Source organism: Phaseolus vulgaris, chromosome 1, assembly GCF_000499845.2.
Source record: "Phaseolus vulgaris cultivar G19833 chromosome 1, P. vulgaris v2.0, whole genome shotgun sequence".
Classification (NCBI taxonomy): Eukaryota; Viridiplantae; Streptophyta; class Magnoliopsida; order Fabales; family Fabaceae; genus Phaseolus; species Phaseolus vulgaris.
The window spans coordinates 11,335,153-11,407,241 of NC_023759.2; the positions used below are offsets into that span (position 1 = coordinate 11,335,153).

Below are 72,089 nucleotides of genomic sequence, written 5' to 3' on the forward strand. Positions count from 1 at the left end.
GTACCGCTTGGGATACTTCTTTTAAAAGAGTTTTCAAAGATTTTACTTCACTTTCTATAGACTTTGGAGAGTGAGAGGAAGAAGACATGGCTAAAACTTTGTGTATATAGGTGTTTTACTTGGAGAAAGTTTAGGAAAGTTAGAGAAGGGAGTTTTCCAGGTAAGGGAGGTGAGTCACAATGGACTTCTTAAGTACCAAGCCTTTTCCTTGCCAAAAACTTTCCTCCAATAACTTCACACAAAATTTTCTCTTAGTAGAACACTTAGAACACAAGAAGTTGAGAAATCAAAAAGCAAGAAAACTATGTAAGCTAGATATGCAGCAAAACTAGTCGGTATAGCACAAAATTAAACAATATTAAACATGCAAAACGTTTCTACCAAAACAAAAGAAATACAAGTTCAAACAAGCAACAAATTACTAAGCAAAATGACTATGCTATTCGGCCCTAGGTGAGGCTTCTTGGACACTTTGAGCCCTTGAAGACACACTCACCGTCTAAAACGTAATTTAAAAGAGGTAATTAACAATAAACCAAGTTGTAAAGGAGATAAGAAAACCCCCTTTGTTGTTCCTCTTTTTGGTTAGTGCACTTTCTTTGTTGTCTTGATTGTTGATCTTCTAGGTGTTTGTAGTGTTTGTTTCAAGAAGCTTGTTTCGGCCTTAGCTTGACTCCTCCTTAGAAAGTTGGCTTTAATTCTCCAATTTCCAGCACCTATTCACAAGGCCTTAACCTTAAACCAAGTCAATTTCCATGCACATAAGCACCAAGAGAGAATTAAATTCCAGCACCCACAAAAGAGAGGTCAAGAAACAAAAGCAAGAAACAAATTTAATTGAAAGAAAACAGTATCACCAAAAGGATTTATAATATGAAAACTTAGAAAGAAATTCAAGAAATTAAAGCAAACAATTAAAGGTACTCAATAAAAGTTGGCACACAAAAGGAATTCCTAAAGAAAAGCACTAGATTAGATGACCAAATAAAAAAAACAGCACCACTGGAAAATGTTGTGGGCCAGAAAACAGTTTTGTTCCCCGATTTATGCTGAGCTGTAATTGTAAAATTTGTTTCTGAAATTTGGATACAAGAAAATTCAGGATCTTAGCTAAATTTTGGCTTTGGAATCACCTAAAACAAATGCACCATTTTTTTTTAATAATTTTTGCAAATTTGGTGTGCAGTTAGGCCAGCTGTAACGCTCAAGATTCGCACTCTGATTTTGTGAGATTTATCATTTTTTTTCTGTTGCTCCTTTTGACCTCATTCTTTTTTTGTCTTTTCTATAACACCTTAAACTTGCATTTTCCAGAGATTCAGAATTTTCCTATGGGTGGAAATTTTTTTATAAACAAAACAGCCCAGAACAGAGAGGTGTTACAGGGGAAAACTGGAAAACTGGAAGAAAACAGCAAGATAACCAAATTAACACAATGGAAAATGTGAGAATGGAAATTGTGTATGAACTAAGACACAATTATGAACTCAAACTAAAAATAAAAAGCACCAAAGGATCAAAATAACAGCAGATTAAAGCAATATAAAGAGACCCAAAACAAGAAACAATCAAGCCAAAAAATAGGACTACTAAGAATTGATGACAATATGGATGAACATGACTTGACAAAACATGTATAGATTCAGAAAATTAAAGACTCAAAGCATAATATGAAGCAAAATAATGAAAGTAATAAAGACTCAAAGCCTAAAACAAAATAGCAACACAAAGGTGTATGGAATCCTATCACAAATTGCACAAGAACTTGTTCAAGATCAAATGAACAAGAGTGCTTGGGTTGGATCTTCCACAAAGCACACCAAGAACAAATTAAAATATAAAAACAGCAAGACAAGTAAGGAATTGAAATGACAAAGATGAAAATAAAGAAGAACTGAAATTAAAAAGACAAGCTACTCATCTTGAAGAACCAATAGCTCATGATACCAAATGATGGCATTTCATGTGTTCTTCTTGAATCAAAGTAGTAAAAATGATGCGGAAGCAATGGGTGAGTGAAACAAAGCCCTCCTAGGAGTTGTGATGGCTTTGAAGGTGCATGATGAGTATGGATTAGAGAGGTTCGGCCAGCTCTATGAAGAAAGGTGAAGGGAGTGAAGTTTATAGCCTAGATTTCTAGGAGAAGTAAAGCTAGTGCACAAAATGGGCAGCATAACAATACTCAAATAAACTTGTCCAATACAAAGAGATGGCCTTCCTATTTATAGGCTATTTGGGCTTAAATGTTAAGCTACATTTCTAAGGAAAAGAAAACCAAAATTAAATCTAAATTCTAAGCCATGTGCCATGCAATGACCGGCCACACAACCCTAGGTTCTAGAAGGTTTCCTTCACAAAGTTCTTTCTACACTACCTATCTTACTAAGTACCCCTAATGGGCCTTTTATGCAACAAAGCCTTTTCTCTCCCAAACCGTAGCTTTGGCCCTTGTGTGTGTGAAGCTAGACGGTCTAGGACTCTTCATAGATGCTCCTCATGTAGCCTTGGCCTAGACGCTCCTCATCATGGCTAGACGCTCCCTTTGTGAGGCTAGACGCTCCTTGTGAGGCTAGACGCTCCTTTTGGAAGGCTAGACGCTTCTTTGTGAAGGCTAGACGGTCTTGGTCTTGGAAGCTTGGCTTTCATAGTGTGGTGAGCTTGGGCCTTCCTCCATCACTAATGCTTCTCCTTTTGAAGTAGTATATGGATTTAATCCTCTCACACCTATGGATTTGTTACCTCTTCCTAATCCACAAGAATTTGTGCATAAGGAAGGAGTAATCAAAGCCGATTTTGTGAAGAAAATGCATGAGAAGATTAAAATCCAAATACAACAACAAAATGAGAAGTACACAAAATACAACAATAAAGGGAAGAAAGAAATAATTTTTGAGGAAGGAGACTTAGTTTGGCTTCACCTTCGCAAAGATCGATTTCACACTCAAAGGAAATCCAAACTAAGTCCCCGAGGTGATGGACCCTTTCAAATCCTCAAGAGAGTCAATAACAATGCATACAAATTGGACCTACCTCTTAAATATGGAGTGCATGATACTTTTAATGTAATTGATCTTTCTCCATTTGTAGGTACCAATGACGACGAGGACGAGCTGGATTTGAGGACAAATCCTTTCCAAGGGGGAGGGGATGATGGAGGAGGGCCAAGCTCACCACACTATGGACGACAAGATCCAAGTCTAGACCGTCTAGAGCCATGTGGGGAGCGTCTAGACTCAAGAAGGGAGCGTCTAGCACAAGATGAGGGGCGACTACAAAAGGAGCGTCTAGGAGGAAGCCTAGACCGTCTAGGACCTATCACTAGGTCCATGGCCAAGCATCTTCACGCAAAATTGGGTCGAGCAATGGATGGGAGGGAGAAGAACTTGTACATGCTACATGGAGGCCCATTAGGGGTGGCTTAGTAGTTAGTGTAGTGTTAGAAAGCATAAACTTGTCTCCTTTTGTTTTTAACCTAGCTAGCTCACGTTTTCTAGAAGATTCTCCACTAGGAACGGCCATGTGCTCCATGTGCGATGTGCCTCCACATTTCCATTTCATTTTGCTTGCATTTCATCTTCACTTAGCTTAGCATTTACGGTCTCCTTAGCCTATAAAAGGAGAAGCCCATCACTTGTATTTTCAAGATTAATGAGAGTAATGTTATGCTGCCCATTTAGTGCCATACATTGCCTTTACCTAGTTTCTAGGACCTAATCTTCTCTTCACCATCTACCAAGAGGGCTGGCCGAACCTCCCTTTTTCCATACACTTCATGCACCTTCAAGGTCACCACAACTCCTAGGAGGACCTTGCCCACTTTCACCATTAGCTTCCGCACCATATTCACAAACATCCAAGAAGAGCTCCTTGAGAATGCCATCACAATATGTGCTTGATGGCAAAGGAAGAATCAGAAACCAGTAGTGTAAGTTCTAGCACTTCCATCAACTTTGAAAATTATACCCAACTTCTTGATGCCTTCAAAGAAACTCATGAAGAAGCTAATAGGTTGGCCCTTTTAAATAACTAGTTGAAAAGTTTAAACAACTGGTTGAAAATGAAGTCAAGACCTTGGAAGAAGAGTTGAACAATTCAAAAACTGATTTTGAAAATTTGGAAATGATTTACCAAAACTCTTCTTGCAAGTGTGATTCTAGCTTTTGTGAAAACTGTGAAACTCTTCAAAAGAAGGTCCATTATCTTTTAAAAATTGTGGATAAGTTTTTCAAAGTGAAATCAAATCTTGAAACTGTTCTTGCATCATAAAATTATGTTTTTGGAAAGGCTGGATTGGGATTTAACCTAAACAGCAAAAACATATTTGTTTCAAAACCCGTTTCCATTTTTTTTTAAAAAAAACAACTGATTATTTTTTCGAAACAACCGGTTGAAATGTGCTTTTATTGCATGAAAAGGGGTCATACGGTTAGATTGTGGAGAGTAAGAAGGTTTTCTGTTCCCAAAGGTATTTTGAAATGGGTTCCTAAGGTTCCTACTAACATAATTGGACCCAAATTTATAAGGAGAGCAATTCTTGCTTCTTGAATCTGTATCCTTGAAAGCCAAGAATCATATTGGTATAAAGAATGAAGTCTCAAGGGAAAAGATCTAAAGTAGTTCTTGTGCCTGCATTTCTCAATTGCATACAACAGGGCTCTTTGAATGTCAAATGGCACCCTTGGCTCATACATAGTGGTTGGTTAAAGGAAAAACCTTAAGAATTAAGAAAGTATGTATATTTTCATTTCTCAACTTATGTGTGTGCCTCATATGATTAGATAAACATTCAAATGTTTTGATTGGCTAAATCTGTTGGGGAATATCTTTGTGCAAAGGTATGTATAATTTACATAATACTTTCCTCGTCACTGTGAATATTTTTTTCGCTTTGAAAAACATTCACTTGTCATAGTAAAACAACGAATTGTTTTCACGAAACAATCGATTGTTTTACCCTTGACACATCTAAATAAAGTTGTCATGGTTGCCTACTCTTAGTTACAACTACTTCTTTTCTTTCAAAACCTGTTATGGGTCAAATATGCATTTAATGTGCCTCTGAATCAGATCTTAATGGAATATATTTTGGTCATAAAGGAATATATTTTATGGTTTCTTGGAAATTTAAGTGCATTTCTCAATGGAATCATCAATGAAGAAGTCTATGTCTCACAACCTTTCGACTTTGAAGATCACCAACATCCTAATCACGTGTACAAGCTGAAAAAGGCCTTTTATGGGCTAAAGAAAGCCCCAAGACAGTACTATGAGAGGCCTAGCAATTTTCTCTTATCTCATGGCTATGAGAGAGCCAAAAATCTGCAATCATCTTGGTTTAAATCTATGTTAATGATATCATATTTAGTGCTATTAATGATGACCTATGTGAGGAATTTGGGGCAGCTATACAGGTGGAGTTTAAAATGTCTATGATGGGAGATTTACCCTTCTTCTTAGGTTTGCACGTCAAGCAATTAAAGGATGACATCTTCCTAAGCCAAACTAAGTATTGCAGGGAGATTCTCAAGAAGTTTGAGATGGAAAATTGTTAAAAGGCTTCCACATTAATGTCAACAAGCTGCTATATGGATGCTGATTTGGGTAGAACAACAGTGGATAACCAAATTCAGAGGATTGATTGGTTCCTTGCTTTATCTCATTGCTAGCAGGCCCGACATCATGTTTGTTGTTTGCCTATAGATTTCAATCAAGTCCAAAAGAATCTCACTGGAAGGCTGCCAAAAAAATTCTAAAATACTTTAAGGACACAACCAGTGTTGGTTTATGGTATCCCTCTCACTCTCCTATAAACTTGGTTGGATATTTTGGTTCTGATTTTGCAGGGTGCAAGCTGGATAGAAAAAGCACAAGTGGGACGTGTCATCTTCTTGGAGCAAGCCTCGTATCTTGGCATAAAGCAAGCTTGTGTGGTGGCTCTCTCAACAACGGAAGCTGAGTATATTGTTGTTGGTAGCTGTTGTGCTCAAATTCTTTGGATCAAACAACAACTAGAAGACTTTGGCTTGAAGGTCAACAATGTGCTATCAACCTCACTAAAAAACAAATTCAGCATTAAGGGACAAAGCACATTGAGATTCGCCACCACTTTATAAGGGATCATGTGAGCAATGTGGATTGTGAAATTCAGTTTATTGAAACTCAAAAAGAAACTTGCAGATATCTTTACTAAGCCACTACCTCGAGAAAGGTTTTTCTTCTTAAGAAATGAGTTGGGTATCCTTATTCTCAAAAAATTTCTTAATTTTGTTTTTATCCATTCTCTTAGTCTATTTGCGAAGACAAATAGGGGGAGAAATTGGGGGTTTTATGTGTTGTAATTTTGCTACACTATGATGTCTTGAATGATTTTAATTATGCTACTGCCATAGCTTTGATACACACCATGATTGTGTTGCCACACACACTAGTTTTTCAGTTTTTTTTTTCTGGTTTTCTGCATACATGAGCAGATCTGTGTGTGCCTTCTCAAATCTGGTTTATCTTGTTGCTATATTTATTTTGTATGCTATACAATTATATTTTGAAGGATCTTTAATGTTCAAACACTATAACATAAGCAAACTAAGGATTTGTCTTCATCAAATAGGACTAGATTGTTGAATAAGGTGCTTTGATGTTTCCAAATCCATGTGGAGAGCTTGAAGGTCCTGTTGATGTGTGCGTGTGTGTTGTTTAGGTGTTTGAAACTTGTTAATTCACTCCTTAAGATGATTCAATCGTTATCTTTTTGAAAATATGGGTTTTCTAAAACGGTATGAAATTTCAACCTATCGAAATGTCGATTCAACCTGTTGTTTGACACATAGTATTTTTAAATGGCTTGAAAAAGCTTAACTTTGTTTTGGCTTTGCTATGAAACAGATTCAACGGGTTGTTTCGATAAATCAACTGGTTGTTTTTCTAAAAACCTTAACAGAATTCTGTTAAGTGGTTTTAATTTGTTTTAATTGATTCCAACAAGTTTTGGTTTTTGAGTTAACTGCCTTGACCATTTGATTGGGCCATATAAAGTTTGTTATATGCTCCTTTGCATTAACTAAGAAAGAGAGATCAATCAAAAACAATTTTCAAGATTTCAAAAGCTTTTGGATCATCTCAAGTGTGGAATAGGATTGGGTCTTGTACTTTTGAACTTTAAGCTTTGATTTACCCATGTGTATTTTATTCCCCTTCTTCCTTGAACATTGTATTTCTATATGTTTTAGTATGGTGCAGTTTCAAAAGGTGTTTCTAGAAACTGTGGAGTTTGCCAAAAGTGGTGTGTGTTATTAAGCGGTTCAAAATCATCACTTTTGGTGTGTGTTTTTTAATCTAGGTTTAATTACATACTTGAATTCTCAGTGGTTAGCTGAGGACTGGATGTAGCTCTTGGTTAAGAGTGAACCAGTATAAACATCTTGTGTGAATTTTTCTATCCCTGCACTCATTAAAATGTTTTAACATTGTTTTTCAAATCTATTGGTATAAACAACCAGTTGTTTCGTGAAAACAATATGTTGATTTTCTGGAATCAAACTTAAAACAATTTTCTATTGGTTGAACAAAATTTTCAATTAATTGAATCCTCAAAGCTTTTAAATTTACCTTCAATCTTTGCGAAAATATTTAAAAAATAATTCACCCCCTTTTGTTTAACACCTCTAATTCTAACATATACTTGCCAAAAACATATTTCGTCGTCAATGTTTGACTTAAACATATGAAATTTAATTCCGATATTGGATATAGGCTTTAATCGAAGCAGTTCCACATTAGGGATTTCAAAATGTGCCTAAAAAATAATGTCATCAAATTAAAATTGATCAATTATTAAAAAGCATTATATGATATCGATAATAATGTAAAGCTTACCAGAACATCCTTCTAGAGCATGTTCCGATCGACCTCTGACACATCATCCCATGAATTAATCAAAATGGAGAGCCTCTCACGAGAAACAACTCCAAGATAGCCGCTAAAAGTCTCAGCATTAGGACCAGAAGCCACTCCAGTGTTGACGTTAATGTCAGTAGGTGTCTTCTCACCAACAACACGTCTCAATGAGAGACGCTTCAATCTAGTAGGTCCTTTGCTGGCTCGTTCGGATCGGGGTCTGATCGGAGTCTGATCGTTTGCCATATCTGTGTTAAAAAATTAGGTAACAAAACATTAGTTAAATTGCATCAAAACAAAATCATATAAAACAAATACATAAAATTCTAAATTCGTATTATAAAAAATATTTCTAAATTTATTACCATAGTGGGTTCAATCTTCATATGTAAATTCCTTCACTATGGTCTTTATGGGTTGCATGTACATCATCAACTACATTGTCACCTTTATTCATTAACATTGGTGTGAATGAACAGGGGTTACCATTTTCAATATCATCAATGGCCTCCCATTGTTTTTTTCCATGTAAAACGACATAGCAATGTTCTAGCGTAGGATTTTTGTCACAGAAAACCTGAAATGCTTGTTGAAACATTATAAATGGCTCATCTCGATACTCTATCTTTCGAAAATCCATTAGTGTGAATCCTATTCATCAATTTTAATCCCACTTTCATTGTTAACCCATTTACACTTGAAAACTGGACGAAAAACTTAGTATAGCCAACCTGTCATATCTCTTCTATTAACCCATAATATGCCATTGATCCAAGTACATGATTTGTATCTTTCGAAGTGGAAAACTGCATTGACTCGGCTTCAAGAGTAACACCAAAATTTTGAATTGTTCTCCTTTCATCGATAGACTTCGTGTAAAGTATAAAATTGTTCACTTTTGAACTTGTATATTTTGAAAGGTCTCCAATGTCGTTGAATCCTTTAACCTCTTCTTTAAACAAAGGCATAAAAGTTCTATTATGTTCCATCAAGACCCATTTCTCTGGTTGTCTTGGGTTATTTGCCTTCATAATGGCTTTATGAGCATCTATGTAAGTTATAACATTATCTATGTTATTCAATATATACAAATGTGCTTGCAAGACTTCAGATCGAGATTTGCTTACCACATGTACACCACGTAAACATTTACTTGTAAAATGCTTGTGGTGCCATGAGTTAGCTGGAAGACTTATTGGATTTGCTTTTGACATTACTTTGGACTAAATTATGTTGAACAAGATGCTTTGATGTCTCCAAATCCAAAAGGAAAGCTTGAAGACCTTGCTGCTGGGTGTGTGTGTGTTGCCTAGTTGTTAGAAACTTGTTAATTCACTCCTTAAGTTGATCCAAGTTCATTTGAATCTTTAACCTTTTAAAAAGATGTGTTTTCCAAAAAGCTGTCAAAATTTCAACAGGTTGTTTTACCTTAGCAGTTATTGAAAAACTTGGTTGACTTTGTTGTCAAACCAAAACAAACGATTCTTTCGATAAAACAATCGATTGTTTTCCTGAAAACCTTAACAGAATTCTGTTAAGCGGTTTTAATATGTTTTAAATGATCCTAACTAACTTGGCTCCTTTATTAAATTCTTTTGACCACTTGGTGGGTCTATATAAAGGTGGTTTTACGCTCCTAATCTTGAAGTAAGAGAAAAAGTTTATCAAAACAGTTTTTCCAAGATTTGAAAGAGCTTTGGATCATTCTTAAGTGTGTGGAATAGGATTGGGTTGTAATTCTGAACTTTAAGTTTTGTAATACCCAGGTGTATTCTATTCCCTTCTTCCTTGATTACTATATTTCTGTAGTTGTGTTGCCAAGAAGTGTTGTGTGTTCTTGAGGTGTTCAAGATCAACATTCTTGGTGTGGTTTGCCAAAGGTAGGGTGTTTCTTGAGGGGTTCAAGATCACTACTTTGGTGTGTGATGTGTGTAATCTGGTTTTGATTGCATAGTGGATTACCCAGTGGTTTCTGGGGACTGGATGTAGCTCTTGGTGTAAGAGTGGGCCAGTATAAATCTGTTTGTGTGATTCTCTCTTTCCCTGATCTCACATATATCTGTTTTAAGTTGTTTTTATTAACTGCTGATAAAAACAACCGATTGTTTCGACAAAACAACCGATTGTTTTTCTGATAACATCTTAAAACAATTTTGGGTATTTGTTTCCTTGATTCTTTTCTATGTAATTCAGCATTGATTTTCATTATACCTTCAAAGTTTACGAAAATCCCTCTTAAACAATTCAGCCCCCTCCTCTCGTTTAAGGTCATATATTCTAACAATTGGCATCAAGAACTTGGTTCTTGAAAGATATTCAAGTTTTGATCCTAAATATTTTTTAAATGGCTGAAACTACCTTTTGGGGAGGTGCCTTAATTAATAGGTCACCTCTGTTTTGTGGACTGAATTATCAATTATGGAAGGTTTGAATGGAATTCTTTGTTGAATCTATAGATAGAAAAATCTGGAATGTTATTACAAATAGCTATCTCATGCCTATATCTGAAAATGTTTCTTCTGAAAGAGAACATCTTGATTGTGTAGCTATGAACATCATTGTATCTGCACTTGATTCTAATGAATTGCTCAAGGTTTCAGAATGTAGTTTTGCCAAAGAAATGTGGAATACCCTTGAAGAGTATCACAAGAATCCAAGGAGTGCCTTGATGGAGAAAGAAGAATCTTTTGTTGAATCTTTTTCTTCAAAATCCAGTAAAGAGGTTTGTCTTATGACAATAGAAGAATTTGGATCAAGTCAAGCTGCTGGGAACAGAAACTGTCAATACTCAAGTGATGAGAGTGAAGAGGAAACTTTTAGGTTGCTGTTTAAGAAATTCAGCAAGTTCCTAAAGAAGAGAAACAACAAAAGTGACTCATTCAACATGTATGATAACAAGAAACCTACCGAGTTTAACACTAACAAATATACATGCTTTGGATGTGGTGAACATGGTCATATTAAAACTGAATGTCCCAACAAAAAGAGGAAAAACTTCAAAAAGCATGAAAAGAAAGGAAAATCAAGAAGAGCTTATAATGATGACTCATCAAGCTCCTCTTCAAGTGATGAAGAAGAAGGAAATTTATGTCAAATGACAAGACAAGAAAGTGACACAAGTAGTGTAAGTTCAAGCTCTTCCATTAATGTTGAAAATTATAACCAACTTCTGGAGGCCTTCAATGAGACTCATGAAGAAGCTAATAGGTTGGCCCTTTTGAACAATCGGTTGAAAGGTTTAAACAACTGGTTGGAAAATCGAGTCAAGACTTTGGAAGAAGAGTTAAACCATTAAAAAACAGATTTTGAAAGTTTAGAAATGATTTACAAAAACTCTTCTTGCAAGTGTGATTCTAGCTTTTGTGAAAATTGTGAATCTCTTCAAAAGAAGGTTCACTATCTTTTAAAAACCATGGACAAGTTTTCCAAAGGCCAATCCAATCTTCAAACTGTTATTGGTTTTCAAAAATGTGTTTTTGGCAAGGCTGGGTTGGGGTTTAATCCAAACAGCAATAACAGATATGTTTCAAAACCCTTTTCAAGTTTCTTTGAAAAATAACGTGTTGTTTTATCGAAACAATCGGTTGAAATTTGTCATTACTGCATGAAAATGGGCCACACTATTAGATTCTGCAGAGTAAGAAGTTTTTTGTTCCTAAAGGTATTTTGAAATGGGTTCCTAAGGTTCCTACTAACGTCATTGGACCCAAATTCATAAGGGGACCAAATCTTGCTTCTTAATCTTTCCTTGTAGGTATCCTTGGCAGCCAAGAATCACTTTTGGACTTGAAGAGTGACTGCTAAAGGGAAAACCATCAAAAGCAAAGTTTGTCTATGTGCCTGTACTTTCAATTGTATATGTCTTGCAAGGTTCTTTGAATGTCAAGAGACATCCTTGGCACATGCATAGTATTGATTAAAGAGAGTATGTGTGTTTTCATTTCTCAATTTATGTAAATGTGCCTTGTGACCTTATGAACATCTCAAAGTCTTCTTTTTGAGTGAATCTATTGGGGTTCTCTGTGCAAAGGTATGAACAAATTGCATACTACATTTTCATCAATTTAAAAGATATTTTTTTGTTATGAAAAATGTTCTTTTTGCTGTCACAGTAAAACAACCGATCGTTTTTCCTCTGGCACCTTTGTATAATGCTGCCAAGTTTGCTTATGCATGATTAAACCTATTATTTCTCTTTTTCAAATCTTGCTTTTGGACAAATATACACTGAATGTGCCTCAGAATTTGATAATAAAAGATTATATCCACTTGTTTTCTTGAAAGCTCTATATCATTTTCTATTTTTTGAAATGTCAAACTTGTTTGTACTGCTTGTCTACTATATTATCATTCTGATTTAAGCTTTGTACAACCCTTCTCATTTTCTATTTGTGAGAGAAAATAGGGGGAGCTGTTTATGCTTGATTTGGTTGTATAAAGTAGCTTTAAAATTGATGCATTATGTTGTTGCTTCTCTGCACTTGAAAGCACTTGATTACTTCAATTTTTCTGGTTTTTCTGCTAATGTTGTATATGCATAAAACTGGTTTGTTTGTGTCTTGTTATCTTGCTGCTATACTTGCTTTGTATATGCATCAATTCTATGTTACAAGACCTTTCATGTACAGGTGCTATGATGAAGAATGATCAAAGTGATGCTTATGGTTCAAGAGCATATACTCCTTATTCATATTCTTGACAAGTCAAAATTCATGACATATGTAAAGAAACTTCAAGAACAAAGAGTCTGATCTAGTGTTGTTGATGGCTTATAACTGTGGAGGAGTCTGTCCATGTGGTGTTTGATGAAATCATTCATAGCGATCAAGGTTCTACAAAGGTTTATGCAGAAGAAGATGAGCAGAACATCACCTTGGAGAAGTTGGAATCCTGTCCAGAAAAACAACCAATTGATTATGCGAAACAACCGGTTGAAATTCTGCAACAGGAAGAGCTGCCAAAGGAATGGAGAATTCCAAGGGATCTTTCAGTGGAGAACATCATTGAATGCAAATGGGTTTTCAGAAACAAGTTGGATGAATCTGGAGTAATTACAAGGAACAAGGCAAGGCTTGTGGTTAAAGGTTATAATCAAGAAGAAGGCATAGATTATGGTAAAACCTTTGCTTCAGTTGCAAGATTAGAAGCTGTAAGGTTGTTGTTGTCCTTTGCTTGTTTGAGTGGATTCAAAGTGTTTCAAATGGATGATAAAAGTGCTTTCTTCAATGGAATTATCAATGAGGAAGTCTATGTTGAACAACCACCGGGCTTTGAAGATCATCAACATACTAACCATGTATGCAAGCTGAAAAAGGTCTTGTATGGGCTTAAGCAAGCTCCAAGGCAATGTGGTATGAGAGGCTTAGTAACTTGTATATGTTCATCCTTTGTAAAAAGAAAGAATATTTCTACCAAATCCACCTCTTGAGCAATCTTTTGACCAACTTGAATTGCTGGATGAAGAAAAGATAAAGGGAGAAATTGTGGTCTCCTTGCTGAAATTTCTAGGGTCTATGGTACTTTGATTCTGCTGTTGTCATAGCTTTGATACACCATAGATCTTTGCTGCAATTCTGATATTGTATCAAAGATTTTTTGTTGCAATGGTGTTGCTACACACATTGATTTTCTGGATTATTATGTTGTTGCTATATGCTGGTTTTCAATGCTGGAAAACACTGATGCAAATAGGTTATTCTGTTTTTTATCCCTTTTTTCATTCTATTTGAGAAGACAAATAGGGGGAGAATGGTGTGGTTTTATGTGTTGTGTTGCTGCTGCTACACTATGGTGTTATCTGGTTTTATCATGGTTTAAATTCTATTGTTGTCGTGCTCTTATTCACCATAGTTTTGTGGCACACAAGTCTATTTTTTGGCACTGGTTTTTATGGTTATTTGACTGCTTTTTTTGCTTAAAGGCTTATGCAGAAAACTGGTTTTTGTGTGCCTTGGTATCATGCTGGTCTACTTGCTTTGTATATGCACAAATTCTGTTTTGCAGGATCTATCAAGTTCAAAAACAACAACACAAACAAACCAGGGATATGTCTTCATTAAATAAGGGGAGATTGTTGAATAAGATGCTTTGATGTCTCTAAATTCAAAAGGAAAGCTTGAAGACCTTGTTGCAGGGTGTGTGTGTGTGTTGTCTAGTTGTTTGAAACTTGTTAATTCACTCCTTAAGTTGATCCAAGTTCATTTGAATCTTTAACCTTTTAAAAAGATGTGTTTTCTAAAAAGCTGTTAAAATTTCAACAGGTTGTCAACCTTGTGCGTAAAGTCAACGGTGGTGGTGACGAACGGCAAAAACGGCGGCGACATCGACAACAGCAACAGAGCAAAGGGAGGTACAACGAAAATCCAAAGAACAACGTTGAAGGCAATGAAATAGTAGGAATGGTGACCTTCACAACAATGACAGAAAATAAATAAATAAGATAAACAAAAAATAACAAAAAGCAATTGTGAAGAAGAAGTAGAGAGCTCGAAAGCAACTTACCCAATGACACGAAGAAGACAATGACTCGAGGAAAACAAATAAGAAGCACAAAGAAGAAGAGGAAAACGAAACGCCAGAACACGCTATGAATTATGGTAATAAAAAGAATCTGAGAGGACGACTATGGGGTAAAGTCGCCTTCTTATAACAAAGCGCTTCTTGTAAGAAGGCGGCTATGAGGTAAAGTCATCCTCATAGTCGAAACGCTCTCTTCTAATAAAAAAAAGCTCATAATCGTATTTGTTTTGAAGTTAATATGAATTTTACAAAATTTATTCTCACAAAAAATAGTTTATTTTTTAATTAGATAAGAATGAAGAATCGATTAAAATAAAATTAAAAAGTTTATGATATTTATTCATGAAGAAAACCAGACTTGATTTTTTTTATCAGCAATGAATAAATTAAATTAAGAGGGATACTTCAGGGGTATCCCAACCCGTATACAAAAACCACAAGGTTACTCCTCCTTGTAAAACAACCATTATATGGCTTAATCTACATCATTACAAACCCAAAACTGGTTACACAAATCTACATCAACACTTAGAAAACACCTACACCCATTCTGCAGTACAAACCTGAAGGAGGAGCAAAGCATGTAATTAGAGCCACTAGGAACAACATCCAAAGGATGCACCAACATCACAAAAAAGCTTAAAATTGATTGTGGAAACAACCAAACCAAATAACATATTATGCAACAAATTATGCAGCAATTAACTTGCCAAACAGCATACTACAACATCATTCCAGCACCATCCAGACCTTTACCATAGCAAATTAAGCACCTAGCCCATCAGAATTACTATGTATTAGACACAAACTCACTCCAAATTTGCTAGCACCTTAAACTTTGCTGCATAGATCAGCAAGTCAATATCACAAACTAGTTTGGAGATACCCTTGATCACGACCACTAAAACCACAAATCTTCTGAGTCAATCCCTTACTAGAGTCAGCATTGTGTGTTATGGTAAAACTCAAGCCTTAAGCTCTCTACCTTGCCCTTACAAGCAGCAAAACTGCAGCATCGAACCTGCAAGATCATTCAGCTTACATCAGAAGGTGAAAAGAACAAAATCTTTTGTTCATAAGATGGATGGCAAGCTTAAAATCCATCTTTCATCCACCTATAGACTAGGCCAAACAAAGCTACCATAACTTCAACTGCTAGACAACAAAAACCCCAAAGCCTTGACTTCAAAAAGTGTAACAATTAAGCACCCAAGCTGCAGGAATAGTTAAGACTGCAAACACTCACATACACCTATCTTCCACAAACTAGCATTCCATTATGCTTCCCAACCTTCCTTGCTATCTTGCTGCTACTACTGGTTTCCATACAAGTCTTAAACAAAACATTATCATTCACATCACCACAACACCTTCCATTGCTTACAACAACTACTCATGTGTCACACCAGCACCCTGCACTCACTCTAGACCCAACAACAAATTTCCTTCCAACACCAAATCAGCCCCTGATTTAACCTGTACACTGCTTAGATTCTGCTCACCAATTCCAAACCAAAACATTTCACAGCTTGGAAAAAGCAACACCTAAAGTCCACCTTAATCACATATTTAATGCATTCATTCAATTGTTTTTGCAGAACCTCACAACTGATTTTGCTAGTAGCACCTCTACCTCTACCTTTGTTTCTGCAACACATCTGACCGCTCATCAGGATTACCCCTGCTTATAGAAAACTTCCAGTGCTTCCATTCAGTCAGCTCCCTCAGCACCTTTAAGACAAAAAACTTTTGCTGGTACTGCATTAGACCCTACTTAGGAACAAAAACCAGAACCCATGGGTGACCCGATAGATTTGTTCATTGCTCCTTTACTTGCTTCCAGTACACCAACAAACCTTTCCTTGTTGCAAGTATTTATATGTACACAATCAACATCCAATTACTTGAAACTTCTAATACAGATTACTGGATTTAGAACCCAATCAGCAAGAGTGTAGTTGAAATGGTGACCCATGTGCTTTAACCATTGCCATGACTTGAGTTGAGCCATCAGGAAAGTCTCTTCCACATCAACAACACCTTGTTTAAACACAATAGAATTTCTATGCTCCCAAATACACCTCACAATAAACGCCCATACTCCCTTCCACAAAAGATTTTGTTTACTACTCGTTTGAGGCAAGCAAGAGTTTTCAAAGTCCATCAATAAAACATTGTGCTGAACAAACAAAATACCTACCCATTTAAAGCACAACGTCCACACATTCTGAGCAAAAGGACATTCTAAGAAGATATGATGACATGATTCCTCTTTCGTTTGGCATAAAGCACATAAGATTGTGTTTAGCATCACCCCTCTCCTCCTCAAGCACATTCTAGTTGGGAGTCTACCTAGGAGGACTCTCCACGTTGTGGTTATGACATTAGGAAAAGCTTTGATTTTCCACAGAGACTCAAACACTTCCTGATGCGGACTTCTGACCTACTTAGTTAAGGAATCATATGCTGAAATAACAGAGAAGGACCCCGAATCTTCACACCCCACGTCTGAACATCTTTTTGTTCCCTTGACAAGCTTACCCAGGATATGAGTTGGATAAAATTTGCTTCCAACAAAATTTACCACTCAAACCTATCCCTAAACCCTAAAAGGGGACTTGATATTTGTCCCCCTTTTTAGATGTGCTAAATGAATAATCTTGTTTACGTAATAATATTCAATTATTTTTAAATTTGATCTATTTGTTACTTTTTCTTTTACTCATTCGATAATTAATACAAATGATATTATATCAAACTAAAAAACAGTTACGAATGATACAACCCACTTCATTTTCTTCATTTTTGTTAACTAAATGTAATAACAAACAAAAGAAAAAAAAAAGGAAGAAAACATTTAACACACAACATGCTAGTCTAGAGGGTTTCTTTAGTGAGTGTTTCCACAATTTAACCTACAAATTAATCTAAATTATCCAAGGCACACATAAAGTTGGATCTAACTGACACCACTACAATGTGTGGTGCATTGATTAAGCCCACATGCTAGTTATAGAGCTCACACCATTATCACTATTGAAATCACTGGAAGCTATATCCAAGTTTCCAAGCAGAAGGGGTGATGAGGTTTCTCCACTAACACTGATTCCACCACCATATGAAGCACCATCATTCCCATGCACAGTGATGGTTGGTGAGACATGTGCCATGCGACGAAGATTATTATTATTGGTGTTGAGAACTGAAACGGTGCTTAATTGAGTCTGGCTTGGAAGAATCTGGTTGTTGAAAGGGGTGATTGTACCCCTTCTCACCATTTCCTCAGCTAACTTTACCTAAATGGAGTGAAAAATGCATAATGTTTTAAAAGTAAATGAGAATTGTGCAATTACTGAAAGAAAACTGAAGGAGTTATGATTATGCGTACCTTAGCTCTTAAAGCTTCAACATCTGATTTTAGCACTCGATTATTGGTATCAGCATCACGGAATTGTTGGCTTGCATCGTTAAGCTGGTTGAATAAGTGTGAATTTTCCTGCCTCAGCCGTTCAACCTGACAAAACAAAATTCCAAATTTCATAATATACCACTATAATATACCCAATTATAATAAATTATAAAATATATTTGATATTTTATATATAATATTGTAAGAAACTAGAGTCTATGCATGCAAGCTTTTTTGAGGATTTCTTTTAGAAAGAAGGGCAAGGACTATGCCTAGGCCACTCCCTTCTACCTGAAAAAGAGAAGTACGAAATTTAGATAAAGGAAAAAAACAATGTTTTACATCTTTTTAGGTTAAGGAGTACTAGTAGCTTTTTTTTTTCTAATACATTTCTTTAACATTTTTTATTATTATTAATCAATTTATTAAAACTTATAAACTCATAAATAAAAGATATTAAATAAGAAACAATATTTACAAAATTTTATAAAATAAAATTCGTTTAGAATATAGGGTAATAGCATTATTTAGCATTTCTCTTTAGGTTGAATACACCCTAATAAGAAAGAGATAAAAAAATGAAGATAATGAGTGTAAAAATATTATGAATGGCGTGATAAGAAAATAGGAAGAAGAAGAAGAAGAAAAAGTGAAAACGTGAGAAGAGTGTTGTTTGATAAATTACTTGCCACTCCAAGTCAGCCAAATGGGCTTGTTTTCTTCTTCTGGACCTTCTTGCAGACTCTCTATTAGAATTCTTCCTGCAATGGATATGAATCATATGATGCTCATTAATATATTCAAATCAACTCTATTGAAATAGATAAAACTCATACAAAACATGTCTCTAAATTGTTGTTCCCGTCAATAATTGGCGCGTTCTATTTCATTTTATTTCAAGAAAAAGAAACAAAGATTCTTTGAATTTCCATTGTAACTTCTAATTGTTAATAGTGAAAAAAAGTCACTGAAAAATGGGTCAATTATGTCTTAAGCATTTGACATACACATATATGACAAAAAAAAACAGTGGTACTTTTGTAAGGAAAGTAAACAATTTTACATTGGAACTCAGGACATTTGATGAAAAAAAAAATTAAACAACACTATAGTTTTTCTTCTTCACATTTCGCCGTGTGATATTGTTCTCCTTCTCAAGTAACGGTGATGGTGAGAGCATTTGTGCTTGATACCCTAAGTGTTTGTCATTTGTAGCAATGGATGCTTCACTCTAATTGGATTTGAGCATTTGTGGATTAACATTCATCAGATTATGCATGAAAAAAAAGTATATTGTTGTCTTTGATTATTTTAGGAACTAGACAATAAAAAATGGCATTGATTATTTTAGGAACTAGACAATCAGGAACTAGACATTGATGATTTGAAGATTTTGTGAGAAACAAAAGTGGATGTTTTAAGGCATACTACGAAGATAATTTTTTATTGTGCAACAATAAATTATTTTTCAGCATATAGTAACTTACGGTTATAGTGTGAAGGGTCATTATGTATGTTTTAAATGTGAGAAAACACTAATTATACCCCATTAAAACATTGACAAAAAATTGTATACACTAGACATCAAAAGTTTCTTGTTCGTAGTCATCTATATCGTAGATTGAAGAAAGCATTAGAAGGATGAAGTTGCATTGACACCCCCAGAATGGTGAACAAGTACATGAGCATGTAGAAAACATTAACATTGTATTTGGAAAGATAAAAAAAAGTCCACTGAGAAGAACATTTGGATGAAACAATCAATATATTTAATCTTCCTTATTGGTATAAACTAGATGTTAGACGTGTCCACCATCACAGAGACAACTCTTGGAGTCATAAATCCTTGCATAAAATGGTTATGCTATTTAAAGAAAAATTGAAATCAAATATGGAAGTCCTTGCAATAAGAGTTTGATGAGAAGTTAAAATCATTTGCTCGTTCTTAACAACAAAATCAAGGAACACCTTATATAGTTCTGGAGGTTGTTCGAGTGAGTACAAAAGGAAGTTGTATTGTTGCAGATCCCTTAGTAGATCGTACTCACATTAATGTACCAAACCAATGTGAGTTATATCTTGAAAATAACCCCCACGATAATTAGTCAAGAAATAGATGGATGGTTAACCATCCATGATGTCCTTGATAGTCTAACAAGAAACAGGTGGCGATTGATGAAGGTCGAGATGCTACAACTCAAGTGTCTTTTCCCAATACAAAGGTTCAATTGGTGGGGAGGCTTTAGGTTCATTTTTGGCTTAGCTTATACATTTGATCTCTTAGCACGAACAAAGGTATTGTCCTGTGTTATTTTTTGTATATTTTTTATTGTTATAATTTCTTTCAATGTTGTACTGATGTTTTTCCTTTGTTTAGGATTTTGTTCGTTATGATAAACAAGTTATAAGAGAGCCTATTATTAACGAAGATGAGATGGCATAAGCTTAAGATTATCCTATATCCGAGCTTTTAACCATATTATCGAGATTGAGGAGGAGATCCCTGTAAATAATATAGTGGGACAATAGGGTTTTTGGAGACGATAATTCTATTGTGCCTTTATTCATTTCCTTACCAAATGCATTAGAGGTTGTTAGGGAAACCTCCATAACATTTTAGTGATACAACTATGAGCCATGTAAGTTGTATTTTCATATATGTTTATCATATTATAATAATTTCATTTAACTTATAAATCATAATGTTGGATACATAGACAAATTGAGTGTGGAGCAACGAAAATAAAACATAAATGGATTTTTTTAGCCTTAATCCATCCAGAAATATGGGAATACTAAGGTCAATCTAACAATACTTACAAACATGGATGAGTGAAGTGACTTACAAAACTATATTTACTTGGCTCCATACATTGAAGGGTAAATTTTCTAACTTATTTTTTTAAGTTAATTATATAACTAACTCTTTATCATTCAATGTAGGTCCCATTGGTAGTTACCTATAATTATACATAGGGTCCACTAGTACAAAATATCAATAAGGCGATCCCAAACAAAGACGGTTTTTATAAAACCATCGTTAAAAAAGAGGCGGTGGCAAATTTGTAAATATCTTTTTTAACGACGGTTGCCCTATGAACCATCGCAAAAAATCAATTTGACCCTAAAATAACGACGGTTCCTCTGTGAACCGTCGTTATATGCATTGTTGAGGGGTATATAACGATTGTTACCCTAGAATCGTTGTTATTTGTACCCTTTTTAACTCCCGCGCGCCCACGTCCTCATCTTCACTTGCGCTTTTTCATTTCGTTCTTCACTTGCACACCCACTTCCTTCTCCTTCTTCACTGTCCACTGCCTCCTTCTCCCACTGCCTGCTCCTTCTTCTCTTCACTTGTGTATTTTTCAGGTATTTTAAGGTTTTAGTTCCCATACTTTCACTTGTTAGAAAATTCTGAAATTTTGCATGATGTTTCCTAGTATAAATTAGATATTTATCAAACCATTATGATTATATTACATTCACAAATTTATTACTCATACATTACATAATGTTATGTGTTCTAACATGAAATCTTATTATTTTAGTGCTTATTCTAGATATAACATGTTGAGTGGGAGGAGAATTGCAAATGCAAAAAAACTCACTGGGATTCACCTTAAGGTAACCATGTATAACACTTTAGGATAGATGATTTATTAGAATGACATAAAACTTTTTCATATATTTATAGAACTTTTTGTAGAATGTTATATGTACTAATTTATTGTATGTAGACTTTCATATTTAAATTATGATATTACTTGCATTATTGTTATATTTTGGAAATTTGATATTTTATGCAGAATTATAGAGTATATATATAATAATAATTTTTTTTAAGCAAATACATTTATAACGACGGTTCCATCTGAGAATCGTCTTTAAAAAGCATTTATAACAACGGTTCCGTCTTTAAAAATACATGTTTTTAATTTTTCATTTATAACGACGATTTTAGAACCGTCGTTTTAAACAGTTGATTTATAACGACGGTTTTTGAATCGTCTTTATATGACCTTTTTAACCATCGTTATAGCACTGTTTAACACTAGTGTGGATTACACAGTAATTTGATTTTGTTCTCTTAAAGGAAAACTCAATCAGAAAACTAAAAGTTTATTAGAAGGATAAAGTGTATTTCGACTAACATATGTCCTTACTATAAATTAGAGTTGTGACTAACACAAATATTTTAAGTGGAAGGAGAAGAACAAGAACATTGCAATTCATGTACCTTGAGGTTAGACAACTTTTATACATACAATAATTATTTTATTTATAAGTTTCATCGAAATAATTTTGTCACTTGTTTCTCATTGTAGTGTAATAAGAAAACATATTTGTTCAAATGTAACTAGTACACTATGTACTGTATGAGAGCTATCATTTGTGCAGATATTGTTGATATCATTGGACAAAGATAACACATTTCAAGATTTTTTAAAGTGTATTTTACTTTTATGACTATTTCATAATAACATGAGTCAAATATTTTAAGCATTTAATTATCAATCTCAATTGTTCCAGGTAAGAAATAAGAGAACAATCAACAACCTTTATTCTCTAACATAGATATTATAGTTAGGTTTATTTTTATTTTTAGGTTAGATTCAACTTTCTTTTATTGAACTTTTTTTTACAAATGTTTGTGTTAATATTATGTATATTTGAATTGTTTTTTCTGTGCATTTCAGATTAAGTAAAAATAAACTGAATTTAAAAATTTGTCAATATTTACTTGGATTATGTATTGTTTGACAGAAATTTACATCAATATGATCAAATTTGACTCAAATTTAGGTTGAACAATACATAATTTGATGTAAATTTACATTGAATAGTCCAATGTAAATATAGCTTTATAATTAATTCTTTATTTAATATCCATTCCCATTAGTTGTAAAGTAATCGAGGTAGAAATATTTTCTACATCAACTAAATTATCTGACCTAAAGTTATATTTACATTCGACTGGACTGTTACATAATATGATTAACCCAAAAAATTCAACCTAAAAAATCTCACTTACACTAAATGAATATTGTAGAGAAGTACAGGATACACCTAATGGTAGCCCACTCGAAATAGTTTGACCCATAATGATAAAAACTAAGTACAAAGTTTATTATATTTTATTATCATTTCTTATATTACAAGTTTTTTCTAATGTTTTCTAATTAAAATTAGATCTTTAATTCAATAATATATATATATATATATATATAACTGTTTAGTATTAGGTCTAGGTGTTGACTAAGTACGGTTGTTGTTCCGTTTTTTTTTTTTATATGTAGGTTAAGTCACGTATTGATTGTCTTATCTAAGTCTTACGGAAAAGTAATTATGTAGTTGATGGATACGGGTTAGAATAGTATGTAACTTAATTTAATTGCTGATATATATATATATATATATATATATATAATTTTTTTATTTTTTTATTTTATTTTTTATTTTTATTATTATTTTTTATTTTGGAAGAATTGTAAAACTATGGTAAAACAAAAATATGTATCTAACTTGTATGTACCTTCTAAGACGCTTAGTATCAACAGGTGTGCTTCGTTGACAGTTACCTCCTTCATCATCTTCATCAGATGGCTCGCGTGAGGAACCACTTGTTGCGGTCGCCCCTTTCACTTCATTATCTCTTCCATTTGCTTTCTTACCACAAACTGGGCTCCCAACTGCATGCATCCCCAACAACCATTCAATCCTAAATCTTCAACTATATACATACATACATACATATATATATATATATCACCTATATGAATATAATATTAGTGATGCTTATTATTTGTACCAAAAATATACTCCCCAATAACGCAGTACTTACTTGTTCCACTGTTTGAATTTCAAATAATTCCCAAACAATTTATTCTACTTTTTAAACTTCAAATAATTGACATTATACAGGGACATATTTTATATTGAAATAGAAAAGAGCTCACGATCATGTGAGACACAAAACACAAATCAGATTGGATATGAATGTCTAATATAAAAAGTGCTGGGAAAGACTTTTTTACCATCAATGCTTTAAAACATTGGTTCATACTTTATTGATTTAATTATGTTAAATTGAATTAAATTGACAATAATTTAAATTATATTTTAATACTATATAATATATAAAGAATAAAGTAATATAAAATTATGAAAATCAAGATATAAAAATAATAAATTATATTATTTAGAAAATAAAAATTAATAATAATTAGAAAAGTAATCTGTGTGTGTATTATATATATATATATATATATATATGTGTGTGTGTGTATATATAAATTAAATTCGAATGAGCTTTAAGATTTTTACAAATATGACTTTTCTAATTTTTTTAGACACAAAACTTCATATGCATAATATATATATATATATATATATATATATATATATATGTATGTATGTATATATTGGTTAATTACCAGGACCACAAATGGAAGACTGAGAATCAATAGTTGCAGAGATAGTAGATTGGATGGGAGTGAGATCTTGAAAGTGGGCGAGGATACTATCAGTTATTCCACCACAAGTTGAAAATGCAGTTACTGCGTCCTGCAATATTAACAACAATATTAAGATCTCTATATAAGTTGCAAGTTTTATTTTGTGTAATTTTGAAAACTCATTGAGGATGAAAAAATATTTTTCAAAAATTACATCCAAATAATGTAAAATTACATTTGAGGAGTGAAAATAAAACCACTATATATCATCCTTATATTCAAACCATGATGTTTATAAATACTTATATTCGAATATTATTTAACACATGTTACTTTTCATTATCTTTTATAAAATTTATATTAATGTATATATTTACATTTGTTTCTTCAATCTCTTTATGTCAAATAGTGCCATCTTTCCCTTTCTCATTTTTAAGTGTATCATGCAAAAGGTACAAAGCAAATCACATCATTCATACAAGAAGAAACAAAACATTTCCACCTCCACCAGTGAAAAGCCTTTACAAAAAGGACCCATTTAGATAGTGGGCAAGGCAAATTTTTTTAGTGTACAAGTTCTGTGTAACTTATTTTAGTGCCCTATCTATTGTAATCATAAACATTTATACACATCTTACTTTTATAATGTTACATTCTAGTATTATTTTATGTGATTTTTCTCTTTCAATTAACCAGTATATATCTCTAAATTAAATTTTAATAATTTTAAAATAATATTATATGATAAATAAAAAATTATTTATTATAAATTTAAAATATAAATTATTGTTTCATTGCACTCAATAATTAAAAAAAAAACACTTAAAATTGGGGTTAAAGATAGTTAATATGCATATTTTTCCATTAATTTATCGATGCCTCATTTAAGGATAAAACTATAATAATATAAACACTGAATTTTAAAGTAAATAATACCTCAAATATTATTAACCCTCCAAATATTATCTTATAAAGAACATAAAATTAGAACATTAACATCACCTATAGAAACAAATAAAAAGGAGGTTGCATGAATACATGCATTCCATGGGAAAAAGCATGTGAATCTAGAGAGAAAAGAGGTTTTGGAGTAAAAGATCTAAGACTATTTAATGAAGCACTACTAGGAAAATGGATTTGGCGTTTACAATCAGAGGAGGTTGATTGTAGAAAGAGATCCTAGAGTCAAAGTGATGAAGCCTTGAGAGATAGAGAACCCACTGAGCTAGCCCAACCTTCTAGAAGGATGAGTATAGCATGACACAGACATAGGGCTAGGTCAGGATCACTCCATAACCAGGCCTCAAAGCCTATCATTCCTCAGATGACCACCAGAAGCAGAACCCACATGATGGGAGTTGAGCACCAGCTAATCTCTTTATTTTTAATTTCAGTAGATTATGGTATATATAGCATAATATGGGGTGGATTTAGTAAATTACAAATAGAAGAATAAACTAGAGTAGGATGTACTTAGTAAATTGGGCTTGTGCTAAGACCACTTTTCATGACATGTGCACCTAGGTTTAGGGTTTCTTTGACCTACCTACTAGAAGGTTTCTCACAAATGACACCCCTACCACCCTCACTCTTGCTCCCCAAGTCATTATCTCCTATATAGAGGGTGTCTTGCCTCATGTATTTTACACATTGAATTTTTAAATAGAAAGGAAACTCTACAGGAGTGTTTAGTGAGTTTGTCTCCTAGAAATTGGGTCTTATCTTGAGTGCTTGTGCACTTCAAGTGGCGACTCTTCACCACTCATCTTGGAGTCTCCTCCCCCTCCAAGTGGCGTGATTCCTTATTCCATAAGCATCTCTTAATCTCTTCACCTTTTTTTTTTTCTTTCCTTTTCCTTCACCATTCTTCCATACTTTTATTCATTTATGTTGGGCTTTCTTCATCATCTTATGCTTCTTTTCATGTCCTTTAATTTCACACATTCATCATCATAACCACCATATTTGTGTTTTCTTTTTGACCTCTAGAAGAGAACTTTCACACTAACTTAACCACTTTGTTAAGTTCATGTCCAGTGGAAATCTTCTTTGTGTTTCTCACCATAATTGCTAATCTCAAAAATCATAAAAAAAAGAGTGACCTCTAAAATGTGTCAATCTAAAATCAACTCACATCACAAAGTATGAAGGATGGAGAGAACTAAAAAATGCAGGGAGATACTCTAAGGAATAATTGGTGGAAGGACTTAAAGAGAATTTGAATTTAAGAGGATTGGAGAACAATTATGAAGATAATGTTACGTGGAGGATAGGTGACAGAAAGCTAATAAGGTTTTGGGAGGATAAGTGGATAGATAAGGAGGCTTTATGTGTTAAATTCCCAAGGCTTTTCTCAATCTCCACAGAAAATAGGTTATTTGTTCCAGACAAGAGCTTGGAACAATAATCAGTGGTAATGGAAGATGGAGTGGAGACAAGATCTATTCAAATGGGAAGTGGGTGAGGCGAACATTCTAAAGCATCTTATTGAGGACTAAACTTCATCAAAAGGTATTAGAGACCATTGGTTATGGAAGGCAGATGAAAATCTAGTATACAAGGCCAGTTCGGCTTACAAGGGATTAAGAATGGAGGAAGAGGGAGAATTAAGAACATTATATGAGTTTTTTTTTTGGAGCATTAAGGCATTACCATCTAAGATGACGACTGCTTGGAGAGTTCTGGCAGACAGACTCCCGATAAGGGTTAATATGGAAAAAAAGAGGGTTAGATTTGGAAAGCAAAGTTTGTGTTATGTGCAGGGAAGAAGAGAAAATAAGTAATCATATTTTCTTTAAATGTAAATTTGCATTGAGGGTTTGGGGTATGTGTAGTCAGTGGATAATGGTGAGTACGGTGCACCATTAGGAAGCGAGAGCCGACTTAAGCTTTTTAAGTTAGGTTGGGCAACAAAAAAGATAAATAGATTGTGACGGTGTATGTGGATCATAGTGGTAGGGGAAATATGGAAACAGAGAAATCTAGTTATTTTAAAGAATGACAGAGTTGATAGCTCTGAGATTTTTACTTTGGCACAACTCAAGGCGTGATCATGGATAACTAGTAAAGAAAGCCTAGTTGCTATCACCTACTTCGAGTGGTGGATGGAACCTAAGGAATGCTTGAAATCTTTTAGTAAGAAGAGATGAATGGGAGGGAGAGATGGATTATAATAGGGTTTTGTGATTAGATGTGTGTTTTTTTTTGTCTCTTGGGGGTGGTAGTGAGGATAAGAGTTGTTGTTCCTTGGGGGGATAGGTGAGTGTGGTATGGGTGGTGTTTTTGACTCAGAGCATGATTTATTCATTTTATACAGATGCAGGAATGTTAGTTTGTGGAGGATGTTCTACAACATGTGGATAAGCATATGGTTGTTTGGATTTAATATACTGGGTTGTTAGTACTAATTCTACCTCTAGGTTGGAGAGGTATCTTTGGTAGTTTTAAGTCATCATGAGAAGGAAGAAAAGTGTGAGTTTTAGAGTGCTTAAAGTTTACAGTGGTTTATCTGTACATTTGTTTAGCCTATGTACGTGTAACACAAAGGAGGTTGAGTTGGTATTGACGAGGCAAGAGTTATAGGTAGCTTTGATTACACTTTGTTGTTTAGAATGGTATTGCTGATCCGTTTTTCATTAGTGATAGGAGGTTGTTAAGAAGTTTGCTTGCATATGTAAACTCTGTTTGTTATGTTTGTTTTAGATATTATGCTCACAACCTGAAGAGTCTCTCTTTATTTAATTTATTTATTATTGAGAAAAATATTTGTTTTAGTATACTTAAAAAAAATTTATCTCACTTGATGGAGACTAAAAAGTAGTTTATAAAATCATTCTCCCCTTAATTCTGAAGGCGTTAAAAAAATCGTAATAAAAATATTTATCTCCAAAATTAATTAATTGTAACAATGATATTTTCTTAAATATTTGAGATAGAATACTGAGGTGATATATAGGAATAATAACTTAAAACACTTTAATTATAATATTTTCTTAATTACCATATAGTTTTCTATTTATGATAACCATATTTTATTAATTTTAATTGTAAAATAAACATTATAGTTTGGAAACGAAAACGTAAATTATGATACCATGTACTTTGCCCAGTCCACTCCACGCCGTTCACAGCGATCTTGGTCGCCGGCGAGGAGAGGGCGATGTCGAAGAACCTGATGGTGATGACACGATGGTCCATGGTTCGGAGAGAGATACTCAGCAATTTTATTTCTTTTTTAATCATAGGTTAGAAAAAAGGAAAATAAGTAAAAAATCCATGTTACAATTATATAGTTATGTAGATTTTAACCCCAATTTATAATTAATTAAAAAAAAGAGCAAAACATGACTAATTTTTCGTTCAGAATTTGTTCTTCCTTCTTTTCCTCTTTGGAGGTGAAGGTGGTTCATGTCAAGGACAAAATCGGATCCCTTTTTCAACTCTCTCCATGGCAAGTTAGAGATGTTCGTTGTGGGCAATTGAAACAAATGGGGTTTAGGGTTCTGATTTGATCGAGAGTAATAGACTCAAGATAATTTAAGATTTTAAAAATTAATTAATTTTATTACAATGGTAATTCAGAAACTAGAATGTAATGTTACGATACGAGATGTTTAAATAATTAGTTGAATGCTATGGGTATAAATATCTATCATCCACACTAAAATATTTAGAATATGATGTATTTTTGTTTCAGTCATTTTAGATTTATTATTATATACTTTTTTATTTCCACACACGTAGTTTTAAGTGAAGTACGTAATATGTACCTATGTATATAAATACCATATAAACATAAATACCATGATACCAAGTAACAAGTGATAATAATTAAAATTTTCATATATGTTACATAGATATTCATATAAATTTGAACTCTTTTTAATTACCATCAGAAATTGATTTCCTGGAAGTTAAGTCATCCTAGTTTCCGTGTCAACCACTCAATACTAAAAAAATGAAATATTTAAAAATTGTACATAAATAATCCTTTTTACTACTTTTTAAATTAGAATACATAAATTAGAAAAATTATAGACCATGCTTTTTCATTTATACCAAAATTAATTTTAACTTTTAATTCCTAACAGTAACCTCCTCTATAAATTATATGTCTCATTTTTATTAAGTGTGTAAAATATTTAAAATAAAAAATATAACTAAAATTGTGAAGACTGGCGATAAAAATACAACCCTTCTAAAAGTGGAAAGTTAGTTTCAATTTTCACATAAAGGGTTAAAAATGGAAAAAAGAAAGAGAAATGTAGACCCAACCAACCCTGAACTGAAGTATGCTTAGTTCTGATTCTGAAGAAAAGCTACTAATATTAAAGCAGCATGTCTTTGTCACAAAACAATTTATGCTGACGTGGCCTTCACCTTTTCTATTTACTTTTACTTCAACTAGACTCTATAAATAATCTCTTTTCCTTGTTATGTTTTGAATATACAAACTAATAATTCTACTCCAAAACCAGGTTTCATCCTTTCAACACCATCTCTCTTCCCACAAAATTAAATATTGTGTTTTTCTTTTATTTAAACAAAGCAATATGTATAATTTTTTTTGTGAGGCGTAAAAGTTTCATAGTTACCAAATTCATTTAACTGGATTCAAATTTTTTGTATACAATATCTTGATAAATAATTGATTCTACTAAAAAATAAGTTAAGTTTTGCGATTACGATTAAAATTAGAGGATACTTCGTATGAATAAATAATTATTATGTGTTAATTTCATCTCAATAATCAACATGAAAAAAATTAAGTTAAAAGTGAAGATATATAGGTTAAACACGAAAATAGATTCTTAAATAAAACTTTCTTATTCCCTAAAAATATCGTTCTAGGTTTTGTCCAATAATTATTGTTCAACTTTAATTTATATGTGCTGAAAAATTTCCACCAGCAAATAAAGAAAAGTCATCTTTAAATATAAAAAATATACGTTGTTTTTGTTACTTATAGAAGCTGCGTTGGTCTTAGCTCTGATAAACTGAACAGTGCAATGAAGTGCTTAGCGAAAAAGAGAACTTGGAGCGTAAAAAAGGTTAGAATAGAAGGTGAGCGAAGAAGAGAGAGTTTATGAGTGTTGCGTTGGAGAAAGAGTGATGAGAGAGCACTAACCAGATTTTGGAAAGCGTCGTTGAGGTGACCAGAAGCGCCGGTGAAGTGGTCGAGCTTGCAGGGTTTGACGTCGTCGTTTATGTCGTGATCGAACATAAAGGAGATCCACTTGATATCGTCCAAGGTCGCCGCCATAACGCCGCCGCCACCGCCGCCCAACTTGGCCTCCATTTCGCCGGAAAATGTAAAGGAAACGAAAGAGTAGAAAGAGAGAAAAGGGGATAAGAGAAGCTGTTTGATGGGTATATATAGAAAGTTCCAAGCATGTGGTGGCACTCAAAATAATAATAAAAACTAGGAAGTTAATCCAAATGTTTCTCAGCAAAATATTATAATATGTTTTTTTAAAACATAAATAAAATAAAAAAATATTACTTACAATAATTTGTGATTGATAAACTGATTTATATTTTTGTATATAATAAACTTTATTGAAATTGATACAGTTTTGTCCAATTATATATATGCATATATTATGAATTTATTATTTTTATAATATTTTAGAATGCGTGAAAAATAGATTTGTAATATTAATTAAACTTGTATTTAAATTCTGTTGGCATCTGTTGTATCAAAATCATTATTTATAGTATAATTTTTTAAATTAATTATATTAAAATCAATAAACTTATCATGATGATTTTTTATTAAATTGAAAAACATTTTAAACGGTCAATGTATATATTATTTATTTTTCTATCACATTACCTTTTCATTATATGTGTTTTACTCGTTAATTTGTTTAATTTTTTACAGCCTAATCTGTATAGTTTTTAAAAGTAATATTTCAATAAAAAGAGTCTTCAAGATAAAGTTTTTTGTACTATTAAATGATAAAACAAATCTTAAGTAATTATCAAGAAACTTAGATACATATGTTCTTAATTTAATACAAACAATCTTCCCATGATTTTTTTAATCGAAACAAAAACAGTGAAAGACATACCAAAACAAATTTGAACTCTGTTAACGTGATTATTTTTTAATGCAGTAAACAGTAAAATATCAGAAATAAAGAAAATTTGATTCCAGCATTAGTTTTTAAAAACTGAAATCAGTAAAACAATAAAATTGGACGGCACATGATGTCAAAACTGAGTGCCACGAGATGCGCGAAATGGTCCAGATCTGTCACGTGTGATTACTTGTTGAGCCTTTGAGAAAGTGGAAAGAATAAAGATTCGAGTTTACTGTGAATCATGTGTTGTACGTTTATTATTTACAATATAACCTAATTTATAACTGTGTATATGAGTTCAAGATCTATATATGTGCAAAGAAAAAGTTTCATGAGTAAGAAATTAAGTACTTTAATTTATATATCTAAATAAAGAAGTTCATAATTATTGGAATTGTGGTTTGTGATATTTTCCTGAAATGAAGTTTCTAATGTTTTAAATCATAAAAAAACGACGAAAAGAGAAAGAATGAGTTATGAGATTCCATTTAATAGACATATAATTAATTAAGCCTTTAATAGATGATGATTAAATTAAGTTTCTCAAGGTAAAAAATAGCCTAGAAACACAAGTATTGATTCAAATTTTCGTATCATAACAAACAAGTTTGTTTAAAAAAAAAATTGTCTAGAGTGAAAAATGTATTAAATATAAATAAAATATAATATTAGATCAATTTAAAGTTATTGACAAAATACAAGCAAAAATTTAAGTAAAAACCACAAGATAAATACGTTCAAAATATATGCATGTTTGAGATAAGTAAATACATAAAAAAAATAGATATATGAAGTCATAGACGAACATGTTGTGAAAAAAATAGTTGTGAAAAAATAGGAAAACACAATAAGAAAAGTTTGAATTGTGTTTTTGAAAACTTTTTGGTAGATTTTCTATGAATAAACACGAGTTAGAGATAAATTTTGGTAGTCAGATAAACTGACAAAAATTTTCACAAACTAAGTTTTAAAAAATTTTCTCCTTCCTTAAGTAAGTGCAAAAAAATTAACATGCAATATACCAAGATGAGAAAGGGAAGAAATTACTCAAGATGTTTTTGTTGAACAAGATGTTTTGATGTCTCCAAATCTATGAGAAAAACTTGAAGATCTTGTTGTTGATTATGTGTGTTGTCTTGTAGTCTTTGAATTGTTAATTCACTCCTTAATCTTTGTGAAAAGATGAGTTTTCTAAAGGGATGTGAAATTTCAATATGTTGAAATGTCAATTCAACCTGTTTTTTTGACACTTAGTGATTTTTAAAATGGTTTGGAAAAGTTTAGTTTTGTTTTGGCTTTGTTGTCAAACAGATTCAACTGGTTGTTTCGAGAAATCAACTAGTTGTTTTTTGTGAAAACCATAACAAAATTCTGTTAGGTGGTTTAATCTGTTTTAAATAATTTCAACAACTTTTGGTTGTTGATTTAACTACTTTGACCATTTGATTGGAGTATAAAAAGGTTGTTTTACGTTCCTATGCATTAACTAAGAAAGAGAGATTAATCAAAAATAGTTTTCTAGATTTCAAAGAGCTTTTGGAAGTGGAATAGGATTGGGTCTTGTAATTTTGAACTTTAATCTTTGATTTACCTAGGTGTATTCTATTCCCTTCTTCCTTGAACATTGTATTTCTATGCGTTCTGGTGGTGCAATTTCAAAAGGTTTTTCTAGAAACTGTGTGGTTTGCCAAAAGTGGTGTGTGTTTTTGAAGGGTTCAAGCTCATCACTTTTGGTGTGTGGTTTGTAATCTAAGTTTGATTACATTGTGAATTCTCAGTGGTTAGCCGAGGACTAGATGTAGTTCTTGGTTAAGAGTGAACCAGTATAAACATCTTGTGTGAATCTCTCTATCCCTACACTCATTAAACTATTTTATCTTTGTTTTTCAAATCTGTTGGTATAAACAACCGGTTGTTTCGTGAAAACAACTAGTTGATTTTTTGGAATCAAACTAAAATAATTTTCTATTTCGCTAAACAAATTTTTAATTGATTAATTCTTCATAGCTTTTCACTCTACCTTCAATACTTGCAAAAATCTTTCAAATTCTTTTTGCAAATTCTTTTTTTGCCCATGGAGCCAACTTCAAACTCACTTGAATATGTTTCTTGTGTTTCACCAGGTTTGACATAGAAGATTCATTAAATGCACTTATCCTTTTTAAGCAACATCCCAATAGCTGGTTGGACTTAGATCTTAATAAGAGAGCCTTTAACTTGAAACAAGTAAAGCAAAATTTCGTACAAGCAGACAATCCTTCTAGAGTTGACAAAGCAAGCGCCAAGAAGTTGGTGAAGAAATTTTTTTTTTGCTTGAGTTCCAAGAGATAGTTGATGTGACATAAACTTTAAGCAAATATTCTTAGTCAAACGTAAGGAAAAAAGATTCTCTACAACATATAATAAGCATATATACATTTATGAAATATGATGTTACCTTAAGACAATGTAAATATCATCTGAGCATGTAAATGCTATCGGACGTAAAAGCAAGACTGCATAGTACTATATCGCTTGATAAAAAAAACTCTTGAATCTTTCATGATTTGCTCTTTGAACAAAACTTGTGTCTTACAGATGAATCATGACCATATTTTATTCTTTATTGTTTTCAACACTTAATAAAAAATCTTGGGTGTTGTACTTTTCTCTAACACTAGTCTTAAAAGTTATGGAAGCATCTCTTGGAGAAATATGTGGATTGACATTTGGAATCAAATGAATAAAATTATATTCACGGGTGGGAGGATAAATATAGAAAAGGGTTTTAGTCTAGCATAAATGAAAGTTTGGGTTGGATAAAAAAATAAGGTTCTAAATGCATAAAATCTATGCAAAAGTAGACATGCATGGGGCCAACATTGATGATGGTCAATGAAGGACCAATAAGTAACACTTGTGCATGGAAATTGATGAGAGAACCTACAAATTCAATAATTAGTATATAATTCTTGACATAGGTGGTGGATATGAGGGTTTTCCTAACAGTTAGAAATAAACTCAATCAAAGGGGAAACATGTATGAGAGGCTATTATATGACATCAACATATTTTGAATGTCGCTTGTGTACTGATTTTCTAGTGTCAATTTCCTCTTTGTTTTTAGTCATATGCTGTCAAACACTCTGTTCATTTAATTAATAGAACTCCTACTCCTCTTTTACATGATAAATCGCCAGACATACCAGATTTATCTCATATAAATTATTTTGGTTGTTTGGCTTTCGCTACTACTACTACTACTAGTGTTCAGAGAACAAAGCTTAGTTCTATACCCAAAAAATATGTTTTTCTTAGTTACAAAGATGGGGTAAAAGGTTTTACTTTTTTTTTTATATGAATCAGAAAAATATTTTTGTGACACGCGATGTTATTTTTTATGAAAATCATTTTTTTATAAGGACAACATAGATACCAATTTGGACACATATGATATGTCTAAGCATTTGCTTCTTTCTATTTCTGATAATGATATTGTTGTGCCTAAATTTATTAGTGATATTGTTTCTTCAATTTCTGAAACTGTATTACCATCCAATCTTTCGGCTATTGATTCTTCTACACCATTACATTTAATTGATATTGCAACACCAACATTTTGATCCACAACCTTCATCTATTCGAGTTTCTACTCATCTCAAACAACAACTTGGATACTTGAAGGACTATCACACTACTTTCTTCTCTTCAAAAGATGTTACCAATCATTCTTCAGGTACTAAATATCCTATTCAAAAGTATCTCTCTTATCATAATTTTTCTCCTACATATTCTTCTTTTTGTCATAATATTTCTTCTATCCAAGAACCTAAATCATTTAAAGATACAACATGATCGTTGGAAAGAAGCCATGCAACATGAACTTGATGCTCTTGAGTCTAATGACACATGGTCTTTGATGGATTTGCCTTCTGGAAAGCATTCGATTGGGTGTAAATGGGTTTTCAAGGCCAAGCATAAACCATATGGTATCATTGATAGGTACAAGGCTCGTTTGGTTGCCAAAGGATATACTCAAACCGAAGGTATTAAGTATTTTGAGAATTTTTCTCTGGTAGTTAAAATTACTACCATTCGATTTATTTTGTCTTTAGCAAGTGATAAGGGATGAATTCTTAATCAACTAGATGTGAATAATGTTTTTCTTCATGGCGATCTTGATGAAGAAATTTACATCACTCCTTCCGCGGGCTTTACTCTTTCTCATCCAACGTAAGTTTGTAAACTTAGAAAATCTTTATATGGACTAAAGCAGGCAAGTCGACAATGGAACTCAAAATTAACTGAGACTGTAATACAATTTGATTATGTTCAAAGTACAACTAATCATTCTTTATTTATTCGCATAGACAATCATTCTTTCACCGCTCTGTTGATATATGTTGATGACATTATGTTGGTTGGCAATAATTTTCAGGAAATCTAGTGTGTTAAAACTCATCTTCATAACTCATTTAGTATCAAGAGCTTGGTACTCTTCGCTATTTCTTGGGATTTGAGATAAGTCGTTCACCTTCTGGTATTGTTCTCAATCAACAGAAATATTGTTTAGATCTTTTTTCTAATAGTGGTTTATTGGCTTGCAAACCTGCCTCATCTCCCATGGAACCATCTTACTCCTCTCTTTGAAAGTGAAGGTTCATTACTTTTGAATCCAGGTGAATATAGAATATTGATTGGACGTTTATTATACCTTACTCACGCTAGGCTTGATATCAGTTTTGTGGTTCATAAACTCAGACAATTTATTTCAAATCCACGAGAACCTCATATGACAATAGGTCTTCGTGTATTATGATATTGAAAAGGATGCTTTCTCTTTTGCTTCCTTGGTCATCTTCATAGCGACTTGGGTTGTATCATCTATTCTTTTCCAGTAATAATCAAACTGTTATCAAAGCTTTTTCTGATATAGAATTGGGGAACTTGCATTGATTGTAGAAGGTCTATCACTGGTTATTGTGTGTTTATGGGAAACTCTTTAATTTCATGGAAGTCTAAAAAGCAGTCTACAGTGTCCAGATCTTCTTCAGAGGTTGAATATAGAGCACTAGCTTCACTTGAGAACTTCAGTGGTTACAATATTTGTGCCATGACTTGCATACTAATATCTCTGAATCTTTTATTGTCTATTGTGACAATAAATATGCTATATGCATAGCAAATAATTCCACGTTTCATGAGAGGACGAAGCACATTGAAATTAATTTTCATTTCGTTCATACTAAACTTAAAGAAGATCTCATTCATTTTATCCTAGTTTCTTCCTCTAATCAAGTGCTTGATATGTTGACCAAACCTTTGCATCCTCGGTTATTTTGTGACAACTTATCCAAGCTGAACGTGAAAGATATACATGCTTCAGCTTGTGGGGTGCTATTAGATTATCAGTTGTAATTGCTCTATAAGTTTCTTTTATTTTTATCTTTTATCTTTTTTTATGTGCTATATAAATATAATACTCAATAATGTAAGTGAACAACAATTCTTGATTAATAAAATATATTATTTTCTTTTCTCCCTTTTCTCGTTTTCTCTAAATGAGATATATAAAACTAATAAAGGCAAAACTAAATAAGGAAATAAATCAAAACTACAGCATATAGAAAATGCATATGCACAACAACGTGTATTTTTTAAAAAAACTAAGACTAGTTTATGTTGTGGAAGTTTAATTGGGTAGGGAGGATGACAGAAGTTTTTGTATCATGCCTGAGCGTCCACCAAGAGTGGACCATAAGGAAATCACCCTTTCAAATGTATCTTGCAACATTAGTGAGATTACGTGTTATCGAAATCCACAAAATTTGAATAACTGTCATCCTGATAGGGGAGATCAAACATAGGTGGTCAGACATAAGTAGTCAATCATGAACGATTATCGCTCGAAGGGTGATCTCTCTAGTCATCAGTTTTGAGGAGATCGACCCCTCAAATACCATATCACTTGAAGGGTGATCTCTAGTCATCGGTTTTGAGGATCCCTAAAATCCCTTCAACGCATTTTGAGTGGTTTGACCAAAATATTCAATGAGGATCTTGGAAACCTGAACAACTAATCTGCGATTTTTGAAAACATTTTCTAGTATCCTATATATTGTAAAAAGTATTTTTCGTAGGATATTTTGTATTTGTATATAGATTAGAGTATCTTATTATTTTCATTTTAATTATTTTTTAATGCTGATAAAAAAAATAAAACATATGTAATGTTCCAAACATAAAACTCATATATAAAGTACAATACCTTGTGAGAACTATAACATGCATATATAACTTGTAAATCCCTTCACCATCCATTATGTAGTAAGACATTCAATTTTGTTCCTATAATTAAAAATATTAAGTAAAATAAAGTAAAATAAATTTAAGAAAAATATAAAAAGATAAACTGAAAAAATAAAAAATTAAAAAAAATTATAATAAAAATATTTTTTTTATTAGGATAAAAACTTTAAATATTAAATAACAACTGGTTAGGTGTTGTTGTTGTTTGACACCAATCGTGCCTCCATGGCTTCAACACAGGCTGATAGCTTGAACAATGTTGGAAAGCTCAATGGATCGGCACTCGATGTGATGTTAGGGACATAAAAGATTCTACATTCCCGGACTTGAACTTGGCGTTACCATATTCAATTTATTTAGGCAATTGCTTCCTGCATCCAATCAATTTTGACTGGCTCCCAACGAAAGTTTAAAAATCCCATTCTACTCTTTTCACACATTTGTTTATGGATGTCAATATCTAGAAGTGACATATTTGTCTATGGATATTGGTATCCAGAAGTGACAACTTTGTCTACAGATACTAATATACGGAAGTGTCGCCTACGAATATTGACATCCGGAAGTGTTAGTTTTGCATATGGATATTGGCATCCGGAAGTGTCAGCTTTGCCTACGGACATTGGCATCCAGAATTGGCACTTTTTTACTACGAACATTTTTATCTGGAAGGCACCATCATGCTTCTGGATACACATATCCGGAAGCCAATCATCCTGAACTTTTTTTTTGACAGTGTGATGATTTTGTTACTTTTAATGGATTAAAACCACTAAACCAAACCAATTTAAAGAATACAAGTAAAATCAACATTAAAAGGTATCCATAAAACCAGAACACTTGCTTTACATTTTAAAATATTTATATTATCATTTATATACTTCCAAATGCATTAACCATTAAGGGCAGATATAGAACATCATTGAAAGCATAAAAAAAGCACCCAATAAACACTTTCTAGATTTTCAAATTTAGACCTAATGAAAAAGACTTTCGGATTAGCTTATTTGTGATGCATACGGATGTTTATATCCAAAAATCATAACACAGTTACGGACAAAAATATTCAGAACCCACAAGAAACGCAAAAACTTTTCGTTCTGCAACGCATCTCCTTCTTCGGTGCCTTCGCTCTCTGTCGCCGTCGGGCTCAAAACCGCTGCCTGAACGACGCTGAACGGTGATTGCGTGTGTGTGTAAGGCTTTCGGAAGAGAATGTCCACAAGAAACATTGAACGACACTGTGCTTGGTTGTTGGGTGCATGTAGCCTAATTTCACTTCATTAAGGGTGTTATGGTCATTTCACATAGATCATTAAGGGTGTGATAGACATTTCATATAGAAAATTGGGTACCAGATTCAAAATTGATTGAGTGCAGGGAGAAATAACCATTTATTTAATGTGGTTCAGTCTAGTGCATTTGTTTTTTTTTTTTTTAATTTAAGATAGATGTCTTACATGACACGCTTAAAGGCTTATTATAATATTTTTTTACCTTTTTTAAATTGTTCTTGTTATAAACATTTTTATATCTATGGAATACTCAAATTAAATTTTCTACATTAAATAATTAATTAAATAAAACTATGGTCACCTATACCATTTATTTAAATAAAAAATTTCAACAACTTTTTAAATATATATAAATGTAATCTTCTATTTTTACTAGTACAAAAAGATCTTTTGACGATTTCTATAGACACCAGTTATAGAGGAGGCAATGTATAATAAGATATGGTGAAAATTTTGAAATTAACATGATCATATAGACTACGATTCAATCTAAAATTGCAGTCTATAACTCATAGACTATGATTATTTATATGAATCGTAGTCTATAAGCTTGACATGAACTACGATTTTATGCAAAACTAGTCTATTGTTCAAATTTTTGAAATAGGTGACGATTATTAGGTAAAATTATTATTTTTCATGAGGTTATTATATTTTAAATTATAAGTATAATTTATTTTAGTTTAAATTGTTAAATTGGAATTGTTATGTTAGAATTATCCATTAGTTAGATTATCAGTTATATTTGTAAAGTTAGATTTGTAAATTATAATTGATTAATTTTATTGGATTTGATGTATTTTAATTGTGTGATACGAGTTGGTATTGGGTCCAAGGGTGTTTGACTCTCGAAGAATATTGTTCTATTTTTTTGGGAAGTTCATGTTTCAAGCATTATGATGCACACATATTGTTATATTTAAGTTCAATGAGAGACCCTTAGTTTTTCATTTGAGATTTAATACATGTATTTGTCTACTACTCCTCCAATTGTTTTTTTTTAAAAAAATATTTTATAAAAAGTAAAGGAGGTTGTACTGTCAATAACTGTATTGAATCTTGAATTTTTTGGCTGAATAGTTTGGGAAGAACATTTTTTTTATTAATTCAATAGTACATAATGGTTAATCTACATTTCATATATTTTATGTAACTTTGGTTCATAACATTTTGTTTTGAACTTCGGGTGCATATTTGATTGTGAAAATTTTGTGCCACCACTTTCACTTCGTGCCACCTGAAGACCAATGCAATGATGCCAAAATTTCATGAAATATAAGGGATGACGATTAAAGTGTATACTATTGAATCATAATGAAAGTGAATATTCTCGAATGGGATAAGTTCATACAACATGTGCATAAGTTTAATCTTAATCTATGTCTTCTTCTTGATTATACCCCTTAGCCACCAATCTAGCTTTGTTTCTAGTGATCATACGAGATTCATCTAGTTTATTTCTGAACAACCATTTTGTTCCATTAACGTTCATATTATATGATTTAGGTACAAGAAACCACACATCATTTCGAGTAAATTGATTCAGTTCATCACGTATGGTAGCAAACCATTTCATCATGAAGAGCTTCACATATGGATTAGGTTTTATTTCAGAAAAAATGCCACATGATAACAAAAATTAGTAAGAGAATTTCGAGTAGAGACTCCCTTATCTATTTGTCCAATGATGTTGTCCAGAGAAGTCTCTTAGGGTTCTTCATTCTTTAGAATGATTAGTCCGACTTTTAGTTTCAATTGGTTGATCTGGAGATTCATCCGGTTGTTTTCTAAACTAAAAATTTAACTTTGGCAATGTGTTTTGATAATCTTCTTCTACAAATTTCTTTAAAGAATCATGTTCTATATGGTTAGTCTCATCAAATACAATATGAACACTTTCTTCAACAATCATCAATCTTTTGTTATAGACTCTATATGCATGACTACTTCAGAAATAACCAAGAAAGATGTCACTGTCACCTTTTTCATCAAACTTACCAAAGTTTTCCTTTTCATTATTTAAAATGTAACATTTGCAACCAAACACCCTTAAGTGACTAATTTTGGGTTTTCTTCCATTGTACAATTCATAAAGAGTTTTCTTCAAAATTGGTCTAATGAAGACTCTATTCATTATATAATAAGTTTTCTTAACAACATCAGCCCAAAAATACTTTGGTAATGAAGATTCACTTAAAATAGTTCTAGCAAGTTCCTCAATATGTTTTTCCTTTAAACAATCCCATTTTGTTGGGGAGTTCTAGGAGCAAAAAAATTATGAAGAATACCCAGTTTTTCACAAAAACAACTGAATTTTTCATTTTGAAATTCTCCACCATGATCACTGCGAATGACACACATGTTACTGTAGTTTTTATTTTGTAACATCTTGGCAAGCTTTTTGAATGTAGAGAATGTATCACTCTTTGATTTAAGAAATAATGTCCATGTAAATCTTGAGAAATCATCAATAATAACAAAAGCATAGTAATTCCACCAAGACTCATGGATCTTGAAGGACCAAATAAATCCATGTGAAGTAGTTCAAGGGGTCTAGTTGTTGAAACAACATTTTTCAGTTTAAAAGAGTTTTTGACTTGTTTTCCTTTTGATATGCTCCATAGATATAGTCTTTCTCAAACTGAAGTTTAGGTAGACCATAAACCAGTTCTTTTGAAATGAACTTGTTTAAATTATGCATATCTATGTGAGCTGTAATCCTATGCTATAACCATGATTCTTCATATTTGGTTAGGAGGCAATTTATATCAGATGCAAAATCAGAAATCTCAAGCAAGTAAATATTGTTGATTCTTTTACCAATCAACAATATACTCTGTGAGTTAGGCAAGCTGATTTCACATGTATTGGGTTTGAAGATGATTTGATAACCCTTGTCACACAACTGGCTTATACTTAGGAGGTTTTGTTTTAAACCTTCTACGAACAACACTTCATTGATCAAAAATGTATTTTTGTCACCTATTGTGCCTTTTCCTCTATTGTTGCCACCATATGCGACATGACATTCATGCTTAAGATGCAAATTTACAAATTTGCTCATGTCTCTTGTCATGTTCTTTGAACAACCACTATTCAAATACCATAAGTGTTTCTTGGCTATCAAAGATTCCTGCAATAGATAATTAAGGAGCAAGATTTGTTCCCCTTATTAAAATTTGGGTCCAATAGTGTTAATGATACTTTCAGGTACCTTTTTAATAATCCCTTGTGGAAAATCAAACTTCCTAATTCTGCAATTTCTAATAGTATGACCCTTCTTCAAACAATAATATTAGGTTGTTGAAGGTTTTCGTAGTGGTTGTCTGTTTTCAAAAAAACTTACAAAGGATTTGTTTTTACACTAGGATTTAACCAATGTCAGCCTTTCCAAAAACACAGTTTTGAGAATCAAGAACAACCTTGAGATTTGCTTTTCCTTTAGAAAATTTGATTAAGGTTTTTATAAGATATTCAACTTTCTATTTAAGAGCTTTGAAGTTATCGCAAACTTTAACATCATTATAGGATGAGTTTTTGTAAATAATTTCCAAGTTTTCAAAATCAGTTTTAGTATTATTCAACTATTCTTCTAAGATTTTAACTTTGTTTTCCAGTCAGTTGTTTAAACCTTTCAACATGTTGTTTGGCAGGGCCAACCTGTTAGCCTCCTCATGAGTTTCTTTAAAAGCATCAAGCAAAGAACTAGAATTTTCAAAGCTTTATGAAGAATTAGAACTCACATTGCTTGCGTCAGAGTTTTCCTTGTCCATGAGACACAAATTAACTTCTTCATCTTCTCTTGATGTTGAGCTGGAAGAAGAGTCATCATTATCTTTCCAAGCTATGTAGGCTCTTCTCCATTTTCCTCATTTCTCAAATTTCCTGTCATAGCCTTTCTCTTGTTTGTAGCATTGGGACATTCAATCTTGATATGTCTTTGCTTTCCACATCCAAAACATGTATAGTTAGAATTAGTTAATTTCTTGCAGTTATACTTTTTTTATGATTGATCCTTGTCCTTGCCTTTCTTTTTCAAGAATCTACTGAATTTCTTGGTCAACAAATTCAATGTCTTAGTATCACTATCCTTTTGATTTGTTTTTCTCTAATTTATTTCTCATTCAATTGATTTATTTCTATCTCATGTTCTTTGAGTTTGCCAAACAGTGAAGTAGTGGCCAGAGTAGTCAAATCCTTTGACTCTGATATTGTTGTAAACTTTGGCTGCCATGTTCTATAAGGCATTTCAGAATCTTGATGTTGAGTTCTTCTTTATCAAAGGTTTTTCCAAGACCAATAAGGTGATTTACTATGTGAGTAAATCTTTTTTGTACATTTGCAAAGGTCTCACCTTTGAGCATCCTGGACAACTTATATTTTTTGAGAAAAACATGCTTTCTTGCCCTTTTAACATCAAATGTTCCCTCATCAGTTACCTCTAAATGTCTCACATCTCCTTTGCTGATGAACATTGAGATACTTTGGAAAACTCATCAGAACTTAAAGCAGAGGTTATAATATTTTTAACAACACAATCATATTAAGCTTTCTTTCCCTCTAATTCAGTCCACTGAACCTAAGATTTTTCAATAGTTAATTTTTCCACTTCATGTTTAAGGATGAAAGGTCTATTTACAATAGCATCCCAAATCCCTCTATGATGGGGTGAACTGTTTTTGAAATATTTTCGCAATTTTCACAATTGTTTAAGTCAGAATGAAAATTTCACAAAAATCAACTATCTGGAATATCACTGTTCAATCGATTGTGAAAAGAGAAACAAACATAAAAAACAAAATATAAACCAGTTGTTATGCTTAATTAACCGATTGAATTGCTACCCTTAAACCAGAAAACAATAATACAGTAAAAGGATAGAGATAAAGAGAATCACACAGAGAATTTATATCGGTTCACTTTAAACCAAGAGCTACATCTAGTTCTCAATACACCAATGAGAATTCACTAAACACAAAATGAAAGATTACAAGAATAACATTTTGTTTCTTGAACCCTAAAAACAAACTCTTACAAACACAACATAAAAACCAAAACCCTATTTGGACTTGCCTAAGAACAAATTACAAGAAAGTATGAAACGAAATCACCATAGATTATTACAAAGAATGAATATAGCGAATTACAAACTTAGGAAAAGTTTTTTCACACAGTAATGTGATTCAAGAATGAAAGTACTCTCCAAAAATTTCAAAGACTGGTTTGAATTTGTTCTCTAATATAAAATGTGTTATTACCAAAAGGTTTAGAAAACACCTTTATATAGTTTTTAAATGATTGCAAAAATAGTTTGTAAACTTAAAGAAAACAGTAAGTCAATTAAAAACCAGTTAGAAAAACACAACAAAATTATGTTAAAACATTTAGTTGATTTACTGAAATAACTGATTGTTTCTATTTAAAAAAGGAAATCAACTAAAACATTTGGTTTATTTATCGAAACAACTAGTTGATTTCATTAAACAAAAAAGACAAAAACTTTTAATATTCAAGGCTTAAGGTCAACATTGAAAACATTTGACTTTTAAATCATTAAAAAGACTTTAGTATTTTCAGTCAGTCGATATGAAAAATCATTTTGTTAAAATACTTTACTGAAGACACAAGGCTTCACCTTCACCTTAAGTGATTTTAACCGATTAAAAATTGAATCAACTAGTTTAAAAACATAACATGTCTTTATTTTTCTTGGAGATCTTGAATCATAATATTTAGTGAAAGAAATACATCAAAATCTACTTAGACACACACATCCATAACTTTGTAGACTTCAAGGTTGAGTTTTGATCACATCAAATTCATCCACTTTAGTCAACACTAAGTTCGTGTTATTGATAGTCAATTCATTAATCTTGTTGTTAGTTATAGTCAATTAATTGATTAAAGATTACTAATTATATTTAATAGCCGTAAATATTTTTAGAAATACTCATATGTGAATAGAGAAAATTTCAAAGTAATGAAATGTTTCAATTATCTCAAACATGGAACATAAATATGAATTAGGAGAAGATTATGTTACTTTTAAACCACGTACATTAAGGAATGTCAACTTTTCGGCAACACTAATGATTTTTCTTTATCTTTTATGAAAAATAATTTAACTTGAGCCAAATTGGATTAATTAACATAGAAAATCACTAAAATATTTTCATATGATTGATTTGTGGGTTGTTAGGATACGCCGGGAGCTGTTTGAAAAGTGTTATGCGGTTAGGTTACTCATACTTTTTGTATAAGTGTTGAATCACCTCTGAAGTGATTCTTGTGTATATATATATTCTTGATTGTTGATAAAAAAAAATTATTTGTACATAGAGATAACAACACTTTGTTCAAATAGATCTTATGGGTATAAATATCATAGGTAACAATATATGGAGATGTATGTAGATATTTGTTAGATGGAGAATTCGGAATCATAGAAATAGAGTGATACTCAATGTTAATGTTGCAATGGTGGATCCAGTAGAAATTTTCATAGTGACAAAAATGAAAGCTCGAACATGGGTAAACTATAAATTTCCTATTCTAATTGGTGCATAAATTTAGTTTCCTGCCTAAAATCAATTAAGTGACCTTTGTTGTTAGATACATTTTGCCTTTACTGATTTTTCAATGAATTGTTTTATTTTATAATTCCCTTAAATAATGCTTCATATGATTGTATGATTTGTGTATATGTTAGGGATTATCCCTGGGTTGGAATTTGATTACTGGTTGTGGTACTTTGTGTAGCTGCAGAGACTTTTAGGACTCTAAAGTCTTCGGATAATCTTTGTAGATGAATCTTCCGTCTAGTTTGCAGGGGAGTATGGCGAAGCATTTGTGTAATCTAAGACATATATTCAACATATTTTGTAAATACCTTTTATTATGTCAAGAGCTTCACAAGTGAATGTAATCTGTTAGTTCTTTTTGGGTGGGATGTACTTCATGATTGGTTCATGCCTGGTGCTTGTATCTGTATTTTGATGTTACATCTACACTTTTTTTTTAAATAAATAAATTAATTGAAACATTTAAGGGTGTTCAAATCCACAATCCAAAAGAAAAGAAAATGACATACTAACAAAAAGCCACAAATAGACGTACCCCCACCCCTCAAGAAAACCTTCAAAAAGACCATCACAATAGGATAAAAACTTAAATCACAAACTATCCAAGACTCGGGCTACAATCTCAGGAGCCCCAAACATCTTTGTGCTTAACTAAATTTCATCAAGAACAAGGCTACCTCTATATTTTGTTAAATGTTTATACAGGTTGGAGTAATCCAATATTCTCTCATTTATTTTATTTTTTATTTCTGATAAAAGCAATTCTCAAAATTGGTCTAATAATTATTTAGAAAGATTACTGGGATGGATTGACCAACCAAATTCAAGGGAAGAAATATTGATTAACAAACTATCGTATCCGACTTATTACTATTATTTATATTATTATTATTATTATTATTATTATTAAGTTAAATATAAATTAAAAATAAAGAGACGAATTTGAATCCAATCAAGGAATACAATTATAATATTAAATAAGTAATTCATAAAAAGATTAGGTCAATCTAACTTTCAGTTTTAGACTTCATCATGCCCATTTATAGTTTCATAGTAACTCATAATGCATGCAAATGAAATGAATCAAGTAGGCTAAAAAAGTAGAAAAGTCAGGTGCACATATTTTGTCTTAAGTCTCCCTCAAGGAACATATGGCAAGTGAAGAAACCATGGAGCAATAATCAATGAAGATTTGGTGGAAAGAAACATTACAGGAGCCATATTTTACCACAGTTGGCAATCAAAACTTCAATCATGCAAAAGTTTATCAGCTTGTGATAACAAAGTGGGAGTGGGGAAGCACCATGCAATGGATATACATACAAATCTAAGAAAGCAGTGTGCCACTAAACAATATAGCAGCCACCCAATGAAAGGAGGTCCAAATTCCAAACCCAACAAAGCAAAACAAAGCCGTGCAAACAACTTTTCTTTTTGGAAAAGCACTAAAGCCATTTTCTGCACCTTCATGGCTTATGCAAGCACTGTAATATATGTATCAGAAGCAAAGAACAAAAGGGTTTCAGCAAATTAAAATTAGTTTCTTAAGGTGTAAGTTCTGGTTAAAGTAATGCAGATTGATTGGGACATGCACCCACCCTAAACAAAAAAAAAAAAGTTGGCAACTTTGCCTTGTTTTCTCCACTCCCACTCCCCCAAAGTATCATGGTAACTGGCAAACTTTGCTTTATTTGTTTATTATTATTATTATTCTAACCTCTTCTTTTTTTCTTGTTATCATCACTCAATACCTAACTTTATGAGATAGATCACCCAGTATTCTTGCACGTTAAAACCACCATCACATTTTTCATGTAAACTTGTGGGCACAAAGCACATGCTGGTAAGAGCCTGCTATAATATTAGAGCCACATCCATATTCTTCATAACTTTTGAAAAGTATGGTTCTGAGCAAAAGAAAGTTAAAGTTGTTTTTTATTAATATATATACTGTCGTTTTCTTATTTATACTACGACTACATGTTTTTAGATATTGCTCATATACATGGAACCTTATTAAGTTACAAACTTAGTCCTCAAACAAAATAAAAATGTAACAAATCAACTTTAAGTACCTTTGGGAAAGTCTTTGTATATTCTAGAAATCACAATTAAAAGTTAATCTTTTTATAAGTTAATACTAGTTTATACACATGTTTAAAAAGAGTAAGGATTTAGAGAAGTTAGTGAAAATATTCTCACAGATTAAATTATACATAAATTAGTTAAGCTGGTATTTTTATTTTGTAAAAGTAATTATGAAGAGAGAAAATTGATATGGATATAATATAGGTAAGATAATTAAAATTACATTTAAAATAAAAAAAAATAAGTACTCTTTTATGTTAGTGAAAACACCCTAAAATTATTATACATAAGAAATAATGAAAAGCTTATTTATGTTATCGGTGTGTTAACTTGTGCATAGCACAATTAATCTGTTGCGTAAATATATAATATACGATATTAAAGTTAAAAAATGTTTTAAAATGTAATTTTTTATATAATAATTAAAATTTTACTATGAAGGTGAATAAATTTATCCACACCTTTCCATAGTAAAAAAGAAATCATCCAGCACAGTCAACAGTTATTTTGGTCAGATTTTGTTACACTTTTATATTCTTGGACGTAATTTTACGATTTTAGCCTTTCAACTTTTAATTGCCTTCCTTCATGAGATATTCCTTGAATCGTAAATATATATTTTTAATCCATAAGATATTATTTTTGTACAATTTAATTTATCAGTTGACATCAACTGATAATGTTGTGTAATGGAAAACTCAATTAGCAATTGGAACTTAAAGAAATAGAATGAAAACATTTGTAGTAACTGAAATAACCAATTGATTCAATTGGGGTTTAAGGGACTAAAATTGCACAATCGAAATACTTAGAAATTAGAAAAAATGTAATTAAACTTATTTTTAAAATTATTGTAATTGGTTCTTTGATGTTTACTTTTGGATTATTTTGAACACAAGAAAATAATTTTGGTCAAGCAAACAAATATGTGCCACCATTAATTCTGGCTTTGTTAACACCAATGTTTTATCTCTTCTTTTTTTAGATAGGGAAAGTTTTTAAAGCATTTAGCAAAATGATAATGACTGGCATAATAGATAATGAAAATTTAGAAGTTAAAAGATTAGGCTAATGCATTTTTTTTTTTCCTTTTGAGGACTTTACTAAAGATGTTTGATGCGTGATCTAGTACTCTAAAAAGTATAAAATAACAAGCTTTTTTTCTCTTGCGTGTTTTAGCTCACATTCATATACTCTTCTCTTTTAGGTTTCCTCTTTCTTCTTTCTACAGACTTCTTTTTCATCAAACACTTCCAGAATAATTTCAGTTCCAGGCTTTTAAGGGTTATACTATTTTTTCACAATTACTTTTTTAATAAGTAAAATAGTTGTATCGTATATTATCGATATATTACTATATATACATACACTTTAATAACTAGTAACAAATAAAAAATTAAAATTATATAGTTAGTTGATATACATATAATATAATAAATGCACAATAGCTTCTCGCATTAGTTAGTAGTGTTATTTTATAGGTTTCTTAATTTGTATAAGTTCTACATTGTAGTGACAAAAATACAAAAACATAAATATTTGGTGTTCTTACAAGGTTGGGTTCTTCTTACAATAACTCCTTTTGCCTTCGTCTTCTCGTCCTTTCGGCTTCTAGGTTTAGTGATTTTCGGTTTGTACTTCCCTTATCCGAGATGAGTGGGGTGAGTACCTGCGAAGGTGCTCCGATGCTCAAGTTAGTTCGAGTACAATATGTAGGTGAGTTAAGAGTGAAAGATTTCCTTTGACGCTGGGTCTCCTATGGTATTTATAACTTTGGGATGAGCCTCAACTATTATTGGTCTGCTCTTGGATTCAGACGAGGGCACAATTGTGCCTTAATTATAGTTTATAATTAAATTGGTTTAATTACAGTTAATCATGGATTTATTGTCTATTCTTAGGTTCATTCGGCTTTGTTGACCATTCGACTTCTTGGCCATCCAGTAGTTTTGTTGTTTTTGTTGTGGTTTTTAATAAATTATTGAAATTTGATGGTAAAATGTTAATTTGTAGAAGTATGGACGATAGTGAAGAAATCAAACAAGGATTATATGATGAAGTTGATGTGTAGGACAGTCTACATGATGATAACAGTGAATGTACAAATGAGGTAAAGTTGAAGTTTATAAAGTATGTTTAGGTTGTTTGTTATTTGGTATTTGGGAGGGATATGAATGTACGAATGTGTTTACTACAGATGAGGTAAAATTGAAGTTTGTAAAGTATGTTTATGTTGTTTGTTATTTGGCAAATTAAATAATCAGTTGTGATAACTTTTGTAGATATTTTGTACTCGGGATGAGCTCTTGATGTGTTAGAAAAATTGTGTTTCATTTTGGTTTTTTTATTGTGATATTGAGGTTGGATACTTCAACTAGCCAACGAGGAAGGAAGACATTTGTATTATTAGGTTGTGAGAAAGGAGATAAATACAGGCGATATAAGAAGGAATTACAGGTTACTGAGAATGAAAGTGAGAAATGTGATTGTCTTTTTAGATTACGAGGGTATCCAGTAAAGGGTGGTGAATGATGGATATTGAAATTACTTTGTCGGTCTCGTAATCATGACCTAACAAATATGTTGGTTGGTGATACAAACCAAGTAGTCAAGAGATGACCAAGGACTCAAGAGACAAATCACACTATGAGCAGTCATCTCAGCAATCAAGTTAAGGCCCTACAAAATATCAGACGAACCTCACTAGAAGAAGAATTGGGCATAGACCAGAACATCAACTGTTCTTTCTTCTGGTCTTCTTAAAAGATAAAAACATATTTGTCAATAATTTGGGCTCACTTTACGGGTCCAAATATCAAAATAGACTAGAGTAGGTTCACATAGCATAAAAGGGAGTGTACTTAGCAAAATGGGCTTGCACCAAGCCCATTTTTTCAAGACAAGGCACCTAGAATTAGGGTTTTTAACCTAGCTTCTAGAAGTTATGCCTAAGGGACATTTTTGACCATGGTCAACACCCTAGGCTGCCCCTCTCCCCTTCCCTTTCTGCTTTTCACTCATCTTGCTCTCCAAGTCACTCATTCCTATGTAAAGGGTGCCTTCCTTCATGTATTTACACATTGAATTTTTATAGTAAAGAAACTCTGCATGAGTGTTTTTGTGAGACTTGTGAGCTCTCTTTTGGGATCTTATCTTGGGTGTGTAACATCTCAAGTGACGGCTCTTTGCACCACTCATCTTGGAGTCCTCTCTTCTCCAAGTGGCGTGATATCCCTTCTTCTTCCATAAGCTTTCTTCACCCTTTCCTCTTTTTATCTTTCTTTTTTGTGCCATCCATTCCATTCCTCTTTATGATATCATGTTTGTCTTTTAATTTTGGTTATCACTTGTTTTTATTCATCTTATGTTCCTTCCATTTCCACAATTTACTTTCATCATCATAATCACCATATTTTGTTTTTCTCTCTGTCCTCTAGAAGTGAACTTGCACACTTACTTAACCACTTGGTTAAGTTCGTGTTTAGTAGGGATCTTCTTCGGGTTCTCACCTTAAATTGTTAATAAAAAAATTCATAAACAAAAGTGAACCCATTAAAATGTGTCAATCTAAAATCAACTCACATCATATGGTAATCAGAACATGGTTTTAATTGTGCTTATCTTTTATGAGTTGATTTTTTGCTTTAAAATTCCAGCACATTTTAATTTTGCTTTTATCTTCCAGCAATTTAAATTACGTTTTACATTCAACACCTTTTAATTCCGCTTTAAAATTCTTATCATTTACAATTCCGCCATTTTATTCATTACGCACTTTATATTATGCTTTTGAATTTTTTTTTGTCAATTTTTTCTTACCTTACCTCTTTGCTTGAGTCTTATGTTCTTAGTGTTTTAGGAGTCTTTAAATCCATTCTACTTATATTGATTTTAATTTTGAAGAGCGAAAAACAAATTAGAAGTTATTTGAGTAGTGGTTGATTTAATTCCAAACATAGAATGCAAGTGTTCATATGAATTGAATCCCAATCCAATATCTTTTTCGAAAATTGAAAGTGAATTAAAATATGCATGAAAAAAAAGGATATGGAAATTTTAAATCCATAGAAACAAAGACAAAAATAAATTTAAAAACTAATAATAATGATGGCTTCTACAAATCTTCATTGAAGGATCAAAACAAAATTTCTACAAAAACTTTTCCTTCCAATTTTCAAAAGAAACCACTTCTCACCATAGAGTTTCTCAAGACAAACCTTCCACCTTTACCCCTAAATCACCCACCAAAACCTCATGTACATATTTCAAATGTTTAGGTTTTGGGCACATAGCTGTCAATTGTCCAACCAAAAGAACAACGATGGTAAAAGGGGAGATTGTTGTGAGTGACCATAGTTCCAAATCTTCGAGGTCTAGCTCCCCTACTTCTTCAAGAAGCCAAAGTGAGGAAAATTACGAGTTGCCTTGTGAATGTGATTTGTTAGTAGTAAGGCGCATGCTTGGACAAACTCAAAAACCTTTTGATGAAAGTCAAAGGGAAAATATTTTTCATACAAGATGCCTTATTGATGACAAATTATGTTCATTAATTATAGATTGGGGTAGTTGCACAAATGTGGCAAGTACAAGAGTGGTGGATAAGCTTGGATTACCCACCATCTCTCATACAAAGCCCTACAAATTACAATGGATTAGTGAAGAGGGAGAAATCATTGTCAATAAACAAGTCCTCATAGCTTTCTCCATTGGAAAATATAAAGTTGAGGTCTTGTGTGATGTTGTGCCAATGGAAGCCACCCACATTCTATTAGGAAGGCCATTACAATTTGATAGAAAAGTTTTACATGATGGCCTTACTAATAAAATATCTTTTACCTTCCAAGGCCATAAGATCGTTTTGAAACCTCTATCTCCAAAAGAGGTAAATAAAAATGAAAGCAAAAAGAGAAAAAGAAAAAGATAAAGAAAGAAAAGATAAATCGGGTAACAATACCTCACCTCATACGGGAAAATAAATCACGTTGACCCATTCCTCTTTTTATCTTTCTTTTTGTGCTATCCATTCCATTCCTTTTTATAATATCATGCTTGTCTTTTAATTTTAGTTATCACTTCTCTTTATTCATCTTATGTTCCTTCCATTTCTGCAATTTACTTTCATCATAATAATCATCGTATTGTGTATTTTCTCTTTGCCCTGTAGAAGTGAACCTTGACACTTACTTAACCACTTGGTGAAGTTCGTGTTTAGTGGGGATCTTCTTTGGGTTCTCACCTTAAATTGTTAATCCAAAATTCATAAACAAAAGTGAACCCATTAAAATGTGCCAATCTAAAATCAACTCACATCAGTTGGTCATCCATATGCTAGTAGGTTCACATCTACTGAGAAGTTTATGAACATGACAGACAATGTAGTGAAACTTAGAAATATTTCGCCAACAATGAAAAAGCATAACGAGAAAATTGTGACCTCAATAAAAAAAGTTTACAATGTAAGATATGTGTATAAAAACTCTGAATGAGGTGATAGAACTGAAATGCAACAACTGATGATGTTACTTGAGCGAGATATGTATGTCCATTGGTATAGGTTTGAGGAAGGGACGAATGTCGTGCAAGATTTATTTTGGACACACCCTGATTCAGTGAAGCTATTGAATGCTTGTATTGATGATGAACAGTACGTACACAATTAATAGGTATAGGATGGTCTTTGATGGCATTTCATGTGTTCTTCTTGAATCAAAGTAGTAAAAGTGATGCGGAAGCAATGGGTGAGTGAAACAAAGCCCTCCTAGGAGTTGTGATGGCTTTGAAGGTGCATGATGAGTATGGGTTAGAGAGGTTCGGCCAGCTCTATGGAGAAAGGTGAAAGGAGTGAAGTTTATAGCCTAGATTTCTAGGAGAAGTAAAGCTAGTGCACAAAATGGGCAGCATAACAATACTCAATTAAACTTGAAAAATACAATGAGATAGCCTTCCTATTTATAGGCCATCTTGGACGTAAAAGGTAAGCTACTTTCTAATGAAAAGAAAACAAAAATTAAATGTAAAACCTAAGCCATGTGCCATGTGCAATGACCGGCCACACTAACCTAGTTTCTAGAATGTTTCCATCAAAAATGCTTCCTACACTATCCTATCTACTAAGTACCCCCAATGGGCCTTTATGCAAACATATACAAAGCCTTCTCTCTTCCATCCGTGGCCTCATTTGCTTGTGTTTGAATATGTTTGGCCATTGATCTTGTAAGGGGTCCTAGACGGTCTAGCTCCATGGATAGCCTCCCTCCTTCACGGCCTAGACACTCACCTTCACGTCCTAAACGCTCACCGTGGTCTTGGTCTTGGTCTAGACGCTCTCCTTGGCTTGTGCCTTGGCTTCCTTGGGTAGGTGTGCTTGGCCCTCCTCCATCATCCCCTCCCCCTTGGAAAGGATTTGTCCTCAAATCCAGCTCGTCATCGTCATTGGTACCTACATATGGAGAAAGATCAATTACATTAAAAGTGTCATGTACTCCATATTCAAGAGGTAGGTTCAATTTATAAGCATTGTTGTTGACTCGCTTGAGAACTTGGAAAGGTCCATCACCTCGGGGACTTAGTTTGGACTTCCTTTGAGTTGGAAATCTATCTTTGCGAAGGTGAAGCCAAACTAAGTCTCCTTCCTCAAAAATTATTTCTCTCTTCCCTTTGTTGTTGTATTTTGTGTACTTCTCATTTTGTTGTTGTATTTGAATTTTAATCTTCTCATGCATTTTCTTGATAAAATCAGCTTTGAGTACTCCTTCCTTATGCACAAAATCTTGTGGATTAGGAAGTGATGGAGGAAGGCCCAAGCTCACCACACTATGAAAGCCAAGCTTCCAAGACCAAGACCGTCTAGCCTTCACAAAGAAGCGTCTAGCCTTCCAAAAGGAGCGTCTAGCCTCACAATGAGCGTCTAGCCTCACAAAGGGAGCGTCTAGCCATGATGAGGAGCGTCTAGGCCAAGGCTACATGAGGAGCATCTATGAAGAGTCCTAGACCGTCTAGCTTCACACACACAAGGGCCAAAGCTACGGTTTGGGAGAGAAAAGGCTTTGTTGCATAAAAGGCCCATTAGGGGTACTTAGTAAGATAGGTAGTGTAGAAAGAACTTTGTGAAGGAAACCTTCTAGAACCTAGGGTTGTGTGGCCGGTCATTGCATGGCACATGGCTTAGAATTTAGATTTAATTTTGGTTTTCTTTTCCTTAGAAATGTAGCTTAACATTTAAGCCCAAATAGCCTATAAATAGGAAGGCTATCTCTTTGTATTGGACAAGTTTATTTGAGTATTGTTATGCTGCCCATTTTGTGCACTAGCTTTACTTCTCCTAGAAATCTAGGCTATAAACTTCACTCCCTTCACCTTTCTTCATAGAGCTGGCCGAACCTCTCTAATCCATACTCATCATGCACCTTCAAAGCCATCACAACTCCTAGGAGGGCTTTGTTTCACTCACCCATTGCTTCCGCATCATTTTTACTACTTTGATTCAAGAAGAACACATGAAATGCCATCATTTGGTATCATGAGCTATTGGTTCTTCAAGATGAGTAGCTTGTCTTTTTAATTTCAGTTCTTCTTTATTTTCATCTTTGTCATTTCAATTCCTTACTTGTCTTGCTGTTTTTATATTTTAATTTGTTCTTGGTGTGCTTTGTGGAAGATCCAACCCAAGCACTCTTGTTCATTTGATCTTGAACAAGTTCTTGTGCAATTTGTGATAGGATTCCATACACCTTTGTGTTGCTATTTTTGTTTTAGGCTTTGAGTCTTTATTGCTTTCATTATTTTGCTTCATATTATGCTTTGAGTCTTTAATTTTCTGAATCTATACATGTTTTGTCAAGTCATGTTCATCCATATTGTCATCAATTCTTAGTAGTCCTATTTTTTGGCTTGATTGTTTCTTGTTTTGGGTCTCTTTATATTGCTTTAATCTGCTGTTATTTTGATCCTTTGGTGCTTTTTATTTTTAGTTTGAGTTCATAATTGTGTCTTAGTTCATACACAATTTCCATTCTCACATTTTCCATTGTGTTAATTTGGTTATCTTGCTGTTTTCTTCCAGTTTTCCAGTTTTCCCCTGTAACACCTCTCTGTTCTGGGCTGTTTTGTTTATAAAATTTTTTCCACCCATAGGAAAATTCTGAATCTCTGGAAAATGCAATTTTAAGGTGTTATAGAAAAGACAAAAAAAGAATGAGGTCAAAAGGAGCAACAGAAAAAAAATGATAAATCTCACAAAATCAGAGTGCAAATCTTGAGCGTTACAGCTGGCCTAACTGCACACCAAATTTGCAAAAATTATTAAAAAAAAATGGTGCATGCGTTTTAGGTGATTCCAAAGCCAAAATTTAGCTAAGATCCTGAATTTTCTTGTATCCAAATTTCAGAAACAAATTTTACAATTACAGCTCAGCATAAATCGGGGAACAAAACCGTTTTCTGGCCCACAACATTTTTCTAGTGGTGCTGTTTTTTTTTATTTGGTCATCTAATCTAGTGCTTTTCTTTAGGAATTCTTTTTGTGTGCCAACTTTTATTGAGTACCTTTAATTATTTGCTTTAATTTCTTGAATCTCTTTCTAAGTTGTCATATTATAAATCCTTTTGGTGGTACTGTTTTCTTTCAATTAAATTTGTTTCTTGCTTTTGTTCCTTGACCTCTCTTTTTGGGTGCTGGAATTTAATTTCTCCCTTGGTGCTTATGTGCATGGAATTTGACTTGGTTTAAGGTTTAGCCCTTGTGAATAGGTGCTGGAAATTGGAGAATTAAAGCCAACATTCTAAGGAGGAGACAAAGCCAAAGCCGAAACAAGCTTTCTTGAAACAAACACTACAAACACTTAGGAGATCAACAATCAAGACAACAAAGAAGTGCACTAACCAAAAGGAGGAACAACAAAGGGAGTTTTCTCTTATTTCCTTTGCAACTTGGTTTATTGTTAATTACCTTGTTAATTACGTTTAGACGGTGAGTGTGTCTTCAAGGGCTCAAAGTGTCCAAGAAGCCTCACCTAGGGCCGAATAGTATAGCATTCTTGTTTAGTAATTGTTACTTGTTTGTAATTGTTTTTCTATTGCTTTAGTAGTGACGTTTGCATGGTTAGTTTTGATTAAATTTGAACCGTCTAGCTTTGTTGATTAGTTAGCATGCATTGTTTTCTTGCATTAAAATCTGATTTCTCAACTTAATTGTGTTTCAAGTGGTTTACTAAGAGAAAGCTTTGTGTGAAGACATTGAGGGATAGTTTTTGGCTAAGGCAAAGGCTTGGTATTTAAGTAGTCCACTGTGACTCACCTCCCTTACCTGGAAGACTACCTTCTTTGACTTCCCTAAATTTTTCTCAAGGTAAAATACTTCTACACACAAAGCTTTAGTCATGTCTTCTCACTCCTCTAAATCTCTTAAAAGTGAGGTGAAATCCTTGAAATCTCTTTTGAAACAACTTACTAAGGATATTCAATCAATTTCATCTAAACAATTGGAGAATGAGATCAAAACTAATGAATTGACTAAAGCAAAGAATGAGAAGTCTCAATTTTCAAAAAAATTACATTCTCATGCATCTAGCTCTAAACATCATGATTATCTTGGGGAAGAAAGTCTTAGGAAAAATGAATATCATCAACAATTCCCTAGGAGAGCTAGGAAAGAGAGACAAGAAAACCTAACCAAGCATATCTCTCACACTCAAGCTAGAGAAATTCCATGTTTAGAATACCTTGGCAATGATCAATTAGCATCTCAATGTTTCAATGAAAGATCTATGATCTTAAGGGACAAAGATGAGAATAGTAGCCAAGAAAAAGAAGCTAGTGAGAGTGAAGAAAATGTAAAAATAGAAAAGCAAGAGAAAACCCTTGGGAAACAAAAGGCGTGGGAGAAGAGTGTTCCTTCCCGCAAGGTCATTCAACAAGAAGGAAAAGTTGAAAATACATTTGAAAATATACCTCTTGTTGAACAACCTAGCCTTACCTTTTGTAAAGGAACACTTGCAAGTCTAGAAAAAAAAGAAGAATCCTTAAAAAAGGCTTGCATAGATAAAAATATAGTAGATTATTTTACATACATGCCAAGATATCACCAAGTGAAGGTCAAGTCATCTATAGGCATCTACAAAGACAATTTTTTATGTGAAGTAGTGCCTAAAGAAACTTGTCATGTCTTATGGAGTCAACCTTTGCAACGAATTGAAATTTCCATGAACAAAGGTTGTATCAACGAGACTACCTTCACACATAAAAGAGAAATTCTTCATGAAGGAGAACTCATGGGTCAAATTAGAGTTGATAAAACTCTAGAGCTTTTAAAAGGAAAATTATTGTCACCCATGAGAAAAGATGTTCAAAGACATTACCCTAGATACATTCCGTGTTTTAAAAATACATCTAAGGCGATGTCTCATGAACTCTATACTCCTTCACCTTTTGCAAATGATCCTTGGGAAGACATAAACCTAAATTTCATATTAGAGCTTCCTAGGACAACAAAAGGTCTTGATTCTTTCTTCATGGAAGTGGATAAACTCTTCTTAAGAAAAGTGACAAGCCTCCATGATTTATTTTCAAAAATAAGGGATAGAGCTCCAAAATTTGAAAACATAGCTCTCCCTTCTATGCTTCACGAAATCATGAGGGACACCCACAATTCTTGGGATAAGAATCCTTTTCTTTTTATGCATGCATACAAAGGAGTAATCCACAAAATTACTCATATTTCTCCATTCGAAGTTGTATGTGTTCTATGTCCTCTTGCCTTTATAAAGTTGTTACTCTGTCTTAAAAAGATTATGCCTAAGGGAAAAGTAACTCCTTTTGAAAATTTTAGAAAACATAAGAGGATTAGAGGGCACCTACAACCCTCAAAAGGGAGGTATTGTGAGAAGTTGGCCACAACAAAAGAAAAACAAAAATGGCAACTTCCCACATTTATTTGTTTTTCAAAAGATCACCCTAACTCCTTTGCTTTGTTTCAAGGGTCACATAGATTGACATTTGATCCGGGAGGACACACCTTGACGAAGCAAGAGGCTGCTATCCGAGATCAAGAATGCAAATCTGAGGATAGATCTTCTCAAGCCGGAGGAGATGATGGACACCATCCAGCCACAACCACCCCCTAAGCAAAGCCTTGGATTTGAGGACAAATCCTTTTCAAGAGGGAGGGGATGATGGAGGAAGGCCCAAGCTCACCACACTATGAAAGCCAAGCTTCCAAGACCAAGACCGTCTAGCCTTCACAAAGAAGCGTCTAGCCTTCCAAAAGGAGCGTCTAGCCTCACAATGAGCGTCTAGCCTCACAAAGGGAGCGTCTAGCCATGATGAGGAGCGTCTAGGCCAAGGCTACATGAGGAGCATCTATGAAGAGTCCTAGACCGTCTAGCTTCACACACACAAGGGCCAAAGCTACGGTTTGGGAGAGAAAAGGCTTTGTTGCATAAAAGGCCCATTAGGGGTACTTAGTAAGATAGGTAGTGTAGAAAGAACTTTGTGAAGGAAACCTTCTAGAACCTAGGGTTGTGTGGCCGGTCATTGCATGGCACATGGCTTAGAATTTAGATTTAATTTTGGTTTTCTTTTCCTTAGAAATGTAGCTTAACATTTAAGCCCAAATAGCCTATAAATAGGAAGGCTATCTCTTTGTATTGGACAAGTTTATTTGAGTATTGTTATGCTGCCCATTTTGTGCACTAGCTTTACTTCTCCTAGAAATCTAGGCTATAAACTTCACTCCCTTCACCTTTCTTCATAGAGCTGGCCGAACCTCTCTAATCCATACTCATCATGCACCTTCAAAGCCATCACAACTCCTAGGAGGGCTTTGTTTCACTCACCCATTGCTTCCGCATCATTTTTACTACTTTGATTCAAGAAGAACACATGAAATGCCATCAGGAAGGGGTATCAAATCCATGGGCGTGAGAGGGTTAAAACCATATACTACCTCAAAAGGAGAAGCATTAGTAGTCTTGTGAACTACTCTATTGTAAGCAAATTCAATGTGGGGAAGGTACTCATCCCAAGATTTGTGGCTTCCCTTCATGATAGCCCTAAGCATAGTTCCAAGAGATCTATTGACTACTTCGGTTTGACCATCCGTTTGAGGATGACAAGAAGTTGAAAATTGTAGTCTTGTTCCAAGTTTACCCCAAAGAGTTTTCCAAAAGTGGCTTATAAACTTGGGATCTCGATCGGACACTATACTTCTAGGGAGACCATGGAGTCTCACCACTTCTCTAAAGAAGAGTTTAGAAATATTTTGAGCATCATCCACTTTGTGGCATGGAATAAAGTGGGACATTTTGCTAAAACGGTCCACTACCACAAAGATAGAGTCATGGCCTCTTGCAGTCCTAGGAAGTCCTAAAATGAAATCCATGCTAATGTCTTCCCAAGGAGCATTTGCAATCGGCAAAGGGGTGTAGAGTCCATGCGGCATTGTTTTAGATTTTGCTTTTAAACATGAGATACATCTAGAACAATGTCGTTGGACATCTTTCCTCATGTGTGGCCAACAAAATTTTGCTTTTAAAAGATCTAGAGTTTTATCAACTCCAAAATGGCCCATGAGTCCCCCTTCATGTGATTCTTTGACAAGGAGTTTTCTATGTGTTCCTTGGGGAATGCAAAGTTTTCCTTCTTTAAAAAGATATCCCTCGGACACATAGTAACCTCCTTGCGCTTTATGTAGACATTGGGCATAGATGGATGAGAGTTCGTGATCTTCTTGGTAAAGCTCTCTTATGTGGTCAAATCCAAGAATTTGGGCACCTAGTTTTGAAAAGAGAGTGTGCCGTCTTGAAAGAGCATCGGCCACTATATTGGTGCTTCCTTTCTTGTATTTGATTACATAAGGAAATTGTTCAAGAAATTCCATCCATTTAGCATGTCTCTTGTTGAGCTTGTGTTGGCCCTTTAAATATTTTAAAGACTCGTGATCACTATGGATAACAAATTCTTTGGACACAAGGTAGTGTTCCCAAGTCTTTAGGGCTCGCACAAGAGCATAGAGCTCTTTGTCATAGGTGGGGTAGTTGAGGGTGGCACCATGGAGTTTTTCACTAAAATAAGCAATGGGGTGTCCACCTTGCAACAAAACCGCACCTATGCCTACCCCCGATGCATCACACTCTATCTCAAAAGTTTTGGAAAAATTTGGAAGAGATAGAATGGGTGCATTGGTGAGTTGAGCTTTGAGCCTTTGAAAGGCTTGCTCATGCTTTTCATTCCAACAAAATGCAACATCTTTTTTCACAAGTTCATTCAAAGGAGAAGCTAGACTAGAAAAATTAGGTACAAACCTTCTATAGAAGCTAGCTAACCCATGAAAACTTCTTACATCACTTACATTTTGTGGAGTTGGCCACTCGCGGATGGCTTTGATTTTCTCGGGATCTACATGCACCCCCTTTTTGTTAACTATGAATCCTAAGAAAACTACACTATCTACACAAAAGGTACACTTATCCCTATTGGCAAAAAGACTATTTTTCCTAAGAACTAGAAGAACTTCCCTAAGGTGACTTAGATGGTCTTCTAGGCTTTTACTATAGACTAAGATATCATCAAAGTAAACTACTACATATTTACCTATACAATCCCTCAAGGTGTGATTCATAAGCCTCAGGAATGTGCTTGGAGCATTAGTAAGCCCAAAGGGCATCACCAACCACTCGTATAATCCAAATTTGGTCTTAAAAGCGGTTTTCCACTCATCACCCTCCTTGATTCGAATTTGGTGATATCCACTTTTAAGGTCAATTTTGGAGAATAGAGTTGACCCATGCAATTCATCAAGCATATCATCAAGCCTTGGGATTGGATGCCTATACTTGATGGTGATGTTGTTGATTGCTCTACAATCACAACACATACGCCATTTTCCATCTTTTTTTGGCACCAACAAGACAGGTACAGCACAAGGGCTTAGGCTCTTTTGAACCCAACCCTTCTCCAACAAGTCTTGAACTTGTGATTCTATCTCCTTTGTTTCTTCGGGGTTGGTTCTATAAGCAGGCCTATTTGGTAGGCTTGCCCCCGGTATGAAGTCAATTTGATGTTCTATCCCCCTAAGAGGAGGAAGCCCAATGGATCCTTCTTGGGAGAATAGATCTTCAAATTCACTCAAAAGGTTTTCTACTTGAGGAGGTAAAACCATGAGTTCACTACTTGTGGCAGTGCATGTAAGTGCTCCTTTACAAAAGATAAGGCTTGGTTGTTCAACAAGAAGCAAGTTTTCAAAAACATTTTCAAGAGGTTTTTCTTGTTGACCAACCTTGTGGGAAGGAACACTCTTCTCCCACGCCTTTCTATCCCTAAGGATTTTCTCTTTTTCTAGCTCTTTTTTTTTTTTGTTTTCCTCATCCCTCTTTTGTTTCATTTGTATTTGGTCTTTCACCACTTGAGAATGTGGTAAAGGACTAAGTACAAACTTCTTATATTTATGGGTGAAGGAAATCTCGTTAGTGAGACCATCATGCAAGGTTTTCTTGTCAAATTGCCATGGCCTCCCTAATAAGATATGGCAAGCTTCCATAGGCACTACATCACATAAAACTTTGTCTTTGTAGTTCCCTATGGAAAACTTGATTTCCACTTGCTTGTCTACATGTAGTTCCCCATTTTCATTAAGCCATTGAAGTTTGTAAGGTTTTGGGTGAGGAACTACTTGTAGCTTAAGCTTTTCAACCATCCTAGCACTACAACAATTACAACTAGATCCACTATCCACAATGAGAGAACATATATTTTCTAAAACATTGCATCTTGTATGAAAGATGTTCTCCCTTTGTGTTTCCATGGATGTGCTAGGGTGATTGTTGAGGGTTCTCCTAATCATAAGCAATTCTCCCTCTAGTGGAGCTACCCTCTCATCCTCTCCCCCTTCCTCTTTCTCACTAGGCTCATCCTCGCCACTAGTGTACTCGTCTACACCTTTTAAAAACAAAGTCCTTTGGTTTGGACATTGTGCTTGCACATGCCCCCTACCATAGCACTTAAAACACTTGACATCTCTAGCTCGGATGGGTGGGGTTGAGGTTTCTTTGGTGAAGGGCTTGGTAGGCTCTTTTGGTTTTTCCTTGGATGTACTACCCTCCCTTCTAAACTCTTTCTTGGGATAAAAGCTAGAATAGGGGCTCACCTTTTGACTTGAGGTTTTGCGCAAGTTTTGTTGCTCAACTTTAATGCAAAGTTGAACCAAATCATTCAAGTCTTGATAAGGTAAGAGCTCTACTCTATCTCTTATCTCAAGTGATAGGCCACTAAGGAACCTAGCAATGGTGGTTTCCTCTTCCTCTCTAATAGAGGCTCTCATCATATAGAGCTCCATCTTTTGTCTATACTCCTCTACGCTCATATTTCTTTGTTGGAGTCTTTGGAGCTTGTCCATCAACTCCCTATGGTAGTAAGAGGGTATATGTCGACGTCTTAGGGCTCCCCTAAGGTCATTCCAATATGTAATGGAAGGTTCCCTATGAAGACGTCTATCTCTTTCAAGAGAGGTCCACCAATACATGGCATTCCCTTGGAAACTAAGGGTGGCTAAGGGTACTTTTCGTTCCTCACTTACCCTATGGCAAGCAAAAAGTTGCTCTACCTTCATCTCCCAATCTAGATATACTTCTACATTTTCCTTTCCATGGAAATGAGGTAGGTCTACTCTTGTTTCCCTTGGCACCTCTTGTTCCCTTTGCCTAGTTCTTCTAGGGGGTGGTTGGTAATAATCATTGATTCTACGGCTTCCCTCCCCTAGAGATTCAATACTTTGAGAATGGGATGCATGAGTTTTTTTTGATTTTTGTGATTTTTGTGACTTCTCTTCTTGAGCTTTAGCCAACTCATTGATTTTGTTCTCATTCTCCAATTGTCTAAAAGAGATCAATTGTACCGCTTGGGATACTTCTTTTAAAAGAGTTTTCAAAGATTTTACTTCACTTTCTATAGACTTTGGAGAGTGAGAGGAAGAAGACATGGCTAAAACTTTGTGTATATAGGTGTTTTACTTGGAGAAAGTTTAGGAAAGTTAGAGAAGGGAGTTTTCCAGGTAAGGGAGGTGAGTCACAATGGACTACTTAAGTACCAAGCCTTTTCCTTGCCAAAAACTTTTCCTCCAATGACTTCACACAAAATTTTCTCTTAGTAGAACACTTAGAACACAAGAAGTTGAGAAATCAAAAAGCAAGAAAACTATGTAAGCTAGATATGCAGCAAAACTAGTCGGTATAGCACAAAGTTAAACAAAGCTAAACATGCAAAAATTTTCTACCGAAACAAAGAAAAACAAGTTTAAACAAGCACAAATTACTAAGCAAAATTTAATATGCTATTCGAACCTAGGTGAGGCTTCTTGGACACTTTGAGCCCTTGAAGACACACTCACCGTCTAAAACGTAATTTAAAAGAGGTAATTAACAAAAACCAAGTTGTAAAGGAGATAAGAAAACCCCCTTTGTTGTTCCTCTTTTTGGTTAGTGCACTTTCTTTGTTGTCTTGATTGTTGATCTTCTAGGTGTTTGTAGTGTTTGTTTCAAGAAGCTTGTTTCGGCCTTAGCTTGACTCCTCCTTAGAAAGTTGGCTTTAATTCTCCAATTTCCAGCACCTATTCACAAGGGCTTAACCTTAAACCAAGTCAATTTCCATGCACATAAGCACCAAGAGAGAATTAAATTCCAGCACCCACAAAAGAGAGATCAAGAAACAAAAGCAAGAAACAAATTTAATTGAAAGAAAACAGTACCACCAAAAGGATTTATAATATGACAACTTAGAAAGAGATTCAAGGAATTAAAGCAAACAATTAAAGGTACTCAATAAAAGTTGGCACACAAAAGGAATTCCTAAAGAAAAGCACTAGATTAGATGACCAAATAAAAAAACAGCACCACTGGAAAATGTTGTGGGCCAGAAAACGTGATTGTTCCCCGATTTATGCTGAGCTGTAATTGTAAGATTTGTTTCTGAAATTTGGATACAAGAAAATTCAGGATCTTAGCTAAATTTTGGCTTTGGAATCACCTAAAACGCATGCACCATTTTTTTTTAATAATTTTTGCAAATTTGGTGTGCAGTTAGGCCAGCTGGAACGCTCAAGATTCGCACTCTGATTTTGTGAGATTTATCATTTTTTTTCTGTTGCTTCTTTTGACCTCATTCTTTTTTTGTCTTTTCTATAACACCTTAAACTTGCATTTTCCAGAAATTCAGAATTTTCCTATGGGTGGAAAAAATTTTGTAAACAAAACAGCCCAGAACAGAGAGGTGTTACAGGGGAAATCTGGAAAACTGGAAGAAAACAGCAAGATAACCAAAATTAACACAATGGAAAAGTGAGAATGGAAATTGTGTATGAACTAAGACACAATTATGAACTCAAACTAAAAATAAAAAGCACCAAAGGATCAAAATAACAGCAGATTAAAGCAATATAAAGAGACCCAAAACAAGAAACAATCAAGCCAAAAAATAGGACTACTAAGAATTGATGACAATATGGATGAACATGACTTGACAAAACATGTATAGATTCAGAAAATTAAAGACTCAAAGCATAATATGAAGCAAAATAATGAAAGCAATAAAGACTCAAAGCCTAAAACAAAATAGCAACACAAAGGTGTATGGAATCCTATCACAAATTGCACAAGAACTTGTTCAAGATCAAATGAACAAGAGTGCTTGGGTTGGATCTTCCACAAAGCACACCAAGAACAAATTAAAATATAAAAACAGCAAGACATGTAAGGAATTGAAATGACAAAGATGAAATAAAGAAGAACTGAAATTAAAAAGACAAGCTACTCATCTTGAAGAACCAAAAGCTCTGATACCAAATGATGGCATTTCATGTGTTCTTCTTGAATCAAAGTAGTAAAAGTGATGCGGAAGCAATGGGTGAGTGAAACAAAGCCCTCCTAGGAGTTGTGATGGCTTTGAAGGTGCATGATGAGTATGGGTTAGAGAGGTTCGGCCAGCTCTATGGAGAAAGGTGAAAGGAGTGAAGTTTATAGCCTAGATTTCTAGGAGAAGTAAAGCTAGTGCACAAAATGGGCAGCATAACAATACTCAATTAAACTTGAAAAATACAATGAGATAGCCTTCCTATTTATAGGCCTTCTTGGACGTAAAAGGTAAGCTACTTTCTAATGAAAAGAAAACAAAAATTAAATGTAAAACCTAAGCCATGTGCCATGTGCAATGACCGGCCACACTAACCTAGTTTCTAGAATGTTTCCATCAAAAATGCTTCCTACACTATCCTATCTACTAAGTACCCCCAATGGGCCTTTATGCAAACATATACAAAGCCTTCTCTCTTCCATCCGTGGCCTCATTTGCTTGTGTTTGAATATGTTTGGCCATTGATCTTGTAAGGGGTCCTAGACGGTCTAGCTCCATGGATAGCCTCCCTCCTTCACGGCCTAGACGCTCACCGTGGTCTTGGTCTTGGTCTAGACGCTCTCCTTGGCTTGTGCCTTGGCTTCCTTGGGTAGGTGTGCTTGGCCCTCCTCCATCAGTCTTGCTTGAAGTTGTTGGTGTTACCTCAATGGGGTTGACCTTCTAATACAAACCACCTTGACAAGCAGATGACTAAGGACACCACATACTCTTCACGGCCAGGTCAGTCATCTCAACATACAAGACAAGGCCCCACCAAACCTCAGAAAAACCTCAGCAAAGGGAAAACCGAAAATGAACTAGAATATCGATTGTTCTTCCTTCTAGTCTTTTTACAAGACTAGTTTAAGTGAATAAATAGGACTCACTTTGGGGGTTCAAATAGAAGAATAAGCTAGATTATGGTATACTTAGTATAAATTGGGTTGTACCAAAACCCACCTTAACTTAGCATCTAGAAACACACCCATGTGCTTAACTTTGACCTAGATTCTAAAAGAATACCCCATGTGTTCACATTTGACCTAGTTTCTAGAAGCTTGTAGTCATTTACACCTCTACCCTTCCTCTCTTCCTCTCTAGGGCACTCATTTCTATAAATAGGGTGCCTCCCCTCTTGTAAATAACCTTGAATTCTGAATAGAAAAGAAACTCTGTCAAAGTGTTTAGTGAGTCTTGAATACTCTCAAATTGGGTCTTATCTTGAGTGTAATGCACTTCAAGTGGTGGTTCTTCACCACTCATTTTGGAGTCTCCCACCACTCCAAGTGGCATGACCACACCTCCATCATCTATAAGCTTCTCTTGCTCTTTCTCTATACCCTTTCCTTTTTGCACCATTGTTTCCTTTCCATTTCATGTCCTTTTAATGTTTTTTTCCATCCGGTCATCTTTTTCCATTTCTATCTTATATTATCTTAAATTCTGCATCTCATCATCATCACCATATAATTGTGTTTTCTCTTTGCTCTTTAGAAGAGAACCTTCACACTTACTTATTCGTGTCTAATGAAAATCTTCTTTGAGCTTATCACCATAATTGCTAAATAAAAAAAATCATAAACACAAGTGCAACTCCTAATATGTGCAATTCTAAAATCAACTCACATCACCTTCAGTGTTGCATCTATGTTACTCGCATCAGAATGTTAACATAACTTTGTATGGGCCTTTGAGAAATTTAGAGGTTTATTTTTTAGAGTTGATTCATACCCAAAGGTTGTGGTTAGTGATGGAGATATTGTTCTAATGAATGCAATAAATGTTGTGTTTTCCGAAGCTGCTCATTTGTTATGTCGTTTCCACATTGATAAAAATGTTAAAGCAAAATGTAAAATGATTGTTCATCCAAAAGAGGCATGCGATCAAGTGATGAAATCTTGGGGAGCTATTGTCAATTATCATAATGTAGAGTCCTATGTGTTGAAGATGGTTGCTGCCTCTTCAAGACATGTGTTTGATGAAGCCATTTGTGTACATTTCATGTATAGTTGTATTTGCTTTAAGAATGTCTTAGGTATAGTTTAGAGGTTGTTTAAGAGTAGACTTTTTGCTAGGTAACTCACCTCTTAACCCCTGACCATGTCATAAGAGCGAGCATAAATTTTCTGAAACTGTTTTTCACATGTTTTGCAAAAACACCTTTACCACATAAAAATAAATCTGTTCTTTTCTAAATAAACAGATTCTTTTTTAAACTGATGCATTGACTAAGGCTTTTGAAAATCAGGTTTTGTGCATCAAGTATTTTGACTAAGTCTTCACTCTTTCAAAACGGCTGTGTTTCAATAGTTAAGTCTTTTCTGTTATCGTTTTGAAAAATAAATTTGTTCATCTGTAAATTAACAGATTCTTTTTTAAACTGATGCATTGACTAAGGCTTTTGAAAATCAGGTTTTGTGCATCAAGTATTTTGACTAAGTCTTCACTCTTTCAAAACGACTGTGTTTCAATAGTTAAGTCTTTTCTGTTATCGTTTTGAAAAATAAATTTGTTCATCTGTAAATGAATAGATTCTTTTTAGTCTTGTGCCATGTTTATCTTAAACGATTTTTTCATTTTGTCCCTACACCAGAATGGTTGACTGAGTCTCCTTCACATAACAAATTCTCTAACTGCTTTTGAAAATAAATCTGTTCTTTTTATTTTCAATCTTTTCTTTTCATAACAGCTTTAACTGTTTTTTGAAAATCTGTTATAAGTTGTTTTTCTATAAAAAGAAAACGTGTTCCTGCGTTTAGATAAGAATCACGCAATTGAGAAAACAAGTTTTACATCAGAGAATTAGCATATGTTCTTGAAAGATTTCAAAAATCAAAAGTGTGTTTGTTCTTGTTTGGTTCTAAAGCTTGGTGAGAGGTGCTGCTACTGTTTGAGCAATCTGTTCTACTGGTTTAAGGCAGATTTCTGCATCCTCTATCAGGTGTATTCGTTTCATTTTTGTTTTCTTGTAAAAGGGTGATTGTAAACTCTTTTTGATAGGGTTTCTTGAAGAGTGTGTGTGTTGAAATAGTGTTTTTCAGCAAGTGTGTCAAGTTTCTTGTAGGGTTCAAGAATAGTGGCTGTGTAAGTGTGTTGGGTACATTTTGTTTAGTGGATTTCACCTTGGATTAGGTGAGACTGGATGTAGCTCATTTGAGTGAACCAGTATAACTGTTGTGTGTTCATTTCTCTTCATCCTTGCACTCGAATTCTTGCTTATCTGCTAATATGCCAGAAATTGAATCTGTTCAATTAAAAATAAATCTTTTCTTTCTGGGCTTGTTCATACAGTTATTATTTTCTGGAAAATCAGTTTAGTTCTGTGAAGAAGATATATGATCTGTTAAATACAACTGGAACAGGTTGATTGTGATAGGTTACCCAATTGATTGTCAAGCTAATAATTGAACCTTAATCACTTGCTTAAAAATTGAAGGTTACTGGTTTTTTTGTTCATTGTTTTTCTCTCTAATATCAGTGTGTGTGGCTTGCAAACTAATCTGTATAATCTCAAGAATAACTTGATTGATATAAACGTTTTCAAACATAAACAGTGTCAAAATAAATCTGTTCATTGCCAAATAAATCGATTTATTTTCTGTGTACTGTGATAAAATTTGATTCTGCGCAAAACTTTTAAAAGGTCAATTCACCCCCCTCTTGAACTTTGACACTATTGAACCCAACACTATGAACATCGTGTGGTGGCATTTAATGTTGTTTGTTCACCATGGCCTATATTTACTGAATAGGTGATTAGTACCTGGTTAAATCCATACAAAGAAAAGTTTGTTAAGGCTTGGACGGATAAGGTAATGCACTTAGGCAACACGACAAGTAATAGGGTTGAGTCTGCACATTAGATTCTAAAAAGGATCCTTGAGACGTCAATGGGGGACTTATGCTTTTGTTGGATTCCGTGAACAAGATGATCATCTTGCAACAATGTAATTAAATTTTCATTTGAAAAGAGTTTGCAGGTGGTGGCTCATGTCCTTAATGTGACAAGATATAAGAAATTGCTTGCCTTTGTATCGAAATATGCTTTGCAGAATATTGCAGAAGAGAGTGATCGAGTTGAATATGTTGGTTTAGATAGATCTCGTTGTCGGTGCACCATTAGATCTACTCATGGGCTTCCTTGTGCTTGTGAATTGGATACCTTTGGTGTAGGTAGTATACCATTGCAGTTAGTGCATTTCATATGGACATAATTAAGCCTTTTAGATATTTCAATTCGTGATACTTCAGCAAAGTTGTCTATCCAACAATAGTGGATTGTGTTGAACAAGGGTGATCATGTGCTTTGAAGAAACCAAATCCAAGGTGTTTGATGAAAGGCTGGTGTTGCTGCTGTGATCCACTCCTTTGTTGAATCTAAAACTGATGTGATTTAAAACCTTTTTGAAATCATGTGTTTTTTCAACTAAGTGAAAACAACTTGTTGTTTTGTCGAATCAACCGGTTGTTTTGCTCTTAGGAGTTTTGAAAAGGTTGAAAATTGTTTTGGTTTGGTTGACTTAACAATCAAGCTAAAACAATTGGTTGTTTCGTGGTTTCAACCGATTGTTTCTTTGAAAATCCTAACATAATTCTGTTTTGAATGGTGAATATGTTTTAAATGTTTTCTAACTGAATACACTCCTTCATTAAAAGCTTTGACCAATCTTTGGAAAATATAAATGGTTTGTTTATGTTTTCAAAAAAAAAAAAACAGCTTAGAGAAATTCAGTTTGACAGATTTGATTCTAAGATTTCAAGATTCACACCAAGCTTTGGATTTTCAAGAGAGAGTGGAATAGGATTACAATTGTATTCAATTCAGATTGTACTGTGATCAGGTGTAATCCTTTCTAAACCTATTGTATTTATGGTGTTGTGTTGCCAAGGAGTATTGTGTGTTCTTGAGGTGTTCAAGATCAATACTCTTGGTGTGGTTTGCCAAAGGTAGTGTGTTTCTTGAAGGGTTCAAGGTCACTACTTTGGTGGTTTGTGTTTTGTAATCTGGTTTGATTGCTTAATGGATTACCCAGTGGTTTTCTGGGGACTGGATGTAGCTCTTGGCTTAAGAGTGAACCAGTATAAACTGTTTGTGTATTTCTCTCTTACTTTGAACTCATTTAAATTTTGTTTTAAGCTTAACTGATATAAACAACCGATTGTTTTTCTGTGTATTGCTGAATAATTGCTTAAGTTCTTGGCTAACTTGATTCCTGTTCTAGATTTATACAAAGAATTTCGTTAAACCTGAAAAAGTTATCAAAAACCCTCTTAAACAATTCACCCCCCCCCCCCCTCTCTCGTTTAAGGCCATATATTCTAACAATTGACATCAAGAGCTTGGTACTTGAAAAATATTTAAGTTTGTAGTTATTATGTCCATTAGGCGACATTTGTAGTTATTAGTGGTAATAGAATTGATACTTGAATATGTAAACATACATTGTGACTATTATATATGTGAAAGAAGAAATTCACTAATTTCATAACCAAAGTGTTCCTTCATCAAATTCACAAAAAACGTAAACAAAATGTTCCTTCATCAAATTACAAAACACAACAACAACTAAAATGATCATCATCTTCATCTATGGACATACATAGACATATCCTTGGTGGCTGATTGGGCTAGAATCAAAGTTTTTTGTATGCCTTCTCACATAAACCCTCGATGACATGATTATCGTCTACAATCAACAACAAGGTGGATGCAATTTTTCTACAGAGACCTTACAATCATACAAAAACTTATCTTCATTACCCCTCAACATGTATTATTTAAATAAACAAGTAATATGTTATTAGCACTTTGGGATGCTTAAAGTCAGTATCATTCGCCTCCTGACGTCGTTCATCAGGGGCAATCACCGGAGGTCGATTATCCTTGATAGAGATCAAATAAGAGAGGATTTTACTAATGGAGGAAGAGGTCATTCACCCAAACATTTGAAGTTCTTCCTTCTAGTCTTCTAAAAAATTAAAGAAGAATTTAAATAAAGAGAGGACCAAGCCTAAAACCAAAAGAAGACTACAAGCTTTTAAGAATGAGCTTCAATTAATATCTCTCTTTATAGTTTCTTTTGTATAAATTTGTAAATAATATAGAATAGTGTTTAGGTAGGTGCTAAATACCTCTTGTGTAAAGCATCTTTAGATATTAGCTTTAGAAAATTCTAGAAGATATCCCTTCCTCTTTCACTTTAGGTGGTAGAAGTGGGAGAGTTACAATGGAACTTTAGTTAGCTTCTTTTGTAAGCCTCTTGTACTTACATGACCGGTCCTTCTCCTATATAAGGAGGGTTTGAGTCCTTCTGAATACAGATTTGATATTTTGAGTAAAGAAATTCTCCCAAATTGGTGAGTGATTGCGAGACTTGTGTCTTCTCTTCTTCTAGTCTCATCTTGAGTGCATCTTGGAACCTCAAGGGGCGGCATCTACACTCATCTTGGAGCCTTACATCCTTCAAGTGGCGTGTTCATCTCCAAGAACTCCAACCACATAAGTTCCCTATTTCATTTCATCTTCTTCATCCATTTTCCCTTCATTCCAAATTACCCATTTTTGTTCTACTTGTTTGTTTTCACTTTCAATCGGTGCA

The 72,089-nt window shown here is 33.6% G+C and overlaps 1 protein-coding gene across 1 annotated transcript; it reads right to left on the minus strand.

Moving 5' to 3' along the window:
- Positions 1-17,188: 17,188 nt before the first annotated feature.
- On the minus strand, positions 17,189-30,621 carry LOC137813569 (basic leucine zipper 9-like). Its single transcript, XM_068615903.1, has 6 exons — positions 30,407-30,621; positions 24,259-24,388; positions 23,358-23,514; positions 18,507-18,582; positions 17,801-17,926; positions 17,189-17,708 (listed from the first exon to the last, which is right to left on the minus strand). The coding sequence occupies exons 1-6, from the start codon at positions 30,575-30,577 to the stop codon at positions 17,406-17,408; spliced, it is 963 nt and encodes a 320-aa protein (XP_068472004.1). The 5' UTR covers positions 30,578-30,621; the 3' UTR covers positions 17,189-17,405.
- Between the last annotated feature and the right edge of the window lie 41,468 nt (positions 30,622-72,089).

Excerpts from the sequence above, each read along its gene's own strand:
- LOC137813569 (XM_068615903.1), bottom strand. The coding sequence starts at position 30,577 with ATGGAGGCCAAGTTGGGCGGCGGTGGCGGCGGCGTTATGGCGGCGACC. Across the intron at positions 23,515-24,258 it reads GTCTTCCATTTGTGGTCCTG|TTGGGAGCCCAGTTTGTGGT; the intron begins GTAATTAACCAA and ends GGATGCATGCAG. Across the intron at positions 17,709-17,800 it reads TTGAAGCTTTAAGAGCTAAG|GTAAAGTTAGCTGAGGAAAT; the intron begins GTACGCATAATC and ends CACTCCATTTAG.